We start from the raw sequence: 69,423 nt of genomic DNA on the forward strand, positions 1-69,423 counted from the left end.
CCCCTGCCGGTCTTACGCATGCGTGCCACTTTGAGTTCCGAAAGGAACGTTACATAGGCCAACGACGACAGATGCTCACAGTTCAGACAAGTCAGAAGGCATGGCATGTTCTTCAAGCGTGGCACTTGTGCGAGTGGCGACGCCCCCACCAAAAAGCTGAAGCAAACCCTAGCTAGCGGCGTCCTAGAAACTGCAGCGCGTCGCCGTTCGCCGATCCAACAGAACGTATGAGAAGAGACGCGAGACGAGACGAGCCTACAGCTGGATCGGGGGAGGACTTCATCATGGCGTGCTTAGCTGACAAAGAAGACGACAGGACGTACAGACACACACCAACATTCAGCTCAGATCGAAGACATGGACTGCCACTACGATCTCGTAGATATAGCGTAGCGAGGCCCTCTCTCGATGCCTCCTCCATCGCCGGCTTTCTTCGCTTTTCCGATCGGCGATTCGGCAGCCGGCCAGCGACAGCGTAGGAAAGCAGGCACTATGCCATGGAGATCACTGCCGGTCACCAGACCATGTGGCGGTGCCCAACTTCTCGCGACCGCAGAGACGGTATGGAACAGTAGTGGGGGCGGCTTGTGGCCGCTACCAGATCGATCGAGGAAGACAGGTCGAGGTTGCATTGGCTTGGTCGATGTGACGCCACTCTCGGTGAGCCGACGATGGATCATAGGATCGAAGTGGAGCACATAATGTGGTGTTGCAAGGCGACATCGATTCGGCGCCTTATCATGGAGGAAGGATAGCTAGTGCGGATGTGTAGGTGAGGCCTTTCTGCGCTTTCTCTAGATTTCTTTTCGATTCTTTTGATGAGTCAGATTTATCGTTGGACCAGCAGGCAACTGGATCTGCCGTCACCGCCGGATTCAAACGTAATGATTCTATAAAATAGAATTATAACTTCTGCAACATGGCGGGTAGACATTAGAAGACAACACTGAAGTAAACAACATCGAGACTGAAACTAGGCCATATTTGTTTCACCCCCAGATTATGTAATCCAACTTAAAATACGTATACTCAAACAAACAAAAAACTATTATATATAATTTAGTATAATGTCCATGCTTTTCCACCAAAGATTGAGAGGCTCTCAAAAACCACAAGCCAGCGGCCGCTAGACCAGTTGGTCTGGCGGTGGGCTAGGCACCCTGAGGATTTTCTAGAAATATGTGAGAGGGTCTCCTTCTTAGTGTAATATATCGTGGGGCGGCTCCTCCGCAGGTCTAGGTTTTTCTTTATTTCAAACAGAGAACACAAGCAATATAATAACTTCAGTCACCATCCTGTGTCCAATTGAAATCGTTTCGCAAAGTCAATCTCACCCGCTGCCACCCGCAACTACAAAACAAGTACCATGCATCTCAAAATTAGAGTTTTGAGCTTAAGGGCTTACTCCTTTTTAATCTAATGGGAAGCTCTCCTGTCGGATAGGTTCACAAAGATATTAGTGTTTTCAATTCTAATGTATGTGGACATAGAGTATATCTAAAATGTTCAAAATTCCTCCGCACAGGCACAAGGGTAGTTTTTTTTTTTTGACGGGTAGGCACTAGGGTAAATGTCACTAAACTTTGTATATCTCTTCTAGAAGAACCTTCTTACCTTCCGAGCCATGTACTCTACATGGACTCCGTCAAGGCCCAATAATGTATCGCATTACGCCAATTATCTCTAGTTTATATATATATATATATATATATATATATATATATATATATATATATATATATATATATATATATATATATATATATATATATATATATATATCATATAGGTCTTCATTCTAACATTCACCGCATGTTTTGCATTGGGCCCACTTATACACTACATAGATGCACTAACCAGCTCATGGAAAAGCCTAAGCTGATGAGAACAAGGTGGGTAATTGACGTATGTGCCTAGCATAGGGGTTCCCTAAGCCTCAAACATGGATAAATGAGCGTTTTCTTATTAAATTGCGCCAACTACGACTCAACTTAACATATCCGGTCTGATACCAAACTGAGCTACTCTTACTGCCTACACACCCAAAAAACTAAGATCAATACTCCTTTAAGGCTTTAACACCTAACCCTAGTACATGTCACACGAGAGAGAAAAATTATGCAATCAAAACCTTGTGTTTTGTAATGGTAATTTAGAATTAGGACATAATGATGGGCTTATTCAGTAATTTTGGCTCCATGTATATTTGTTTTCTCAGTATTGATCATATGCTCTTAACTAAGAGATGGGGATTTCCTTTAAGATATGAGAAGATCAATCTCAGCTGCGTGCCAGATAAACTTAGAATAATGTCCATGATGATAGATAGATAGTATAAATCACGTTTTGATCCAAGTTAAAATTTCAATGTTCTCTTCTAGTGAGAAAGGAAAATGGTTCAAATAGTGAGATGTTCTTGACTTATCATGCCGGTTTAGGAGATATATATTTCTGCTTTCAGTTGACCCTAGATGTTGGCACTGTGTCATGGCGAATTCCAGGTTAATTGTGCTTTGTTGTCAAGATGCAGAGTCTGTTGAACCGCAGAGGTAAAAAAAAAAGTGTAAAACTGTAAACACTGGAATTCCTGTCCATCTTAGTCAGTATTGGACAGGCCATGCGTCATCCTAATTGGAGGCAGGATGAAAGGATTGATGGACCAAGAGGGGGTGAATTGGGCTTTTTTTCAATTTCTAAAAATACAATAAAACAACTTTAACCTATGCAATGCTAGTAAGGCACCAATTCACCAATCGGATAACTAAGCTACCTACACAAGCTATGAGAGATATAACGAGAAGTAAAGCCTAGCAAGGTAGAGCTAAGTTATGATCTCTAAGTCAAGCACATGAATAAATTGCATGAAAGAAAATGCTTGAATAAAGAGAGTGGACAAGAGATGACCGGATTTTTTCCCGTGGTATCGATGTGTTGGCACACACCCCTAATCCACGTTGTGACACTCACAAAGAGTTTTGTCACCTCCCAAGTCACCGAGACGAGGGCGCTCACTAAGAGTCTCCGTTCACCATCCTGGCGTGGTGGAGATCAAGCCACGTACAATCTTCTTCTCCGGGCTCCCACAATCCTTGGCAAGCTCCGCGAGAAACACCTCAATCACCAAGATCGCCTAGGTGATGCCAATCACCAAGAGTAACAAGCTAGGGCCTTCACTTGAGCAAGAACCGATCACCAAGAACGGATGCACACAAGCTTCTCTCTACTCAAGTCCTTAGTCTTGCTTCTTGATTGATTGAATGAACAAATATGTGAATGATGAAGCTCAAGGTGGCTCTTGACTATAGTATGAGTGTTTGGATGTTGCCTGGTGTCAAGAGTAGGCAAAATGAGCCATTGGAGGGGTATATATAGGCAGCTCACACGAATAGAGCCGTTGGAGAAAAGCTGCCAGAAAACTGTGTAGCGCCGGTTAATCCGACGATCCTCCAATAGCCAGCGTCGGTTTAACCGATGAATGTAAACTGCCCCTTCTGAAAACTAGCCGTTACAACTTGAGCAGATTAACCGACGTATCATCGGTTTAACCGGTGAGTGTAGTTGTCCACTGATCAACTGAAAAACCAAGTCTCTGGACAACTGCACCGACGTTAACTCAAAACCAGCGTCGGTTTAACCGGTGAGTACAACTTCAGTAATCCCTGGAAAAACCATCTCACTGGCCAATTGCACCGACGTCCCAATTCAAACAGCATCGGTTTAACCGGTGTATAGAACCTTGAAACACCCTGGAAAAACCAACTCTGGACTAATGCACCGACGTTAAATTCAAACTTGTCGGTTTAACCGGTGTAATGACTTGTCCAGACTCTGCTGACTTCGTTTAACCGATGTATAGAAAAATGAAAGCGTCGGTTAAACCGGTGTATAGACTTTTTCTTGATTTTGCCTTTTCTGATTTGAGTCTTGAATGAAATCCAAATATTCTTGAGATATAAGTTGAAAACCACTTATTTGAACTTCTGGAAACCTGAGTGACCATAGTGTGCATCCATTTTTGATTGACCATGTCCATGCTCAAGTTACTTGGCCTTAACCCCTCTTAATAGTGCGATCACTACAAAACTATAAAACCTATACTAACCTAAGTGTCCTTCTCAACCTTACGACACTTAGGACTAGAAAGATCCTTAGTCTTGACATATTATTGAGTTGAATACCGAGATCGCCTTTTTGAATAATGAAATTGAGGGGCCTCTTTTGACATATGACCAAATGAGCGATAATGATCTATTAAGCTGCACAAACTCATTAGTCACAATAATGGTTGTCATTAATCACCGAAACATACCTTGAGGGCCTAGATGCTTACAATCTCCCCCTTTTTGGTGATTGATGACAACACAAACATAAATAACGAGAGAGCGAGAAAGATAAAGCAGAAAAAACACAAGCAAACTCGAAAAAGGACCAAAGAGCTCAACGGCTCAAACGAAATCCATAGATATGTCTCAAACCACATCAAACTCAAGCGTCAAATGTACATATCCATAAACTAACACCAAATGAGATATAAAAACATCAAGGTCCTAATAACTACGAGCTCTCTCTAACTCTACCCTCCCCCTGACTCCAACTCCCCCTGACTCTCTCCCCCTTTGGCTTCAAAGCACCAAAAAGGCGAGCTACTGATCCGGCTGTCGCGGCACGGCGAGGAAGCGGTCCGGGTCATTGTCATCGTCGTCGTCGGACGGTGTACCCTCGGTGACAGACGGGAGCTGCTGGTCAGAACTGCCTGCTAGATCTGAACTGACTGGGGGTGTAGCTGTCGTCGAGCCTCTCGTGCTGGCACTGCCTGGAAGAGGGTCCGTAGAAGTGGTAACCGGCTCAGCAGAAGATGTGTCAATATATGAAGTAGTAAGAGCTGACGCTGCCGGCTGTGTCGACTGCTGAAGTAGAGAACCCTCTCCTCCTCCCCTGAAGGTAGTGTCTGTGGTGCGACGGGGAGGGCGACTGACTGGACTGCTGAAGGAGACTCCTGGAAGAGTGAAGTCGCTGGCAGTGGTGAGAAGAGTGGACGACCGGCGGACCCAAGTAGTGCGGACATCGAGAACGTGGTCTCCGGTGTCGCTGAGGTAGCTGGAGCTGCAGTAGGAGCTGGAGCTGGTGTGACTGCAAGCTGAGGTGCTCCAACGCCCTGAAGGCCTGGCTGTCCTGGCTGCTGCGGGACTAGTCCGGTGTGAGTGTATAGCTGAGTAATCATCCCGAACATCGTCATCATCCCCTGCTGCATCTGCTAGAACTGAGCGTCTGTCCTCTGTGATACTCGATCAATAAGGCCGACAAACCGCTCCTCCGCTGCAGCATGCTCTCTGGCGGCCTCCCTCTGTATCGCTGCAAGCTAAGCCTCATGGGCTCTCCTGGCCTCCTCCTGTGCTATCCGGTCCTCTCGCTGCTGAGTAACAAGCTGCTGAAGTAGAGAGGTGAGCTCGGACGGTTGAGTCACCTGAGACTCTGTAACTGTAGCTGCTGCCGGTGACTCTGGGGCTGGCTCTCTGGACCCCCTGCCTCATGGTCGTGACTAGCTGGGGCTGCTGCAGGGAAGTACTCGACGTCCTCGGAGGAGTCTGACTCAAGCTCAGACCAGTGTATCTCATCATCTCCTCCGGGAAGCTGGGCCTCGGCAGCTAGCAGTGCCTCATCCTCCTGTGCCACTCGGGCCTATGCCTTAGGCGACAACTGTGCCATGGCAGCTCTCTCTGCCTGTATGCCTCTCCTCCGGTCCTGGGGAGTTGTCGGACGGTAAACTGGGAACCGGGGGGCCTCATCGTGACGGTAAGGAGCGCTGATGGGTGACTCTGCTAGCACAATCATAGAACATATATAGATGATCCAGTGCGCATAGGGAAAGTGTCGCACCACACCCATCCCGTCTGTGATCACATCCTCTATCTCAGCCAGAATAAAGTCAACTATGTCAAACGGCTCGTGAGTGAGGATGTGTAGAAGCAGGAGCTGTTGCAGACCTGTAAACCCCTCTGGGTAGCCACTCCTCGGCAGCAAAGTCCTCCGGAGTGCCATGTGTACTGCGTATGCCTCTGGGGTCAGCAGGCTGGGAACTCTGGCGTACGAAGCTGGAAACGGCTGGCGGAAGCACTGGGAGATCTCCTCGTGAGAAGGTGCAATCCCGCCAATCATTGCTCTGCGCAGAGGATCTGCATCTCCGTATACCATCTCGTGCAGGGAGACGTCAACCAAGTCAACTCCAAGTATCCCTGCAATCGTCGCCCTCGACAGACCAAAGACCTGGCCTCCAAAAACAAAGTGTACGGCTCTACGCTCGGGAGCAATCCAGGCAGTGGCATAGAAAACTCTGACCCAGTCCTCGATATATCTGTTCTGCTCTATCTGGAGTAACCTGGGCAGGCCCCTGAAGTGAGCGAAGTGCTCTCTGACGTCTGCTCCCCCTGCGCCTGTCCTCAGTGACACCCAGTCAAGCACTCTGTGCGGGAAGATCCTGTGGCCCTGCCTCTGGTAGGTCTCGTAGAAACTGGCCTGAAGAAGCGTCCAAAACCTACGGTCGACCCTGCTGTCACGGGTCACGGGAAACCAGTCCTCCTCCTGAACACTCCACCTGAGCCTCTTGAGCTTCGCCGCATTGGCCTTGGTCAAGTTCTGGAGCAGCACACCTGGCTCCAGACGCACAACAGTGTCCATACGGAACACTACGCGCTCGGCCTCTAGGGCCTCGGCTCTACGAGCTGCTGCTGCTGCTGCTGCTGCGGACCTGCGAGGCTCCTGTGGCTGGTGACCTCCTCGCGTCCTCGGTCCAGTGCGACCCTCGGTCGCTGGTGAAGACTCTGCTGCTGGGGACGTCTGCCGAGTGCGGCCAGACCGTCGTAGAGTCGGTGACTCGTGTGTGCTCTGCCCCTGAGACTGCTCAGACTGCTCTGCCTCTGAATCTGAATCTGCAGCTGTATCTGAGTGATCTGACTCTGCTACTGCCTCAGTCGTAGCTCTGGTGGCCCTGGCACCTCTGACTCGACCCATACCTCGGCCTCTGCCCCTGCCCCTGGCTGGCGGATCCCTGATTGCGAACGGGCGAGCACGGCCTGACGCCTGCTCCTCGGCGGCCTTGGCCACCATCTCGGCCCTCTCGGCCTCTCTCTCTGCGCGAGTCCGCTTGCGGACGGGCTTCTCGACCACGACTTCCTTTCCCTTCCTCTTCTCGCGACCCATCTCGAATAGGCAAAAGATCGAGCACCTAGTGTGCGAGGCGTGAGTGTGTACTGCGACTGTGGAGTGTGGCGTGGAGACGCGGCTGCGGCGTGTGGCGTGGAGGCGCGGCTTTGTGGGCGGCGTTGGTGTACGGGTGGCGCAGGCGCGTGCGCAGGCGGTGCAGGAGGGTGCGCAGGCGGCGCTGCGGTGGGTGCACGGCGGCGGCGGCTCGGGCTGGCGGCATGCAGGCGAGCGGCGGCGTGAGTGTGGGCGAGTGGAGGCGCGGCGGCGAGATTGAGCGGCGGCACGGGATTAGGAGTTAGGGTGCGGCGGCGGCTCGAGACGGGTGAAGACGGGCGAAACAGAGAAGGAAGAGAGGCGGCGGCACGAGCAAGACACATATATGACAAGTGGGCCCCGCCAATTTCCTTAACGCCGGTTAAACCGATGACTAGGTTTAGAACACCGGTCGATTGCATCGGTGCAGTTCACCCGGGACTCAGCACAAAATCCATCTGAACGCCGGTTGATCCGACGATATGACTTTTGTATACGCCGGTTGAACACTGATATCACCGGTTGATTTGCAGGTCTGATCTGTGTTGCGTTCACCGGTTGATCCGATGCTCCGAAATTTGTATACGCCGGTTGAACGCCTGGTTTGACTGAGCTGAGGCTGAAACTTAGTAACGTCGGTTAAACCGATGAGTTAAATCCTTTTAAGCGTCGGTTTAACCGGTGAACCCAAAAACCTTCACTCAGCTCACACTTCTATGCTAAGTCCAATAAACTTATAAAATTCAAATAAACTCAAGTTAATGGACTTGCATAGGCGACTTTACCCCTCAAAATAAATAGGATAGCACATTTGCTTAAATAATTTTCTTTTCAAACACAAGGAGAAGCCGCAAAGCGAGACAAAGCGCCAAATAAAATGTATGAGCCATGTCATAGGAATATTGAAGATAGAAAGCTTCAAACTCATCATGACATTGCTCACTAGGCAATAACGCACCTAACACTTTGCTCTTTTCACTTTTCATGAATTAAGATCTTGTATATGAAACAAGTCTCATTTTCATCAAGTGATCTCCTTTGTGACCCTTACGCATGCAATGATGGTGCAAGCTACAACCACATGCGAAAGAAGAATAAACATGAAGTGCACATCTATATGACAAGAAATGCATAACAAGAATTTAAAATTCTACTTGTCAAGTTTGAACCCACGGGAAGCTTCTTCATGATGAGCCTTTCTACAAGCATAGAGGAAAACAAGTGGACCACCACCTCTAGCTAAACCCTTGCTCATCACTATCTTACCATGGTTAGACAAGTGTCCTATATGTATGCATTCTTCTATATGACAAGGCAACTTACATGACGTTTGCCGCATCTAACACATTAAGCTCATTCCTTAGCCTTACAAAAGTACTCTCGTCTAAGGGTTTTGTGAATATATCCGCCAATTGCTCCTCGGATCTCACACCTTGAAGGGAAATGTCCCCCTTGGCTTCGTGATCACGCAAGAAGTGATGACGGATATCAATGTGCTTTGTGCGAGAGTGTTGAACCGGATTCTTGGCAATTTTTACGGCACTTTCATTGTCACAAAGGAGTGGGATCCTATCTAGTTTCACACCAAAGTCCAAAAGGGTTTGCTTCATATATAGAATTTGGGCACAACATGCACCGGCCGCTATATATTCCGCTTCCGCGGTGGACAAAGCCACGGAATTTTGCTTCTTACTCGACCAAGAAACTAGAGAACGCCCAAGCAAGTGGCAACCCCCGGAGGTACTCTTGCGATCCACACGGCTTCCGGCAAAATCCGAATCCGAGTATCCCAAGAGATCTAAGCTAGCGCCTTTGGGGTACCACAAGCCTATGCTAGGGGTGTGCTTGAGATACCGAAGGATCCTATTCACAGCTGAAAGGTGTGATTCCTTTGGGTTAGCTTCAAAGCGGTCACACAAGCACACACTAAGCATTATATCGGGCATAGATGCGGTAAGGTAAAGCAAAGACCCTATCATAGAACGATAGAGGGATTGATCAACCGATTTACCGTCCACATCCAAGTCGAGATGCCCATTGGTTGCCATGGGTGTCTTGATTGGCTTGCACTCATCCATCTTGAACTTCTTCAAGATATCTTTAGTATACTTTTCTTGATGGATGAATGCCCCTTCCTTCATTTGTTTGACTTGAAAACCAAGAAAGAAGGTCAATTCGCCAATCATGGACATCTCGAATTCCCTAAACATCATGGTAGCAAACTCATGGCTTAGTGAATCGTTAGTTGAGCCAAAGATAATATCGTCAACATAAATTTGACAAATGAAAAGATCCCCGTTGACGTCTTTTGTGAACAATGTGGTGTCCACCCTCCCGATCTTGAAGCCTTGCATGGTTAGGAAGTCACGAAGCCTCTCATACCAAGCCCTTGGAGCTTGTTTGAGCCCATAGAGTGCCTTGTGCAACCTATAAACATGGTTAGGATTCCTCGGATCTTCAAACCCGGGAGGTTGCTCAACATAAATAAGTTCGTTAATAACGTCATTTAAGAATGCACTTTTCACATCCATTTGATATAACTTAATGTTATGATGTGAAGAGTAAGCAAGAAGGATGCGGATAGCTTCAAGTCTTGCGACCGGAGCAAAAGTTTCACCAAAATCCAAACCTTCGACTTGAGAAAACACTTTTGCCACAAGTCTTGCTTTGTTGCGTATCACCACCCCATGTTCATCTTGTTTGTTCCGAAAGACCCACTTAGTGCCGATGATGTTCTTATCTTTTGGAGGAGCTTCGAGGACCCAAATTTCATTGCGGGTGAAGTTGTTTAATAATTCTTGCATGGCCATCACCCAATCCGAGTCCTCAAGCGCTTCCTCTATGCTAGTGGGTTCAATACAAGAAACAAATGAGTAATATTCGCAAAATGAAGCATGCTTAGAGCGAGTTCTTACTCCCTTGGAAGGACTACCAATGATTTGACCAATTGGATGATCCTTGGAGATCCGACCATGCTTCACTAGCGGTACTTGCGTGGATGCTTGTTGGGGTGGATCATGGGTGACTTGTGCTTATGGTGGAACATTTTGCTCTTTTTGTTTTTGGACTTGGGGTGTTGGAGTTGGCACATTTTCTTGAGGTTGTGGATCATCTTTTTTTTTATCTTCATCCACTTGGGGTGCCGTAGAGGTGCTTGGTGTAGATGAGGAAGGTCCCCCCCCCTTGATCATTGCCTTCATGCACCTCTTCCGGCTTGATATCCCCAATGGACATATTCTTCAAAGTTTCATCAATCTCGTCATCACCTACAATGTCATAGCCAACAACCTCCTCTTGGGAGCCATTAGATTCATCAAACTCCACATCACATATTTCTTCAACTAACCCGGAGGTTTGATTGAATACTCTATATGCTTTGGAGTTTGATGCATAACCAAGAAAGAATCATTCATCACATCTACTTTCAAACTTACCGAGCCTTTTCTTCTTATAGATGAAGCATTTGTAACCAAAGACTCGAAAGTAAGAGATGTTTGGCTTCTTCCCGGTGAGGAGTTCATATGGCGTCTTCTTGAGGAGTCGGTGGAGATACACCCGGTTGGACGCATGGCACGCCGTGTTGATTGCTTCCGCCCAAAATTTCTCGGACGTGCCATAGTCATCCAACATTGCTCATGCTAGAGTGATCAATATCTTATTCTTTCTCTCCACCACTCCATTTTGTTGAGGCGTGTAGGTGGCGGAGAACTCATGCTTGACACCCTCTTCATCGCACCATTCTTCAATTCTCATATTCCTAAACTCGGTGCCGTTGTCACTCCGGATCTTCACAATTGGGGAGTTGTACTCCCTTTGAACTCTTCTTGCAAATGTCTTGAAGAGTTCCGGAGTTTCACCCTTATCGCCTAGAAATATAACCCAAGTGTAACGTGAAAAATCATCAACAATTACTAGTCAATAGAGGTTACCACCAATGCTCTTGTATGTAGTTGGACCAAAGAGATCCATGTGAAGTAGCTCGAGCGGCTTGGAGGTAGACAACATCGTCTTGATGGGATGATGTGTTGCAACTTGCTTTCCGGCTTGACATGCACTACATAGCTTGTTCTTGTCAAAGGTGACATCCTTCAAGCCGGTGATCATCCCTCTCTTGTGAGCTTTCTTGAGGTTGCTCATGCCGATATGAGCAATTCTTCTATGCCAAAGCCACCCAAGAGAAGACTTGGTGAAGAGGCATGTCATGGTGGTTGTTTGCTTTGAAGAGAAATCCACCAAGTAAATGTTGCCATGCCTAAACCCCGTGAATATCAATGACTTGTCTTTTTCATGAGTTACTACAACACTATTTTTTTCAAAGGCACACGTTAGTCCAAGATCACACAATTGAGCAATAGAAATGAGATTAAAACTAAGTGCTTCTACAAACAAGACATTAGAAATAGATAAATCTTTAGAAATTGCTATTCTACCCAAACCTAAAACTTTTCCCCTTGAATTATCACCATAGGTGACATGTTCATGATCTCCGGGGTCTTCAAGAGTGGTGAACATGCTATCATTGCTGGTCATGTGTTGAGAGCAACCGCTATCAAGTACCCAATGTTTTCCACCGGCTTTGTAGTTCACCTTAGAGTTACCTTTGGCCATGAGGCACATTGGAGGTGGAGGTAGTGATGGTTCTTCATTTGTGAGGGTGATGGTGACGATATCTTCTTCCTCATCGCTTGACTCTTCGCTTGATGAGATATCGGTCACCCATTCTTGTTTTTCTACCAAGAAACTTCTCTTGGTGTTGCCCTTTTTCTTTGGGAAGAGCTTGGTCTTCTTGTCATGGCTCTTTTTCTTCCCAAGTTTCTTGTTTTTGTTCTTCCTTTCTTCTTCATCATCATCGCTTATATCATGGCGATGCTTGCTCTTGTTATCTTTGTCTCTTTTGTCCGGCTTGGGGCAATTTTGACGGATGTGACCTTTTTCTTCACAATTGTAGCAAATTTTGTTCTTGACATCCATTGGCCGGAACATTTTTCTTTTAGAGTCAAAGTTAAAGCCCTTCTTATTGATCTTGTCATTAAAGCGTGTGAACTTTCTCATCATGAGAGCAAGTTCTCCATCATCTTCAACATCGGATGAGCTTTCATGATGATCATCTTCTTCATCGCTTGAGCTTAATTCTTGCTTGATCATCTTGAGCTTGCGGGATTTGTTTGCCTTGGTCTTTAGAGCAATTGATTTGCTTGAAGTTGGCTCTTCGGACATACCAAGGATACCCATTTCATGAGCGCGAATTTCGCCCACAAGTTCTCCCACTTCCATTGTGTCAAGATTCTCCTTTTGAAACATAGCATTGATGATGTTGTACTTGGGCTTCGGGAGGAGCATGAGAATCTTGCGATTGATGGAGCCACTGTCAATTTTGGATATTTCAAGTGCATTAATGTCCTTGACAATGACATTCAAGCGAGAATACATATCATTACAATTTTCATGAGCTAGCATTTTAAAGGAATCATAATTAGCTCTAAACAAGTGATATTTTTGCTCACGAACTTTAGCAGAGCCTTCATGAATTTCAATGAGCTCCTTCCAAATATCATTTGCTAAGTCCATGCCATTAACTCTAGCAAAGACTTCCTCACTAATGGCTTCAAAAATTGCATTTCTAGCCTTGGCATTCCATTTTAATTGTTCCGAGGTGGGAGTTCCGGTGAACCCAGTCTTTGTTGCCAACCACACTTCGGGGGCAATCGCATCAAGGTATGCGGCCATGTGAACTTTCCAGTAAGCAAAGTTTTTGCCCTCGAAGTGATGAGGCGAACCACCCATCTTGGTCATAGCTCTAGGTGGTGAAGCCTAATGATCCAAATGAGCAACGAGGCTCTGATACCAATTGAAAGGATCGATGGACCAAAAGAGGGGGTGAATTGGGCCTTTTTTCAATTTCTAAAAACACAATAAAGCAACCTTAACCTATGCAATGCTAGTAAGGCACCAATTCACCAACCGGATAACTAAGCTACCTACACAAGCTATGAGAGATATAACGAGAAGTAAAGCCTAGTAAGGTAGAGCTAAGTTATGATCTCTAAGTCAAGCACATTAATAAATTGCATGAAATAAAATGCTTGAATAAAGAGAGTGGACAAGAGACGACCAGATTTTTTCCCGTGGTATCGATGTGTTGGCACACACCCCTAATCCACGCTGTGACACTCACAAAGAGTTTTGTCACCTCCCAAGTCACCGAGACGAGGGCGCTCACTAAGAGTCTCCGTTCACCATCCCGGCGTGGTGGAGATCAAGCCACGTACAATCTTCTTCTACGGGCTCCCACAATCCTTGGCAAGCTCCGCGAGAAACTCCTCGATCACCAAGATCGCCTAGGTGATGCCAATCACCAAGAGTAACAAGCTAGGGCCTTCACTTGACCAAGAACGGATGCACACAAGCTTCTCTCTACTCAAGTCCTTAGTCTTGCTTCTTGATTGATTGAATGAACAAATATGTGAATGATGAAGCTCAAGGTGGCTCTTGACTATAGTGTGAGTGTTTGGATGTTGCCTGGTGTCAAGAGTAGGCAAAATGACCCATTGGAGGGGTATATATAGGCAGCTCACACGAATAGAGCCGTTGGAGAAAAGCTGAAAGAAAACTGCGTAGCGCCGGTTAATCCGACGATCCTCCAATAGCCAGCGTCGGTTTAACCGATGAATGTAAACTGCCCGTTCTGAAAACTAGCCGTTACAACTTGGGCAGATTAACCGACGTATCATCGGTTTAACCGGTGAGTGTAGTTGTCCACTGATCAACTGAAAAACCAAGTCTCTGGACAACTGCACCGACGTTAACTCAAAACCATCGTCGGTTTAACCGGTGAGTACAACTTCAGTAATCCCAGGAAAAACCATCTCACTGGCCAATTGCACCGACGTCCCAATTCAAACAGCATCGGTTTAACCGGTGTATAGAACCTTGAAACACCCTGGAAAAACCAACTCTGGACTAATGCACCGACGTTAAATTCAAACTTGTCGGTTTAACCGGTGTAATGACTTGTCCAGACTCTGCTGACTTCGTTTAACCGACGTATAGAAAAATGAAAGCGTCGATTAAACTGGTGTATAGACTTTTTCTTGATTTTGCCTTTTCTGATTTGAGTCTTGAATGAAATCCAAATATTCTTGAGATATAAGTTGAAAACCACTTATTTGAACTTCTGGAAACCTGAGTGACCATAGTGTGCATCCATTTTTGATTGACCATGTCCATGCTCAAGTTACTTGGCCTTAACCCCTCTTAATAGTGCGATCACTACAAAACTATAAAACATATACTAACCTAAGTGTCCTTCTCAACCTTACGACACTTAGGACTAGAAAGATCCTTAGTCTTGACATATTATTGAGTTGAATACCGAGATCGCCTTTTTGAATAATGAAATTGAGGGGCCTCTTTTGACATATGACCAAATGAGCGATAATGATCTATTAAGCTGCACAAACTCATTAGTCACAATAATGGTTGTCATTAATCACCGAAACATACCTTGAGGGCCTAGATGCTTACACAAGATAAGTGATGAAAAATGGTTTTATTTAAAAACTCAAAACACATATCTTTTCTTTGATAAGCCCAGTTTTATCAAATTCATTTAAACCGTGATATTTTTTTTAGCAAAGCATACCTGTATTGAAGTTAAGGAAGTACAAATACGCGTACAGGAACAGGTACACCGTACAAGGATACGAAGTAAAGCAGTACCACCCAAAATACCCAAAGGGCCATAAGAAAACAAGAAATTGCAACCAGGTCCCTGGACCCTAAGGAGACCGAAACCGCCAGAAATCCCCACCACCGGGGACCGCCGCCGCCGGCCGCCGCCACCCACCTGCAGATCCGGGGGAGCCCCATCGCGCAGACGCTTTGAGAGGAGCCGCAGAAAACACTCGTCGCCACCGACGAGATGGAGCCACCGCTGGTCATCCTTCGGCCGGGGCCACGCCCCAAACACCCCCGGTCTTGGATCGAGATTCGCCGCTGACGACAAGCTCCACCGCAGGGAAGCCGAACTCGATCCACCCACCTGTCATCCACAACACCCGAAGCTGTAACCGCACCTTGGCAGACGAAGACCGGCGGCCCCGTCGTCCCTCCGAGGCGACGAAGCACCACCGACAGACTCCTGTACAAGGGCATCCCACGCGACGCCCCTCCTCCATGGCCTCGCCGCCGGCGCCGGAGCGAAACGCCGACAAGATGGGGAAGAGTCCAGGAGGACTTATTCCGACGCGACGTCGCCGCCGCCGTCTCGGCGCCGTCGCCTGGAAACCCAAACCTAGACAACCTAGGACTAAACCTACGACCTAGACCACCAGCCGGCAAGGGCCAGGCGGTCTCCGCCACCTCGCGACGGCCCTCAAGCCATCGGAGGCGGAGGAGACCGCCGGCACCACCGGCGGGGACGGGCGCCTCCTTTTCCGCCTCTCTCAACAGTAGCGACGAGAGGGTTCGGGAGAGGACTATGGGATAGACTGGACAGTGGACAGCTGGTAAACCGTGATATTTTTAAGTATTAGTACAACACGTTGATTTAAGCCCCCTAGTGGATCAAAATTTCAAGATGTCAATTTGAATTTCAACATACTTGCCTCCATATTTAGATTAAAAATCGACTTTTCACCATGGGCAGGCGATGTGGATGGCAAGGACCCTTGTCTACATTAACGACAACAATCTTCATCTTGGTCTCTTGGACGGTAGGATATGGGTTGTGATCAGGAATTCATCTTCATCTCCTACTGAACAAATTAAGGTCGGGTGGAATATGCTAGAGTGCTTGATGCAGTTGGGTTGATAAAATCGTTGTGATAGCCTCTGCTTTGTAAAGGAGACAGTTTTAGCCTCTGTTTTCGTTGAATCTGTTGGTAAGCTCAATTGTTTGGCTACGCAACCTCAGCATCTCTGATAATCAACCTCATCAACACGAATTGCTATTTGCCTTTTCACTAATTATCCTCTTAGCATACAATTCGACATGAAGAAAACCACTGGCAAAAGACAGCCAAGGCATTTCAGGAGAATATTAACTGAAATCACTTTTGCAACTATTTATCGAGCCAACAAGCAGAAGTGGGAGCTCCTGAATTGTATCTCGCTACGTTGAATGGCACATACTTCGTCAACAAGGATTAAACTGAAACGGATCCACGAGTTGACAATTCAAAACTTCAATACATGTTGCAAAACTTGCTCAGTGTAAGATGAAAACAGTCTAGAACTGCTACATCTGGATACACCAGCCAATATACTTGAAATTACAGCCTCCTTCCCCTTCTGCCACCCTTTCTGCGTGTGCTGTCAGTTGGGACAGGGGTGACATCCTCTGAAGAAACAAAGAATTTGTAAGGTAATATTACTAGCAAACATGGCAAATTTTGAATTGTCCCATACCTTTCCAAAGGACAAAAGTATGCATTTACATTCTAATTACATATGAATAAATGCAGGGGATGTATTCAATGGTAATCACACTTAGTTATGCTGCAAATTTAACTGGGAACATAATGCGCCATGTATGCAACTTGCATTAAGAGTTGCATATCTTCCTGGTTGTCTCAATGATGCCAACAGCCAGTTCAGCAGACTACAGAATACTAAATAGATAATGTATTTATTCATTGTCAAAGCTTATGTTTTGCCACTGCCAAGCAAGATATGTAATGTTGCAAGTAGTCCCAAACTATCACAGGCTCAATGAGTATATATAGCAGAAGACTTGTGGGACCTTTTCAAATCTACCCCAGATGAATGGAAGATGCAATAAACGGGGTACAAAATAGGCCTGTCTGCTTACCAATACGACCAATCTTCATGCCAGATCGAGCAAGAGCTCTAAGGGCAGACTGAGCACCAGGACCTGGAGTTTTGGTCTTGTTTCCACCAGTAGCACGGAGCTTAATGTGCAGAGCAGTAATCCCAAGCTCCTGCAAAAGGGAAATAAGAAACTGTGCACCAGCAGACAAACAGAAGAGGTTTTGCCACAGTAGAAAAATACCTTGCATCTTTGAGCAACATCCTGTGAGGCAAGCATAGCAGCATAAGGTGATGACTCATCACGATCAGCTTTAACCTTCATGCCACCTAGACAATGCAACATTTGACAAGTTACTGTAAATAGAACACATGCAACCAAATGTATATTTCTTGAGTACCTAGAAAAAAAGAAACCACTACAGGTAATTATGATCGTTAAATAAGACCAGACTTTTTATCCAACTCAAAAAAGTTATTACTTAACTAATGGGTAATGGCTATTCAAAAGCTCATAACACAACAGGCTACAAACCAAATTGGAGCCAATAGGTCATGGGGCCACTACATGGTCAAAAGCTACTCTTGAACTCTGTAACCCCGATACTTCAACATGACCCCGTATCACGTATACGATACGTATCCGCGTATCCGTATCCGATACTCCGATACACCTTTGTGCCTTTAAGTTTTGCAGAAATTTGACATATCCACGTATCCGTATCGGGCCGATACTGATACGCCTATCCGTATCGGTGCTACATAGCTCTTGAACATGCATAAATTCTAAAAATTGAGATGAATAGCTTGAATGCCGGAAGGGCCAGCTCAATATAAGCACAACAGACATTTTTTTTACTCGAAGCACAACAGACATAGGTAAGCTGTCAAAACAAATATTCTACACTCAATACTGATAGCTTATGTTTCCAGCAAGTACTTGATGTTTGGCTCTGCACACCATGTTATAAGAGCCTAAAATAGCTAAGAAAAAGTGAAACTGAACTACAACAATAGAAAAGAAGATAAATGATCAAGATCAGCTTCAAGTTCTGTTCATGTTTACTTCCATAATATAGGAGCCTCCATTCAATTTAGCAAATGGACCCAGCAGGAATGGCTCAGCACAATCAGTGCACGAAAGCAACTGACCGACACCATATACACCACAGGGTACACAATAGCAAGATGAAGACACCTAAAACCAAAACAGGAAGAAAGAGGGTTCAAAGAAAAACTCTCTGATCCCTTATTATCAATATCGCACAGCTATGACTCAAAACGCTCCCACATGAATGAAAGGGAGGCGATCTTAAGGGCCGTGCTTGACAAATACAAAACTAGTTCTTTGAGCTAAACACAGAGCATAACCATCTAACATTTCTTCTATCTAATATTAATAAAACCTGATGGGATGCGGTACAATTGAAGCAACCAAATCAAGTGGATTGCCAAGCTCGACTAGCCAAACTACATTCAGAAACTACATCAACATCTAGCATAGGATTAGTTAACAGCACAACAGACATGCAAAACTACCAATGTCACTGCAATCAAACATTAATCCCAATACAGTAAGACTTGCGATAGAAACATGAGAAGGCTATATACCAGTGATGCGGACGAGCGTTTCCCTCCCAGACAGATCCGTCACATGCTGCGACAACACATACAAGTACAAATGTAAGCTTCCACTTTTCACCCATTTCTCTAGATCCTTCGCTCAAACAAACGAATCGGATGGAAATGGATTTGGGGGGATTGCTACGTCTTACGATGAAGGTGTCGTTGAAGGAGGCGAAGATGTGGGCAACGCCGAAGACATACTCCCCCTCGCGGACGGCGGGGCCGAGCGTCACGTTCTCCTCCTTGGGCTCCCGCGTCTTCCTCCTCCCGGACTGCACAGCACCGGCGACAACAATAAACACACCACCGATCTCAAAGAGGACAGAGAGGGAGAGATGGCACAGATACACACCATGACCGCGGCGGCGGTGGCGGGCGAGGAGAACGATTAGGGTTCGCTGGGGAGGCGGCGGCGAGGAGGCGGCGGCAAACCCTAGCTCTCAAGCGGCTGCGGCGAGGTTTCTGGGTGCCCTTATAAATTTATAATAAGTAGCGTTCGGCCATGCGTGGTTGTGGGCCTTGCTTGGGCAAGCCGTGCTCGTTTCGCCGGGCTTCCACTCTCGTGAAGCAGCCCGATAGCCCAATAGGTCCCAATGCTTATTCATTTTTTTTCTTTTTGCTGTTGGAGAGCAACTGCAGATTTTGTACATGCAGCTATCGAAAAATTTGGCAGCCAAACAGTCTAGTAAAGCAAGATTGTTTGGAGACAACGGGAAACCTTCGCAACTCGGAAGTTATATCTACCAAGGAAATTCGTGACGGAGTGACAAAAATAAAATGAAGAGGATATATCTATCTGAAAAATATGAACTAGTCTCATATAGTCATATGCAGGTATTGAAAATTTTGATGCACTAGCCTGATTGTTAGGAGACAACGCGAATTGTAGAAGGTGCAGCAAATTTGGAAGAAAACAATAAAAATAATTGACAGCTGTGGGATTTGAACCCACGCCCTTTCGGACCAGAGCCTAAATCTGGCGCCTTAGACCACTCGGCCAAACTGTCATTTGTTGATTATTTCCGGAGAAAAACATGATAAACTAACAAAGGCTTCACAGCAAATACATCATTTATTAAAATATATATGCCCTATATTGATTGGTCAAGTAACACAATTACGAGTGTCCGGTGATGTATTATTCAAATATATATGATCTGGTAACATGAAGTTTTTTGCACAACCAGAGTACCAAACACAAAGGAAAACTGGTGTACTCGCCATTTGCTCAACACTAATCAAAGGGATCTATCCGTGGATCATGCTCGCTTGCCATCGCCATTCCTGTGCACAAGCATGTCGGGCACATCACCTGGAAAACAAAAACCAAGACAGTTTATACTTTATGGAGGCAATCATGTTATTTCTGGAAGATGATATGAAGTGCCCTATCGGTTCTCTTCTGTAACCAGGAACATTTTCGTGCAAAACTGAATCTAAGCACTAAGTATCTGTCTAATCTGCACCATAACCTTGCAATTTAACCTAAAGAAAATACATCAAGAATAATAGCTGTTCCATTGCTCCCAATTCAATCTTCTACACAGCATCAACATGATTACATGACTATAGTGAGGAATAATGGTGATAGACGGCATACCTTTCCAGCCCCTGAACAATTTTGACACCTTCCATTCATTGACCACATATTATTTCCTGTTACTGAAAAGGGCTTTGTGCTCACTAACATCCCGCTAGCAGAACAGCGAGCACATGGCAAGTATCCTACATTGCAGAAGCAAGATCAGACAAGCGAACACAGAGCAGAGAAACATCATTTCAATCTTTCATATATCTTTAAGTTTGCACACTCAAAGAAAAAAGTTTGCATTTGGACGCTGAATCATGTGTTAGGAGTGGCTGAGGCTATTCATGGGTCAGATTGTTCAAAGGAAATTGTTTGTACCAGTCCCATGGCAATATGTGCATCTTTTCTTTTCTTGTTGCCTGACGTTTCTCACTTCAACCAACATTAAAGCTGAGATAACACCCACCGCACCACCTGAAAAGGATGCCACTATGGGGTCTACCTGACTGAACAGAAGCCAACAAAAATGTATCAAATCACTTTACTAAACACTGCTACACTGCTACAGAATTCACTATCGAGATATAGGTTCTTCAAAGCACCTCAATTGAAGAGGCAAGTGCAAGGTCCGTATAAAATCTTCATAAGATGTACCACCAAGCCCTAATTTCAGTTCAAGCTGCATCCAAAGAAAGATCGATAACCTTCTTTATCACTGCTCATAGTGAGAGGTTCTTGTAAAAAGAGAGAAAAAAACAGGGAGAACAAACATAAACAAAGCTGGTACTTACTACTGGGGCTATCAAGCCTCCAAAAATTATTATCCCAGATATGACAAAGAATGATGTCATATAGAGTTGCTTCATTGTCTTTGCTGACTGTTTTGGGCAAACAAAAGAAAAAATATGCCAGAACTTAGAACAATTTCAGATGCCAATGTGATCATTTTTCAGAAGTTTGTTTTGAGCCATTGGTCACCGCATGAGGCATAAATGGAATAGTTGATGGAATCTCAGGCATCTCATTTTCTTCACTGCTGTCACCCTTGCTTTCAGCAGTTCGGATTCGCTGCTGCACTCGCAATCGTCTAACCTGATAACATTTTCCACAAATAAAGTAATGTGGTGAGCTTCACCGTACGGACCACCAAAAACTTGGCCAACTGATACACATAATGCACAAAACAGAAACCTCTTCCATTAGAAGGAAAATTTTGTTGCGGCGGCTCTTGATGTTGTCTTGAATTTCTTGGGATTGCATCTTAACAAAGTCCTCGATTGTTTCAGGACCTTCAATTATGCAAAAGCTGTAGAGAAGAAGCATGATTAGCACACTTATTGTTGGACTAAATTTCCAAAGAAAGATATCGACGCTGATTACTCTACGGCTCTACTTACAGTTCATAACTTTTGCTTACTTTACTTCAGACCTACCGATATGATCTGGCATATAAACATCTTTCTTTTATGGCATATCTGGGTGAATCTTTGATGTGATTTCCACTCTAAGGCAGTGTCACAATTTAACATTAAAACACTATAATAGGCATTTCTTGGAACAGACCTTGTCGATAGCTAACTGTACTATACATATTTCCAAGCAGCTTCTGCAGAAACCTCGAATTTCACGAGCGACTGCTACCACCAACGATCAAGGAATCATCGTTCGTACCCGACTACCCGTAGCTCAAAACAACCCCATCCAGCCATCCTGGGACAGTTTCCCAACCCAACAAATGAAAAACGGGAAATTGCAAGGATGAGATAAAGTTAAGTAAGCAAAGCAACCTGGAGGGGGCGCCGTCCCCGGCCACCGTGGACTCGCCGGCTGGGGAGCACCGCCGCAGCACCAGCTGCCGCCGGCCGCACCAGGCTCCTCCCCCTGCCGCCCCCCGCGCCGCGCAATGCATCCCCCGACCCCGAGGAGGAGCGCGCGAGGGTACGAGCAGGAGCACCCTCTCCGCCGGCGGGGCCGCCGGCGGGGCCGCCGGCGGCGCGGCGAGGCAGGACATGGCCGGCCAACCTCCGGGAGCTCCAAAGCCAGCCAGCCAGCCAGCCAAGCCAACCGCGCGGCGTGGCCGTTGGCGGACTTACAGAAGCGGCTGGTGACGGATTCGGATAGGGGCGACGGCCGGGTCCGGGTTCACGGGCCGTTACCGCATTACCGCGGTAGAGGACAAGGGCGGGGAGCCGCAGCATCTCGCGACAGCGGCATCGGGATTTCCTTCGTCCTCGTGCCCGTGACGACCGTGAAAAGTCGCAGCGGACACGGCCGCCCGAGATTCCTAACAATAAGAATCAAGCCTCGCATAAATGAAATGTGCTTCAAAACTGGTACATGAACAGTGCCTCGGGACGTATGGAACCGGTGAGATAAAGTCAGTCTCAGTACACAGCTTTATGACACATAGGTAACTATATTAGATAGATTTTATGGTGATGAAATTCTCCTCAAATTTCATGAAATTTCATCATTATGTGCAGCTCAAACTGCTAAAATGGGTTTTAGATGGTAGATTGGGAATGGAAAGTTAGTTAAATTCTGGGAGGACAATTGGCTGGGTAATTCCAGTTTGGCTATCCAATATTGGAAGCTCTACCAGATTGTTAATGAAAAAAGCTGGTACAGTTTTTGATCTCTGGGATAGAGAGAACTTAAAATGTACCTTCAGAAGGACTGTAAGCAAAAAAAATTGATGAATGATTGGCTGGAGGTTAAGCAACTGGCCTCTGCCATCAATTTCACTTCTGAGGAAGACTCTCTGATCTGGATATTCTCATCCAAGGGAGTCTACTCCTCACAAACTCTTTACAAGATCATTAACTTCAGGGGTGTCACGCAGATTCATGTGTTCGCTGTCTGGAAGCTTGTAATTCCACCTAGGGTGCAATATTTCTTATGGCTACTTTCAAAGAATAGGAATCTGACTAGAGATGTGCTGGAAAGTAGGGGCAAACTTCTAGAGGATAATACTTGTCTTTTTTGCACTGAGAGAGAAATATCTCACCACTTGTTCTTTGATTGCGTAGTTGCAAGACATATGTGGTGCGTGATTTCTGAGCTCCTAAACTTAGATATAGGATCTGACTTTGAATCAATAGGTGGCAAGTGGCTTAGCAATAAACGCTTCCTAATTCTTAACATGTGTACCTCTGCTTCTTTATGGTGTCTTTGGAAACTAAGAAATGATATGCATTTTCAGAATACAAGGTGGAGAAGTATGGAAGTGCTTCTTCTGAAAATTGCTGGGACACTTCAGAATTGGATAATTCTGTGTCCTGCAAATCTGAAAGACAGTCTCTCTTCATTGGTAGAAGAACTAAGGAAGACTGCATCAAGACCTGGGAGGATTACTGGCTGAAGCGAGGTTTGTCTTTGGCGTCCCTATCCCTCTGGAAGCTTTCTGACTACAGCTGGGAACCGAAGCACATGCCAGAGGAGTTGAAAGAACTCTGTGAAGGCGAACTACTGGTGGCCGGTGCAGATGAAGCTTGATCTGCCCATCCAAGGCCAGAGGACTTGAAGAAATTTATGCGGGTGTTTTTTTGTTGGTGGCTGAGGCAGAGGATCGTGTCCTGTCCGTCCTTCTGTCGTGTTTGTTTCTTTTTTTACCGCTTGGAGCTGCTATTGCTTTTACAGTTTGTTGGGTTGCAAACTGCTTGCTGGCTGCATTGGTGGGTGCTTGAACTTGTGATGTAAACGGTTTATCGTCTCTTCAATGATTAAGACGGGGAGCTTGGCTCCTAAAGCTCTAAAAAAAATTCCATCATTCTCTCTTCTCGCCATATCAGCAAAATTTATGATATTTAATATTGTGAAATTCTTCATGAAACCCCATAAAATTGGCTTAAGGAATATGCTTCAAAGCTGGTATATGAACCATGAATGAACCAGTGTTTTTTTTTGTGTGTGTCCTCCCACGTGCCAACCCATTGGCCCCCGATGTGGTACTCAAACCATCTCCCATGTCCTGCAGCCCGCACCGTGCTGGGTGCAAATTTGTCCATGGGCCCGTTACTTCAATGAACTTTGCGGGCCTGCTTTGGGGATACCGGCCTTCCGGCGGCGGTTTATTACATTGGGCCTGAATCTCGGCTGCGTTTTTTTTAAAAAAATATAAAATTGCTGCCGTTTTGGGAGTACGCATGGTCCCTTAAAAGAAAAGAACTGCTGCTCGTAAAAAAGAGAGAAAGGGTAGGAACTGCAGAAGCATGCAACAGACTGGCAGCATGAGCTAGTACAAATCTATTCATGACGTCACGACTTGATGAGCTAGCCAGCTGGGGCACAGGCGCCCGTGGAGATGGAGGCTGACAAGTTCATTGGTTAGTGCCTGGCGGTACCAAAACCTGAGAAACGCCATACTCGTGGATGAGATGAGCAATGGAGGTTGGTTGGTGATCGTCTGATCGAGCGAAAATGCAAAGTTTCTTCATGTCTTGTTTAGATCCTAAAACACAAAATGCAAAATTTTTGTAAATCGTTTGCATAGTGTACTAAATGTAGTCATAAAATAAATTGCATTACACAAATGGACTGTAAATCGCGAGACGAATCTAATGAGCCTAACTATGACGTGATTAGACACTAAATTGCTACATTAATGCTATAGTAAACATACTCTACTGATGGATTAATTAGACTCATTAGATTCGTCTCGTAGTTTACAGACGAGATTTGTAATTAGTTTTGTGATTAGTCTACATTTAATACTTCAAATATTGAAGATTACTTTCCAAAAACGCAAAAATACAAAATGCAAAGTGATCTAAACGCAAAAATACAAAATGCAAAATGATCTAAACACACTCTCAAGCTCAAAACAAACGGGCAAACATTTGGAACTTGGAAGGTCGTCGTAGAACATCTGAGTTGCGAACCAATGCTCGTTTTTTTTTTTTTGCAGAAGCATCCCCCATGTAACCTCCTCGTACTACAAATACACCCGAGCGGCGCGCACCCGCGATAAATGAACAGAGCGCGCAGCTGACTGAGGAGCGCGCGCGCCCACACACACCCACAGGTGACTCGACGCGCCAGCGCCTTCCTCCAATCCTGCCCGAAGGCCCAAGCATCCGTCCACCAGGGGCGGCAGCGCATGGCTCCTCGCCGCGTCCTCCCCCTCGTCGGGGCGCTCCTCCTCGTTCTCGCCGCGCGGGGCGAGGCCGACGCGCCCCGCCTCCGCGGCTCCGTCGCCTGTCTCGACTGCGCCGCGGGGCACGACCTCTCAGGTACGTTACGCTACGCTACGTACGTACGCACACGCACACGCACACGCACGCACCGCTGGAGGAGGCAGACTGTGTGTGACATGCTTTTGCGTGCATTCCGTCCGTGCTCCGCACGTGTCGTGCCAGGTGTGGTGGTCGCGGTGAGATGCGGCGCCGGCGCCGGCGCGGGCATCCTCCGCGCGGCGCAGACGGACGCCCGCGGCGCGTTCGACGTGGCCATGCCTGCATGCCAGCGGCAGCGGCGCCGACGTCGTCATCCTCGGCCACGCCGTGCGCGGCGAGGATCCTCGGCGCCACGGAGCAGCTCTGCGCGCCGCGGGGGCTCGCGGTGGCGCGCGTCGTCCCGGCCCGGGCGGCTAGCCCGGCCTCCTCCTACGCGCTGGCCTCCCCCATCGCCTTCTTCGCGGCGAGGTGCCGCCCAGGTCCAGCTAGTGGTAGCAGCGGCTCTGCTGTTGCGACGACCACGAACGACGCCCCTGACCAGCAGCGGCAGCGGGATGCCCCGCGGGTGCCGCCGCCGGCACGGCCCGCGCCCCCGGAGATGCAGGCCCCGGGGGGCGCTCCCCCGCGCGCCGGAGGCAACACCAGCCCGCCGCCGTTCGGCGTGGGAGGAGGGCTGCCTCTCATCTTCTTCTTCCCGTTCATCCCCATCATCGGCATCCCCTGAATGAGTGAAGCACTACTATACCAAGATCGTATGTTACTTTACGCGCGCGTGTAGCAGCATCAAATAATGCGAACTTGCGAAGCGACCATCTGCTCCAGAATTAACGGTGCAGGAGCCCTTTCCAGTACAAATTTACTACTACGCTACCGTGCCGTTGTATCCTCATTCAGAAAATTCGTTACACGTTACCGTGGTAGACTGCACTGAGCTCCGTCACACAGATGCACGACTTAAAGAGGTGACAGAGTACAATAATCTTACGGAAGCAACAGAGATGGCATCGAAAGAAACTTCCGGTGGAGGGGAAGTGAATTTTTTTACACGGCAAATAAAGGCAAACTGGCACACACAAAATTCTATCTTCCAAATATAGATAGTCAACAACCTCCCGCTCGTGGTCCAGGTTCTGCCTGCTCAAACCACCGCACGAGTAGAGCTTCACCAACAACCAGGGTAACGGAACGAACACAACACAAAAGATGCACTGAACACTGGTCCACAACAAGCGCCACATGTCTTGCTTTTTAAACAGTTAAATAAGACCCGTCAGCTTCGAACTGATACAGTTTCAATTCAAATCAAGTAGCGAAGAAATATGGTTTCAAGTTCAGGTCCAGAGTACAAGCTCATGTAAAATTTCGGGACAATCACTATGAGCAATCTAATATGCAGCCCGTCCTCAGAGTTTTTGTCACACTTCCAAGTAAAACTCTGAAGCAAGACTGCCTCTTACATGCTGACCCGATAGCAGCCATAGGCATGGTGTGAATTCACACAGCATCAGCGTTATGCCAGCCCTTGGTGCATGGAGGTATCTCCACAAACTCATCAAACTCCTTGACATGAATATTGCAACATTTCCACTGCAATAAAAGATACACAATTTAAGGATGGCGGAAGTTGAGAAATTTACTTAGCACAAATCAACATAAAAACAGATACTTACCCCTCTCATCCTGTCATGGAAAACTGCAGGACCTGGATGGTAGTCGCACGCAGAATCATGGTTATCCTTCTCCTTGTAGGATTTACCGCATCCTTTATTTCTACATGTTCTCGGTTCATTTATATCGACCTTTTTCTTGGGAGGAGGAACCGAGGATTTTTCAACAGGTTCCTTGTTTGTATCATTGGTAGCAGCTGGTTTTTGTACCTTTGGCTGTGATCCTGGAAAGGTACAGATTGCAGACTCCATTCAGTGGGCATTTTCAATTTTGCAGTCTATGGTCACCATGATTCACCTAGTGTTAAAAGATGTTTTTTTTACTGAAGATATGCGTAGGATGGTAACTGTTAACATCCATAAATAGGAAAGTACTAAGCTAAATCTAAACAATGTTACGTAAACACAAACTCACCATGGTCAGAGCAAAAGAAACCCTGACGACACCTTGCGCAAGCATCGGCTCCTACAGTCTGCTGAGAAGACTGGACTGGTGTTGCCTTTGGACGGTTTGCAGAAACAGCTTTTGTGACTGGTTTTTCAGTCGTGTGCTTCCCTGTTGTGCATCTGCACCACGATAGCGCATATGTTCAGTTGCTTTTGGTTCTACCAAAATATATCAGGTGACTGAAGATTATATATTGTTTAGAATGAGAAAAGGCCATGATTAAAACCAGAATGAACAGCTTAAAAATACAATGTCCTTGTGGATAGCGAAAGAAAGATATCAGATCAGGCTCATTCACCAGTAAACTGGAGCCTGCCCATATTTATGGATTTACATGAGAGTAGAATAACTTTATTGAGATAACTAGACCTAGTTTGTTGTCTGCCCTATTTCTATTATGGTATTCTGCAGCTTAACCATCTTAAGTATTTTTGGTTAACTGTTGGTAACTTAAGTCACTTTAACATAACCAGCTGAAGTCAAACACTTTTTATCAATCAGCACCCACAAGTAACCTACATATCAGCTACTACCATTTAACCATCTTTAACATTAATTGTCAAATGTAGCCTAACTCTTACTTCTGTTGTTCTAACTCAACTCACAGAGCCAATGGTGATAGATAACCATTAACTCGTACTTATACTCGACAATTGACAACACCCCTTGCTGTTATGTTAGTTCTGTATTAGGTAAATGCAGCCAACTGCAGTTTCCATGTTTAAGTCAGACACCACAAATTAGATCTGAGTAGATAATCTTGATTCCAAAGCCTGACTGTATATTTACTAATATTATGGCTAATTCACAAATGCCAAACTATTAGATATGTTTTAGTGCATGTAGTGATCTTACCATATTTTTATGTTGGGTTGGTCAAGTAGCCAAAGCACTAACAAAGAGAGTTTGTGTAAACTTAGCAAATTTGTCCTGTTAATGCTAAATTATATTCAGAAGCATGACTTCATTTCTCGAGTAGCAGAATGATAATGCATTGACCAAAACAGGCATCAAAAAGCAACAATGGTCTCCATTTAACATGAAATCCACCAACACAGACTTCTTGTGAACCCAAACAACTGCAATTCTGCAAATAGGTTTTACGCTTTTTAGGCAGTACATCATGTACTTATAACTTCATAAATTATCCCCTATTTTGCTATCGCGTAAGAATTCCTTAAATTCCAAGACTACAAAAGAAAATGAGTAAAACCTGTAGGAACAGTTGCTGCTCATTGATCAAGCTATGTTTGAATACTATGTTCGCATACCATATAGCAAAAATAGCATGCAAATATAACTTGTGATGCATCAGGATGTTTAAGTAATACAGAGACAATAACATTTGCTGACATAACCATATTTTTCTCACTTGTTTGGTTTAAGACCCCGCCGATCGTCAAAGCAAATTTACGGGCGAGACTTAATACGGTAAACATAGCATCATTTAGACTATGGCCAACTTGCAGGCACACCTAATTTGGTTGAGTGGATCAGTGAACAAGCGATCTGATTTCCCAAGGATTGACCAAAAACAATGTCAGATATTTGTTGGAGTTATCAAATTAGTGTTAACAAATTATGGATTCAGACCAAAACCGCAAGCAAGTCTTCTTTGGCATTACTGTTAGCCCAAATGAAAATCGATTTCTCTCAACCAGTTGGCCCAAGGGGCACTAGGTTACATATATAGGGGCGGGAGACTTAGCCAAGTCACCTCTTTAACCCAGTCCTATCTAGGCGGCCACAGGAGGCCAGAAAATCCTACGTGTGATCCCATCGACGGTCGAGATCACCCCGTGGGGGCTATACCTAGCCATATCTAGTAATATAGATAGATACATAGATGCACATATGTGAGACTCATCTAACAATTACCAGCTCTCTGGTTTACATTGTCTGTCAACCAGAAAATGTTACTAACCATTGCCATTATACATCATACACACTATAGAATGAAGTGGCAATATTTCCAGTGCATGCCAGGAGAGAAAGAAAGGGATCCTTACCCTGGTATTGCCAAAAATAAGCTAAAATCATGGCTTCGTTGCTTGCAGCAGCTCCACTCTTTCATGCCATCGTGAAATAAAGGCTGAAATAATATATCTTAAGAAAATGGATGATGATTTATTAAACAGCAATAGCTCTCAAGCAAGGGTGAAACTTACTGCCTGCAAGAAAACAAAAGGATGGAGGAAGCTGTCAGACCACCAGTATTGAAAAAAAAAAGAAAATAAATGTTTCAACTGCCAGTGAAAGTGGAAGGAACTATTGAGCTAGTAACTATACTCTCAAATGCGCTTCATCAAAACCTAATAGCAGGGTTCAAGTTCGTCAGGTCTGAAAAGCAGGATGCATGTATAACAGTACAAGTTCCCAAATATATGATTAGCTATTTGCACGAGTTTTTACTGTGCCAAAAACCTTATTGCCACTAATACTCCATAGGCACTTTCAATTGCAGCAGCAAGCAGTGTGACGAATGTGTCAACATCACACAAATACTGTGGCTGTGGTTGTCTGGTTGAGCATTTTAATCTGAATAAAGCAATAAGAGGCAGTTCCTACAGGAACAGGTAGCTATTCTTTTCCCAATCTTTCAGTCTTTTTTATTTACTTCTAACAAAGTAGAACTATGTACAATAAACATTACAGATTTACAGCAGCTGTAAGAAAGGTGCTGCGACTATGTTTATTCCACTTGAACATTTTACACAACTGTTGTGCAGCATTGCAATTAATATAAACCACAAGAAGGAAAAACAAGGCGCCTGGTCAGCAGAAAAACTTAAAAGTATATTTCTATCATATCATGGATTATCTCTTTCTACCATTTGCTAGTGAAGAAACTCCCCTACCCCTTTTACTCAATAATCAACATTGGCCCGTCTCCCATAGAACAAAAAATCATCCCCACCCATGGTCACACACAATGCTAAGGCTCTCATCAACAGACAACAACATGTAACTTCCTAAGTACCACACCTCAATCGTGAATACAGTATTTCCCAGTATCGTGCTTCCAACTAGCAAAACTCTTGTTGAATCACATCGATGAACCATTATTCATTGGAAGCTTCCCAGTTCCGCAAATAGCTGCCGAACTCTTATCCTAATTCGCCCCGCCACAACCTAAACCTTAGCACACGAATCCCCTGCTCCCTGAGGCAAGACTGAAGAACCTAGCCTAGGGGACGGAACTGCAGGGCCGGCCGCACGAGGTCGGGAAGGTGCCTACCTCCATCGATTTGAGGTTCGAAACAGTGGAAATTTTTTACGAGCTTACGGGGGTTTGGGGGCGAAGGGGAGAGAACAGATGGGGCAGGGCTTACGGAGGGGTGGTACTGGCAGGAGCCCTCAGGGTTGTTGTCGTCGGTGAACATGGCGTCGCAGCCGATCCGCTGGCACCGCACCGGCGTGGCGGCGGCGCTCTTCGCCGCCTCGGTCGTCGTCGACATCGCCGGTGCCCCCTCCGCCGCCTCCCTCTGTGCTCGCTCTGGAAAAGTCGAAAGATCTCCGCTCGCTCTAGACCCTGCCGCACCGCCCGGCCCACGGAAGGAATAAAACGAGGGGCAGCCAGGCAAGGTCGTCGGCCCGCAAACGGATCTGAATACGAATTCAACGCTATACGATTGTACGACTCGAATCTGAACTCATTTTGGCTGAAGGAGGTGGTGTTTCCATGGATACACCAGTGATCCATAAAATTATAGACATCCATGCCGACAAATTATTGTTGATATTTAAAATAGCTGAAGGTCCGCTAAACAAAACTTTTTCTTTATGTGTCCACCTTCAACTTGAGAGCATGTTTGTGTGCTAAAATTCCATCATAAAATTAGTGAGCAACTCCTTAATGTAATTCATGTGGCGAGGTCAATGTTACACCATTCATCATCTTTGGTGCTAACTAGCGAGTCACTTTTGCACATTACGTCATGTAACTTAAAAAGTTCTTTTTTACTCGTTTAAACATTTATGATGTGTACTCATTCATCATTCATGGCGTTATTGATCTTGTAATTTTTGTACATCTTGGTCGCAAAATTTAGGAACTGATCATTTTACTCATCATGGACACATTTATGTTGCATGCACCATCGAAATTTGGCATTTGGTATTGGGAAGAAAATGTGACATTTGGTAACCATTTGTGGTAATAAATACGCCATGCTATACATTATTGATGAAGAATAGAGAATGATCAAGCCTCAGTACATTCATTCATGCTCATCGGATATATACAGCCAGGAATCCTAACTGACAGGCGCGAATAGCGCGTCGTGCGCGCGATGACCGCGTCCAGAGCGAACGGTGACCACGTCCAGAGCTGGACCGTGATGTGCGCAGCCTGAAGACTAGGAGAGACAGTTACAACAGCACACAACAGCACAATCGTCACAAACACCCCCCCTCAGTCTTGGCGTTCGGCGTGCCAACGCAGAGACTGCTCCCGAAGTCGTTGAACATTGACGAGCTGAGTCCCTTGGTGAAGATATCCGCGAACTGATGTGTTGTGGGCACATGAAGAACATGCAGTTCGCCAATGGCTACCTTCTCACGAACAAAGTGGATGTCGAGTTCGATGTGTTTTGTGCGTCGATGATGTACTGGATTCCTGGACATGTACACCGAGGAGACGTTGTCGCAGTAGGCCACTGTTGCCTGAGAGATACCGCAGTGGAGCTCGTCAAGAAGATACCGCAACCAGGAGCACTCGGCCACGACGTTGGCGTCGCCCCTTACTCGGCCTCCGCGCTCGACCGGGAAATGGTGTTCTGGCGTTTGGAGGACCACGAGACAAGAGTGTCGCCAAGGTAGATGCAGAAGCCTGATGTAGAGCGCCTCGTGTCGGGGCATCCTGCCCAGTCGGCATCTGAGTACACCGTGAGCGACGTCGGCTTGGTGGCGTGCAGATGAAGACCGAAGTGCAGTGTGCCCTTGACGTAGCGCAGTATGCGTTTAAGCATGGAGGGATGAGTGTCGCGTGGCGCGTGCATGTGTAAGCACACCTGCTGGACGACGTAGGCGAGATCAGGCCGTGAGAGCGTCAGGTACTGCAGCGCTCCGGCCATGCTGCGGTACCAGGACGGGTCGGCGATCAGGGAGACATCGGACGACGACGCCTTCGGGTTGGTGTCGGATGGCGTCGCAACCGGCTTGCAGGAGGTCATCCCGGCACGCTGAAGGAGTTCGTCGGCATACTTTGCTTGGATGAGGAAGAAGCCAGTGGCAGACCGCTGAACCTCAAGGCCGAGGAAGTAGCGAACAGACCCCATGTCCTTGATGGCGAATGTTGTACGCAGCTGGGCGACAACATGTTGTAGTAGGGACGTTGATGATGCAGAGAGGATCATGTCATCGACGTAGAGAAGGAGATACGCCATGTCCGTGCCCTGTCGAAAGACAAACAATGAGGAGTCAGAGCGGGATTGCACGAAGCCGATCGAAGTGACGTAGGCGACGAAGCGGTTGAACCAGGCGCGCGGTGCTTGACAGAGGCCATACAACGAGTGTGAGAGGAGGCAGACGTCACTGGGACGATCTGGGAGCGGATGTTCACCGTCTGGATGACGGCGGCCGATGCTGGCTGGGGAGGCGCGGCGTCGGAGAACTCATCAGAGGAAGCAGAAGAGGCGGAGGAGAGAGCAGGCGAATGGGCCATGGCAGCAGAGGTGGTGGCGAACGGATTAGACAGGGTGGATCCGTCGGTCACTGATACCATGAAGAGTAGAGAATGATCAAGCCTCAGTACATTCATTCATGCTCATCGGATATGTACAGCCGGGAATCCTAACTGACAGGTGCGAGTAGCGCGTCGTGCGTGTGGTGACCGCGTCTAGAGCGGACGGTGACCACGTCTAGAGCTGGATCGTGATGTGCGCAGCCTGAAGACTAGGAGTGACAGTTACAACAGCACACAACAGCACAATCGTCACAAACAATTGATTTTTTTCACAAGTTTTTAAAATAACATCTTCTCTTTATTTTCTCAATTCCAACAATCATTTCTTCTTTATTCTCTGCTCAGTTACCTCATTACCATTTGTCTAGTTTGTTCTTCTAACCGATTTACCACACACTATATGGTCAAACCACTAGTGCCATTAGTCAACATTCAAGGATCGACATGACCATACCCACTAAGGCCAGTCTCAGTGCAAGTTTCATTGCATAGTTTCCAAAAACAGAGAACTAGGTAATCATACCATGTGGGTTCCTCTCATCCCATGAAACTCCCTCTCCTCTCTTCTCATAATGATCATACTAAGTCATAAAAAATGTTGATGTTGCATATAAAATTTAATGCATGAAACTCTCTATGAAACTCCCACTAGACTGAACTAATGATGGTGCCAACTACCAACGAACAATAGAGAGAAATAACACCATTTTTGCGAGAGCTGAAGAGCACAATCTAATGATAAGATGGTTGATGGTTTAAGCCATCTTCAATGGTAAATTTCATTTCACTATTTGAAATTGTGCCATATTATTTAGAGCATCATTATTTGATGAATGAGATAACACTCTAATGCAAGATTTCATTTTTATTATTTTTCATAGTATTTAATTCATGCATGCCATGAAATTTTTTAATTGGATGCGAGATTGAATGAAATTAAACTTTAGCTCTCAATGGACATGTGGAAGAGTTCAAATTGTTGTAAACTGTGTGAAACGGGCTTCATACTTCAATCTAGATGAACCTCATATCCTCTCTCTCTCTCAAGCTCTTTGTCATGTCATCGATTTTGCTAATATGTCACCTCATTTAAAGAAAATGAAATCCCACAGAGAAGAGCTACTTGATGATAGCATATTTGGACCTGGAATAAAAACACAGGAAAGAGGAAAACACAAAGAAATAGAATGCAGCAAAAAGCGAGAAAAACTACATGATTTATTAAAAACATAAGAATGAAAGAAGTGCATTGTTTGGATCAATGGGAGATTAGTATACTAGGATTTGTTCATTGCAGCAATCATTAGTTACTAAAAAATATGTTTCGCAAAAAAAAAGTTACTAAAAAATAGTACTTTATTACTCTGTCAGGACCAATAGGAGAGCAACAGTGAGAAACTGTGTTATTGATAGGAGCCACTGAGAAAAAATTCTTTCCTTTAGCTTTCACTTGATCAGTTTTCCCCTATGAAACATGAATGAGAGAAACTCTTTCCTTAGGAATGGAAATAACGATTCCTTTAATCCAAACAGCAACATTGCAAAACTTTCTATAGGAATCGAAAACTGTATTTTCCCCCTTTGGTTTTCCATCAATCAACAGGAAACCTTGAATGGTTTTAGTGTCACAAGAAGTTCAAAAGACGAGGAAAGAACACTAATTGAAAGAAGAGTTAAGAAGCATCAGTAAATTTTCCTCCTCTTCTAAAAATAAAACTTTTTTTGGACGGATCAAATAAACTCAACTTGATGGCAGTTTGGAATTTCCATCTCTTACATCTTGTAGTGCAAGAAAGAAAGGGAGCGGGGAGCCACACTGCCTGGAACACGAGAGAGCCACACACGCTGTAGGTTGAAAACGGACGGAAATATTCCTGTTCTGACCCATTTCGTTTTCTATTTTTGTCCGCCCGTTTTCGTAATTGTGGGATTCTGTTTCCGTATTTACGGAAGTAGAAATAAAGTTTCCTTGTCCGTTTCCGAGGAATCCCGTTTTTACATGAAATTGACCCGCATTTATTCCGTTTTTCATCCCGTTTTTAATCTACATAAGATATGTCTAAAAATTAATATGTACAAAAACATACCAATCACTAAGTATGCATGTTAACATGTTAACACATGAATATTGGACTAATAACTTCGTATGTGTATATTATTTTGTGACTTTGTTAATGTATACTCGAGAATATTTGATCGCGTTATTCTTTCTGGCTCAACGTCCGTATTGGCTCGTTTCCGTACTTCCGCGTAATCCAATCTCATTTCTATACCCGTATTTTCCGAATTCGATTCTGTTTCCGTCAAAAAATATAGAAATAGAAGTAGAAATGAGATTTTTCCGTGGTTTCCGTCCATTTTCATCCCTGCACAGGCACGCCGCCTTCTGGAGACCGGTTGGAGTTCAGAGCTTCCAGACACAGAAACCTCCAACTCGAACCCCCCTCCATCGCATCCAACCCTCCGGCCTCCCCGCGAATTCTTCCCTCCCCTTTCGCCGCGAATCCAACCGCCCCGCAAAACCCTAGGCCGATGCGGCCGATCCGGCTGCCCGAGCCACCGGGCGTCGACGGCATGGAGACGCCCGAGATCTTCTCCGGCGGCGGCGCCGCCGCCACCGTCGTCCGCCGCGCCGTCCTCATCGGCAACGGCTCCCCCGGCGCCGAGAACCAGTGCCTCGGCCTCGCCCGCGCCCTCGGCCTCGCCGACAACCTCACCCTCTACGTCAGTTCCCCTTCCGTGCCCTCTCGTTTACTCCTCCCAGACTCCCAGCACCCACCATTTCTGTTCTGCGCATTTTCCTGTTCTGCTGTCGAGACGTGCTGGCAGGAGTGGCTGCTCTATTCCGATTGCTCGTGTAGCCGCGTTGGGCCGTTGCAAAATCTAGTACTTTTTTTGTGTTAATTTTGCTCTTGGGGCTTGCTTGGCTTGCAGCGTGTCACGAGGCCGAGGGGAGGGATCAACGAGTGGCTGCACTTTGTCCCCATTTCCCTGCACAAGTTTATAGACCAAGTGCTCAGGCAGTTCTTCCGCAACACGAGGTTCGCAATAGTGGTTCAGGGGAGGAAGCCCTATCGTGTTCCGAATGCCGGTTCTGTCGGGTTGTCCACTGTTCTGGAAGCTGACGTCAAGAAGATTGTGACTCTGGCTCGTGATACATATGAGAAGTAAGTCCCAATTGCTGTTGTATCTTTGATCCATTGCTTCCTTCTATGAACTTGTACTGCAGGCAGTCTTTCTTCTTTAAACAGTTGCTCATGTTAAGGCTCACCGAAATAATTGACCAATTCATGAGTTTTTGCCCCATTGGAATTAGTATGATTGCCAATTAGAAGCTACCCCAACTCGCTTGGGACAAAAGGTCTTGTGCCTGAACTGTGACCTTTTGTGTCTTTTGGGTTTCATCTCTAGCCTACCCCAACTCGCTTGGGACAAAAGGCTATGTTGTTGTTGCTGTTGCTGCTGCCAATTAGAAGCTACAACAAACTGGAATCCCAGAAATTACCTTATTTATTGCATCACAATGTCCTTTTTGGCATATCGACTTATTTGTTGTCTTTGGATCTGCTGATGTATTGTGATCTTTGGTACCTTGACATATATGTAATGCACACACGTTTTGTCCATAAATAAGTATGCGCATTTTGCTTCAAGTAAAGGACATGTTGTATGAGGAAATCTTGTTTATGATCATTTGAATGACATTCATTTGGTTCATCAATTTTTTTGTCACAAACAACTTAATTGTATAACTCAATGTTCATTTTCTCCATGGCTGTAACGCATATCCCTGGCAGTGTGAGCCCCATAGAAAATTTAAGTTCTTGCTTGAACATGTTCCTTGCTTGTTGGTCGGTTTGTCAAGTTTTGTAATGTTCTCAGATTAGGCAGTCCTACTAGCTTCCAAACATTATGATAAGACGTGGACATGACATCATGACAATTAATTCTTATTCCAGGGAAGGTCCAACATTAGTTGTTGCGTGTGGCTGGGACACCATATCATATTCAAGCTTGATAAAGGAAGTAGCTTCAGATAATGTGTTTGTCATTCAGGTAGTATTCGAATCTAATAATCTGACTTTCACTGTTATCTGTTAATACAGTAGATCACAAAATAAATCTACTCTGTCTTGAAATTTTTTATCTAATTCTTGTATTGTGCTGCTTCGATATCAGATCCAGCACCCCAGGTCTCGCCTTGATAGGTTTGATTTGGTGGTGACTCCTCGCCATGATTACTATGTTTTAACTGCTAGTGGACAACAAGAAGTTCCACGCCTATTCCGGAGATGGATTACTCCGCAGGAACCACCTGGGAGCAATGTGGTATGCTGTTTTCTCATTACTTGCATGGTTAAAATAGCTTGCACATTGGTGGCGTGCTAATTCTGAACTTTGAATGTTCAGGTGCTTACTGTTGGTGCACTACACCAAGCTGATTCTGCTGCGCTACGGCTTGCTGCTATAGCCTGGCATGATGAGCTTGCCCCTTTGCCTAAGCCTTTGCTTGTTGTCAACATCGGTGGACCCACAAGTAACACTCTGGCTCCTGCAACTGTTTTACATATATTAGTCCTGTTTTGACTTAGATGCAGAGTAAATCTAGAAGTGATGCCAGTTGTTGTACTCAAATAGGGATACCGTTGGTTGTGGCCTGACTAATGCATATTTGCATTTAATGAGTGACTTTGTTATTTCTTTTACTGGTCAGAGGCCTTTTTCTTCATTTTGGGATCACCTATGATACGCTTGTTCTGTAATCTGATGATCCTAACAAAGATTTGATCTCTTGACTCCTAGTGTATTACTATGCTAAATTATTATTAGACCGGCAACAAATAAGGGTGCAAATATGGAAGATGATCCTTTTGGGTTGCAACATTAATGTGATGTTTAGTTTAGTTCAGTGATTCAAATATTCCATACATTCATGCTACTGGACTTCATTTCACAAAAACTTGCAAAATTAATGTGACGAAGTTCATTGATTCAGAAATTCCATACATTTATGATACTGGAAAAACAATTTGAGGTCCCACATGTTTGTTCTATATCCAATTCACTCAATAAACCCATTGCCCATCCATCCAAATAGTTATTTTCCAGTGATAAGAGGGCTTAACAAGTTGCTCCAATTTGAGGCAAGGTCAGTCTATTCACCACATCCGATGGAATTAATAGCAGAAACAAGAATAGGGCTTTCACTAGCTGGAAGAAAATTTCTCTTAATATTGTTGTTTCATTGATTACATAAACCACGGTTCAGGGTCTTCGCACACTACTTTTCCTTCCAGATTCCATAGCAAAGCCATAGGCCATATCCAAGTCAACTCAGGCCAATAAATCCAGGGCATAGTTTCCGCTGTAGTGAATCTGGTAGCTAGAATAGAAAATAATGCATTGCCATTTTCTGCACGTGTCTATGTTGGAGGAGTTCAATGTCAACTATCTTGGAGGAGTTTTCCCTTTTCTGACTTGCATACCTATTGGCCTTCAAGCATTTCTCTTTTTTTTCTTCTCATCTAATTCTTTGGATTTCGTTTCAAAATGATATGCTGATTGCTTTTTCATACTCAGATGCATGATAATCTTTTTAATGTGTTCCGTCTTTCAATGTTCAGGGAATTGCAAATATGGTGTAGACCTTGCCAAACAGCTCATAAGTTCTCTGTATAATGTGCTAGATAGCTGTGGGAGTGTCAGAATATCATTCTCTCGGAGAACACCGTGGAAGGTAGGATATTTGCCAGTTTTTCTTGATATCTGGCAGTTTTATTATAGTATAAGTGGGTAAGCTTGACACTTTAATTGTCTCCCGGCAGGTCACTGATATTGTATTTAAAGAATTTGCTGGACATCCAAAGGTCTATATTTGGGATGGTGAAGGTAGACCAGAATACTAGCACTATCCTGTTCAGTGTTTATACTTTTTGCTCAAATTGTTAAACTTGTGACTCTCACTCTCTTTGTGCAGAACCTAACCCTCACATGGGACATCTTGCATGGGCTGATGCTTTTGTTATAACAGCAGACTCGATAAGTATGTTAAGTGAGGCATGCAGCACAGGGTAAGCTGTCTATTTATTTGAACAACTTGCAAGTTGTAACACTTTTGTCAAGTTTCATGAGTGTGACAAGCTTCAAATCATAATTACTACAGGAAACCTGTTTATGTTATTGGGGCCGAGCATTGTAAATGGAAGTTTTCAGCATTTCACAAGACTCTGAGGGAGCGAGGGGTTGTCCGTCCATTCACTGGATTGGAAGATGTAAGTTTGTTAATATTGTTACAAATGAAAAATGATAATCTGTCTTGTGTGCCCACTCGATAATGTAAGCATATTCTGTTTGATTATTATCAATTTTGATATCAACTACAAAATGCTGAACATTGTTTTGCACTCAATATACATACTTAATTGCATCTCAGCTCAAAGAGTTTATCTGCACAACTATGGCAGGGCGAATGGTGTATATTTACACTCACCACCAGTTATAGGTCCTGTTATGATTTCATCAAAATACATCAGAACTGTCTAGAGCTCTCTAGTCAGTGCATAAATTGTGCTGGATGGGAATTACGAATTCTACAGCACATTAGTTCCTGTTGTTTTGCATCATGTAGCTTGCACCACCATATAAAAGATCTTAGTAGATATACCTATGCTGGTAGAAAGATCAAAATCAACAGAAGCTAATCTGTTTTATTGAAGTGCCAACCTGACTACCTATGACAGCTAGGAGTTCATTTATTTTATTTAGTCTCGAAGCTTAAATGGTTGTACTTTCTCAGCTATATCACTGCTCTTTTTTCCTTGTAGATTTCAAATAGCTGGAGCTACGCCCCCCTAAATGACGCCATTGAAGTAGCTACTCGTGTGCGTGAAGTGATTGCAGAACGAGGGTGGACAGTGCGATGATAGTGATCACAAGTAGCACTGTATTATTCTGTCAACTTCTCTTCAGCCTCTGGATATAGGGATCCTGGATATATATATATGGTAAATTATACAGTTTGGTTAACATCACATGGATTCGCTTTATGTCGTGGAGGAAGAATAATATAGCCAGGGAATGGCCTGTACAAAAGCTGACCTCTTTTTGGTGGTATACCCCAATTTTTGGATGAGTGCACAGCTTCCGGGAGATGTTTTTGGTTTGGCAACTGGCAATGCGTTGCCTCATGTAAATTTGACGCTGCTGGAAAGAATTGGAGTAGGTAGAGTTGGGAATATGTGAAAACTTGAACTTGCCACAGCGTGTTTGATTCTTTTGACTTTGCCCTGTTTGGTTGATTTTTTGTATCATGAAACATGTATCAGCTTTTGTTATGAAACTGATGCTATCGTTGACTTTTTTTTTAAAAAAACTAATGACTGGGTTTCACTGTTGCCTATATTCATGGTGGTTGGGACTTGAATGTATTGGGCTTCAATTGCATTCTGGAAACGCTCCACGCCCATCATCAGGCTGCTTGTCTGCGCAATAATAATCTGGAGATGCACAGTCTGAGCTCGTAACTTCTCGCTAATAACACCAGTGCACATATGACCTCCGTGAGGTGTACCTCCAATCCTTTTTAATTTAAATCACCAATTTGCACTTCTATGATCCGCTTGCTCTTCACTGATGAAACTAACGTTCATGCGAGGCCGAGGCCGAAGCTGAGGGAGACTCTGTGATGATCAGATTGAGAGTTTCTGCACCGGTCAGGAGCGAGGACCTAGGGGGTTGTCTTCGCAATGCTTTGGATACACTGATCTGTGCACGTTTCCCTTCGAACGAGTATCCCACGGCGGAATATAGTACCTGCACGTCGACTGCATCAGGAGATCGAAACGGCACTTTGACAATGATGCTGAATTGACTGTGCGATCCCTTTCAGGCTTGCAAATTAAATTTGCAAAAATCAAACAAATAAGGTCAGTTCTTGCGGCTGACGCTCTTTGTTACAATATTGAGGTGCAAAAAGGATGCAGTCAGGTGAAACAATCTTCGCATTTTTGAACTAGTCTGTTCATCCAACACGACGTATATTACTTCGTTACCGACAATTTATGTTTGGTCCACGTTTTTTTTTGTACCATGGACTTGGTAGTGTATATGTTGCAAATAGTTTGATCTATTTTTTTGACGCCTCTTATCTGGGTACAGCTGTAGTATCTGTCCATACATGTACACGCACACTTCACTCGCACCACTATACACGTACAAACAGCTCTACAATTACACTCAGAATCGAAGACCGCTTCCTTCTTGAGATCACCGGATGACTGTAAACGACGAGTACGTCGTACTCCTTTTATGGCTCCACGCGTGAGAGGTTGCAGATTTAAAATGAAATACTGTTCTGGGGTGCGAATCTGCGCAGAGCCGCGCTCGAACGCGGGCGGCAGGCGCTCCATATGCGACGCGAAGTCTCCGATTTGAAATTACGACGGTGCTTCAACAGTGCCAGGACGACGCTCGACAGCTCGAATATATGGTTCCCTCCAAGTCACAGGTCGCACAGCACGGCAGGCTAGCTAGCGACAGACAAGCGAGAGCGCGATGGCGATTTGCGGAGCGACGACGTGGCCCTTCGCGAAGGCGACGACGTGGCAGCGTGACGGGGCGAAAGAGCAAGGCAAACGATCATGCCCGTGCTTGTGCTGCCCCAGAACCTTTTTAGTTGTATAGTTTTTATATGCATCTAAATTCTAAATATATATTATATCTAAGTGTATATTAAAATTTATGTATTTAAAAAAATTAAAACGATTAATAATTTGAATGGAGGGAGTAGTATAACAACGAGGATGTCGGCAATTAGTAGCTACTTAGAACAATTACACATACATTGAGGATGTAGCAGCGGGCTGGTTCCAATTTAATAAGTAGGAAAAAAGAGCTTAAAAGGACGCTAAAATATAGAAAGTTTACTTCAGAGATAGGTTAAAAGAACGGGTAGCAGTTGAAAAATAGCAATCATCAGCGTGCACACATCACGTTGAAAAAGTTGCAGCTTGACTTCAGAGTTGGTGCTTATGTGAGTGTCATCCGCTCGATGATTGGGCTACTGTCCCTGTCACTATGATGTGCGAAATGGTGAGAGAGCATGGAGGGCCGCTGCCGCCCAAGCTTATTTTCTGACATCAGTGAGATAGCCCTAATCTAACTAGCACCCTGCCGCCCCATCTCCTTTCTTATGTCATTCTTGTTCTTGCATGTCCCCTAAGGTTTGGCTTCAAGTGCTCTCGATCTGACTTTAGATTGACGGATATCACCGTATATGAGTTGGATACGGCACTACACTACTGATTATACGTACGTCACGGTTAGTATCGGTTACAAACATGCATGGAGGCGGACACGAAGGTCAAAGAAGGTCATCAGCTAACGAGCAAAAGCTTACAAACTCCATAGGCCACCCAGAAGCCCAGAATGGTAACTCCTTGATCATGACTAGCTACAAGCAGTGTACCTGTGAAGCACAGAGTAGGTGAGTTCGTGTGTATGTGGCCGATCACATTCAGCGACGCAATCTTCTCATTCGAACCTGAGATTTAATTTCACAATAATGCCAAGATTTCTGGATTTGCAATGTCCTTTTTGGCGGCATATTTGAAAAAGCGCGCAATTCGTCATCCTGATAAGGGTTGTCAATGGTCCATCACAAGTTGCACCAGAGATGAGGAAAAGAAATATATCAACGGAAGGGAACTTTTAGTGAATTTCTAAATTGGGATGAAGAGGAAAACATTATCATAAAGGGAGACAGAAAAATTATGGGACTGTTTCAATCGTTTGACCATAACTATTGCAGTACCTGATACAATAAATAAACTCCTTAAAAAATCCTTTGATTTCTGCTCTCGTTAAATTAATGTATCCTTTCGCCAATTAAAAACAAAATCACTACGTAGTTTGGTTGACTAGATTCATAATTTCAAACAGGTCAGTGTGCGTGTGAACGTAAAACGCCTCTCTGCATCTGGATAATGATTGACGCTTAGTAAAAAAAAACTGTGCAGGCTTCTGAACAATTTCATGTTCTCTTTTGAACAAGCCATCTCGAACGCCGGAGGATAACACTTACTCGTTGACTCATCAGGGCCGTCGAGCGTGTGATTCAGGATTAGGGGTGGTAATGGGCCATGGCCCTAATGGTCTCTTCACAGCCCAATAAAACCCTTAAAATTTTTAGTTCAAAAATACATATGTTTAGAGCCTGATCCTTTTAGGGCCCGATCCTTAAATTTTCTAGTTCAAAATGTTGGGCCCTTTACCACCCCTATTCAGGATTGACTGACCGATCTTCTTTACTAAATCTGTGAAATGTGCGTGTGGCTCCTAGAAGACTTTCAGGTTTCAAACTTTTTCAGATTTTGGAACATATATTGATCGAGATTTCATAGGAAGTTTACAGAAATCTCACAGGAATCAATTTATTAGTTCCCACGTGACTGAAGAAATATGTAAGGTTGGACCGTGAGAGTCATGTATCTTTCTCTCTCTCTCTTTTTCTTCACTTGAAAATTTCCCATACATGTATCATGTATGACTTAATGCCTACTTGTACTAAATTATAGCCAAATGGAAAAGAAAAGGAACTCTTGCACTATACTCTCCCAGATGTAGGCAGTATGTGCATTGCTAAGGACTCGTCGATGATGATTGATGAGATGGATCGCCCTCAACTGTGGCTCGCTCTACTACCGGAGCACGACGGCGGCGATGAAGCTGAGAACGGCGACGGCGCTGACGCCGGAGCAGCAGAGGTCGACGAGCACCTCCTTCCTGGCCTTGGACTCCTTCCTGCCCCTCTTGCTCCTCACGAACTCCTCGTACCTCCGCTTGGCCGCCTCCTCCTGCTCCTCCCCTCCCTTCCTGGGCCCCGCCATCGCCGCCGCGAGGAGCCGCAGGGTGCCCTCGCCGCTGACGGCCGCGCCGTCGGCGTCCTCGGCCGCCAGGCTGATCTCCCTGATGCTCCCCGCGTCCTCGGAGCAGGTGACGGTGGCCTCGAGCTTGCATCCGCCGAGCACCACCGCGTAGCGCACCAGCGCCTCGCCCGTGTACCAGTGCCGGTCGACGGCCACGGGCCGGCGGCTGGACACGTTGACCGCGCGGCCGGCGCGGGGGTCGACCACGACCCAGCTCAGCTCGAGCTCCGCGGGGGCGCGGCCGGGGCCGGGCGCGGGGCTCCCGCACTCGACGGCGTCGACGCGGAACGGCGAGGTGAGGAACCAGGACGACGACGCGTGGGTCTCCACGACGCGGGAGAGCAGCGGCGCGCCGCGGTGGTACACGTCCACGGCCGAGACGAGCTCGGCGGGGAGCTGGAGCGCAACAGGCGCCTCGTCGGCTTCCGCGAGGGGAGCAGCGGCGGCGGCGGCGGCGTTGTCCGCCGGCAGGCAGGGGAACGGGAAGGCGTCGGCGAAGAGGCGCTGTGGCGGGACGGCCGAGTCGAGGAGGAGGCCGGGGCGGGCTTGCAGCAGCGAGGGCCAGCGCGCGAGGCAGAGCGCGCGCCACGTCTCCGGGTCGGCGGCGAGCGCCCGGAGCCCCGCGGTGGCGCAGCTGGCGGCGGCCAGGGAGCGGCCGTCGAGGCGGCGCAGCGCGCAGGCCAGCACGTCGGCGGGGAGGTCCTCCAAGGTGGTGGTGGTGGTGGCGGCGGTCGTCATCGCCATTCCCGGCCCTGTGGTAGCTTCTATGGTGGACGCAAGCGCAAGCAGCAGGCTCGGCGACGGGGTCGAGTGCTCGAGTGGCTCCAAGGCACAGGTCAGGAGGCAACGCTCCAAGATGATGGCGATGTGGCAGCGGGGCGACAGCTTCCTTGTCCTTTTTATAGGCGGGCGTATGGCTATCGCTAGTCGCTACCGTGCGGCAGCGTCGCGCCGTGCCGTGCCGTTCCTATCGCGGGGCGTGCGAAGGCGACGACGTGACAGCCTGACGCGCCGGTTCCGCCCGGCCAGCGCCCAGGGGAGTCGGATAGGATAGAAAATTAGCAGCAGCAGCACAAGGCTCGCCAAATGGAGTTTGCCTCGCGTCCGGGCCGGACGGGGACGGGCAGCGAGCGGTGCTGGCCCTGGCCGTGCGTGCGGGGAACGCAGGGCGCATCACGCGCGTGGTCCTACTTCCTAGGCGCCGGGAGGGAGCGTACGGCTCGCGCGGCGGCGTCCGGAGTCCGCGCATGCCGCTCCCACGTTTTGTGCCTGAGCTCGCGCGCACTTGCGCCCCGGGACGAAACGACCAACGAGGTGCTAACAGCGAGCGCACTGTTTCGCGAGTGTGGCATGCATGCTCTTTCGTCAACTGCTTGATTAGAGCAATCGTCGCCATGTTCCAGCTGAACAAGGTTATATAATCTGCAATTACAAAGAGCTTGGATCCAAGTGCTAATACCCCAAAGTGCTAAAATTAAGAGCTAAGACTAAAAAAGTTTAGTAAAGATATAAGTGGTAAGTTTTAAAATTTAGCATAGCTCATCAAAACAGACCCTTAGTGTGTATATGTCTATCCTGCTGTCTCAGGGTGGTCATTCGGTTCTTCAGTTCGGTTCGGTTTTTCGATTTTTTAAGAAATTTGGTTTCTAAAAAATAGAAACTGTTAATTATGCTCACCCTGAATCCTATCCACTGCCCTGCGAAATACTCTGAGATCACGCCCTTTCCCCAGCTGTCAATAATCCAAAGAAAAATATCTATCCCCCGTCGTATAAAATTGCTTCTTTCATCGCAAAGATCATGCACCGCGGCTGTATTATTCTCATCAGTATTATTTTATATACGAAATACAGCTGCATTATTGGTCAGATTCATCCAGATATCCTATACATCCTATAGGAGTATAAAATAACAACTACAGCTCCTGCAAGCTAAGCCTCTGCAGGGCCGGCCATCCGGCCATGTCATGTCATCAGCTCCATCGATCGACAGCGCGATCTGTGTAAAATTTTCGAAAGACCATCTTTCTATATATGAAGTACTAAATATAGACTAATTATAAAATAAATTACAAAACTCGTATGTAAATCGCGAGATGAATCTAATGAGCCTAATCAATTTATCATTAGAGATTGTTACTGTAGCATCACTGTAGCAATTTAGCGTCTAATTATAGTCTAATTAGGTTCATTAGATTCGTCTTGCGATTTACAGGCAAACTGTGCAATGCGTTTTTTATTTCATCTAGATTTAAGTCTCCATGCAGGTGCCGATTTTTTTTTGGAATTTGAACTTTGCAACTAAACAAGGGGGCCTTGTTTAGTTGTCTCCGTAAAATTTTTGAAATAGAATTTTTTCACATTTGAAGTACTAAATATAGACTAATCACAAAATTAATTTCAGAATTCGTCTGTAAACTACGAGACGAATTTATTAAGACTAATTAATCTATCATTAGCATATGGTTACTGTAGCAACTACTGTCTAATCATAGTCTAATTAGGCTCATTAGATTCGTCTCGTAATTTACAAGCAAACTATGTAATTAATTTTTTATTTTGTTTAGATTTAATGCTCCATGCATGTAAGATTCTCATTCGATGTGATAGATTTGGAATTTTGTTTTTTGCAACTAAACAACAATCCATTAATCCAACTCAGGTCTCGCCCGAGTATGTAGTGGGGTTGGTTTTCGCTGACGCGCCGGGGGTGGCCGGGACAGCTGACGGCGACGTGCTGATGAGCTTTATCTCGTCGAGCTAACTCGGCCGCCGCTCACCTGAGGTGTATGATCCCTGAGGCCTTTGCTGGCAGCCTCCTGTGATCCTATCCGAGGCCTGAGGGGTAGTGGGCGCCGATCCCTTACGTGAGCGCATGTGGCCGGGGCATGCTAGTCCGCGCGCGCGCCCAGCAGCTTTCGTGGCGCTCGATCTCCGACAGGAGGTTTTTTTTCTTTTCAGGTAAATTTTTATTCCACCTAATTTTTTAATTTTGGAAATTTATAATTTGTAAATATAATTTTTAAGTATAACTTTTGCACATCTTCACTAAAGATAAATTTTCATCATAACTTTTACAATGCACATAACTTTTACACATAACTCTTTCTTAACAACTTGAAATAATAAACTTTTAGCATAACTTTTACGGTACATACAAAACTTAATCAAATAACTTATAGAGGATAATTTTTTAGCACAAATTGTATGACGATACTATGTGGAAGATTTCTCACACAACATCTTACGCACAAAGTGTATAGTACAACTTCTAAGCGCAAGTCTCGATATAACTTTTTATTATAATTTTTATATAAAAGTTGTCATTAAAACTTCAGACATAAAAAAAGTAAAAGGACAAAACTGGAAAGGACAGCCATATAACACTTAAAAAAAAGGAAAGGGGAAAAAAAGATGAAAAGAGAAAAAAAATATCTGGACGGTCACGTCACTCACTTGGGTGTGCGGCATCATAAAAGGAAGGAGAAGCCCCTGTTGGATCGATTGCTACGAACTCAATTAGCGCGCGATTGCGCAATTAGATTTTCGTACTAGTCTTCTGCATAGTCTGCGCAAGGGGCCCCGCTTGTGGGGCAGCTGATTAGAGCGCGCGTCAGGAGAGACTTCCAGCGCGGGATTTGAGACAGCATGTTTGTTTCCTTTTCTGCAAATATTTTATTTTTTTTGGAAAATTATAATTTCTAAATACAACTTTTACATAAAATTTTTTACACACATCTTCTGAAAGATAACTTTGCATCATAACTTTACGATACATACAACTTTTGCCTATAATTCTTTCTTAGCAACTCTTTGAAAAATAACTTTTTAGCATAACTTTTGTGATACATACAATTTTAATGCATACATTTTTCAGACAAATATGGAGGATAATTTTTTACCACAACTTGTATGATGTTATATTTATCAGAAAAAAATAGTACAAATTTTTTACGCACAAGTTCATCACACAACTTGGGAGTACAAATCGTCGGTATACTTTTTTGGTAGATTTTTATGAAAAAAATTGTCAAGAGAACTTCAACACATAATAGAACGTTAAAAAAATCTGAAAAGAAAAAATAATAGCACTTGCACCACGTAATGGGAAAAATAGAAATGAGAAAAAGAAAACAATGGAATACGTGGGTAGTCCATGTTGGTGACCGGAGACAGCTTCTTCATGGTCACGTCGCGCGCTGGGAGCCACCTAGCTTAACGGGCCGCACCAAGAGCAGCAAACTAGGCCGAAAAGAATAAAAAAACGAACCGGAAGGAAAGGGAAGGCGGAGGGCTCCCGCACCTGTCGGAACGATTGTTGGGCCAAGTAACGCGCGATGGCCAGAATGGATTCGCGTGCATGCATCCATCACCAAATTAACACCACTAAAAAAAATCGTAGGAGGTCCCGTTTTTTCTAAGGGCAATAATTAATTTTCAGGAGACTGTGATAGCGCCATCCGATCCGTTCTTAGAAATGGTTACCATTTTCAGAAGTGGATTATGCTCTAATCTACTACTCCAAATCAATTTTTAGAGATGGATCACACCGCCACCTGCCTTCAAAAATGCATATCTAGAGCGGTGATGGCAAATTGGCAATATCCGTCTAAATGAATCTAGGGCGGACATGTTACCCACTCGTACAGACAACTATTTGTAGATACGAAAAGCAGAAGCAGATACTGCACACCCACTCTTTCAAATGATATTTTTATCTATTAAAAAAACTATTTTTATAGTAGTGAGCAGTATCCGATCACTGATTGCATGCATGCACGCACGCATGCGGATGGAGCTGCGTCTTCTCTCCGACCCGAGCAATTATGTTGCTGTTTAATTTAGGACATCCACCACGGCACCACCACTACAACAGTATAAGTGTGCTGATGATCACGGTACGCGTACGCATACAGTACGTACTTAGCTTGTAAGAAGGCGCGGTACACGTACTAATGGAGACGTCGGCGGCCTCGTGGGTCGCGTGTTGTCCCGTCATCATACCAGGAGGGTTCCAAATTCCAGCAAGGAGAAGGATCGACAAAGCACCGTACCATTTCCCTGCCGACGCCGAGTTTTAAATAACCAAATAATGGGCGCAGTTTGAACAAGGTAGGCTACGAAACATATATAAGCAGTAGGACGGGCAAGCGAAGCATGTCGGCAATCGGCATGTAGCGCCTGCTGGACGGACGGACGAACACATGAGCGAGTGAGACGATGCATCGGTGCCGTCCCGAGAGGTGTCTATTTTACGGCCGCCCGCTCCAATCCATTCCTACGGTCGATTTCAGACAGAGGCTCCACCTTGGCCTCGTCTTTCTGTTTTTGGCAAAACGTGCAGGACCAACGTATTTTTACATGAAAATTTTTACACGAAAATTTTTAAACAAAAATTTTACATGAAAACTTTTACATGGAAAATTTTTATATGACAAAAAATATATACGAAAAATCATATTGAAAACTTGTAAAAAATATAATATTTTTAGGAACAAACTTTACCAGGTTGTGTAAGAGAACCTTATTGAAAAACTTTTACATTAAAAAATTTTTATATGAAAAATACACAAAATGTTTTACATGAAAAATTTTTATACAAAAAAATTGAGAAGCGAGCGGGAAGTGGGCCTAGGAGGCTCAGGGCACGGGGGAGTGGGCCTGGGAGACTCAGGGAGCGGGGGGACTTTTGACCAGGAAAAGGGAGACTTGGGGCCCGAAAATCAATAAAGGATAGATAATCCATGTGGGTACATAATGTAGGGCTGGAAACGAGCCGAGCCGAGCCGAGCTCGGCTCGGCTCGGTTCGGCTCGGCAAGGGAACGAGCCGAGCTCGGCTCGGCTCGCTATTTTTGCGAGCCAGAAAATCAGGCTCGGCTCGGCTCGGTGGAGGCTCGCGAGCCGGGCCGGCTCGCGAGCCACACTAAACAATGTGAACTAAACTCAAAATAAATTAATTTACTTTTTTTTGAATGATAACAATAATTATGTGTCATATATTTCTTATGTACATACAAATTGCTATGTTATGTGTATAAATATTAATTTATACCACTAATGATGAAGAATTAATTCATCAATCATCGTAAAATTATTCTTAAACTGTATTGGATCGAGCTCGCGAGCCGGCTCGCGAGCCTGAACGAGCCGGCTCGGCTCGGCTCGCTATTTTTGCGAGCCAAAAAATCTGGCTCGGCTCGGCTCGTTTGAGGCTCGCGAGCTGCTCCGAGCCGAGCCGAGCCGTTCCGAGCCCGAGCCGAGCTACGAGCCACGAGCTATTTTTCCAGCCCTACGGTACATACCACTAATGGGAAGGGGCATCCTATCTATATTCTGGAAGATGCATAGCTATCCATCGCACGGCCCACGTATGACCCATGTCTACAATGCGCCCGCAGCAAGCAGTGTCGGGTACCACGATTAGGGACACCCTAATCGGGGTACTAAGATCGCTTTAAAAACACAAACACTTGTTGAGGCAACTGGGCCCACAAAGGCCCACGGCCTGCTTCCCATTAGGAAGAAAGGAAAGGACTCAAAGAAGCCCAGCGTGCGGCCCATTCACTTTCCCCTCGAACCCGCGGAACGATCTCCGCCTCGCTCGAGGGTCCCTCTCGGGTCCGCTAGGCAATCCCCGCCTCGCTCAAGGGTAGCAGATCTACCCTCGAGCAGGTGGCTCATCTCTGCCTCGCTCGAGGCCACCCCCCGGCACAAGGGACAAACAACCCCGCCACCCAACCGCTCACCGTACGAAGGCATTAAAAGCCAGCCACTCCGCCACGGCTCAAAGGACGGGGCGGCGTCAGGCTGTCACTCCCACAGTAGATATGACCGGGGTCCCATCCGCTGACTCCGGTCACCATTCCGCCATCCCGGATGCTGTAGCAGCACCTTGGGACCTGCAACGCGGGACAAGACAGGCTCGACACTGCTCCCATTACTGCTCTGCCGACACCGACCATCCGGACTCGCCTCCCACTGGGGAAGGGGTCCGGCGACGTTACGTGTCCTTCCGGGAGGGGCGCACAGTACAAAATGGACAGGGTCCTGGACCTTCCCCTTTAGGGGTCCGGGACTTCCACGTGTCCCCCGGACCTTCTAGTGTGCACGCCCGCACTCCGACCAGGGGGTCCGGGGCCGTTGCGCGCTATTACTGCCGCTGGTGCATGCAGGACCCTAGTCCGCAGGGCCTACTGAACACCACCACGCCGTATATAGAAGACTATGCACCGGCGACGACCGCGCCGCCTGCAGGGACACTGCAGGACGACCGGCACGATCTTCGCAAGACCAAGGACAATATCCAGGACAACTGCGATGCTCGCCGCCTTCCCACAGTGTACTTCCTACAGTGTTCGACCACTGTACCCCCGCGATTCAGGGGAAAACGACGACTTCCACGCCCCCACTCATGTGTCCCGCCCCTCCTTGTAACTATAAAAGGAGGAGGCAGGCTTCCTTTAGACTCTCTCGTCTGAACTCTGGCTGGACCTTCTCTGGTTTCTCTTTTCCAAGAGGACATTCAGGGACTACCGAGCATTCATCTCAACCGACTCTACTCCTAGCAGAGACTTGGGAGCTTCCCTCCCTCTCTCGCCTTGCTTGTACCCCCTACTACAAGCACTCCGGGTGCAAGATAATACAGTGCCCTCGCACACCCCCTTTGCTGGACGTACGGCCCCGTGGTCGGAACCAGGATAAACCGTGCGTTACTGTGATTGCCTCTTGCATCATCATCTGGGACGAGGAAACACGCAACATTTACTAGTTGGGATCCATGCCCCCAGGTCGGGACACCGACAGTTGGCGCGCCAGGTAGGGGACGCTGCGTGACATTTTCCTCTCTCCTTCCCATTTGATCTCCAGGGATCGCAAGCAGATCCAACCCGCACTCTATGGGTGTTTCGGATCCGCTCCCAGCGGGACGCGTGATCTCGTTCGGGAGTCTCGAGTTCAGAGCAACCGGCAACGGTTACCTCATGCAGCTCCTCTCCCCCGGACGCGACCCCATCGCTTCTACTTCACCAGCCCGGCGCGACGGGCGCTCGGGTCAGCGTTCGCGACAAGCACGCGCGGAGCGGCGTCATGCGGCACGCCACAGCTCCCCCGCATGGGTCGAAGCTGACATGTCGCAACTCAGCATCGCGGCCAACGGGCCCACCGCTTCGTCGTCACGTGCCCCGGCGTCATCTGCGCCGACATCGTCTTCTGCGGCAGCACCAGTGCTCCCTAAGGGGGGTTCGACCTCGCCATCACCCTTCCCTTTCGGGATGCGCAATGCTGCCGCCCGCGCCTCGTCAACAAGCGCTAACTTCATCGAGCTTGAGGATCTGCCGGGTCATCACCTTCTGTCGATTCGCAGCCTCATCGCGTCGTCTCCTGACGAATCCTACCCCGAGACGGCGAGCTCGATCGCTGACGACATCGACTTCTTTATGAACAACTTCACGGCCGAGGAGGCCGAGGACTACTCCGGGGTTCGCGACCCCGACGCTCTTCGCTCGTTCCAGCTGGCGACGGCTTACTGCCTCACCTGCTCCGAAGACTCCAGCGAGGGGGATTTCGATCCTTCCCGGGAGTGCTTCATGGCGGACCTTGCGGACGAGCAGAACGACAACGCCCCAAGCAACGACGGGGACGGCGGGGCGGACGCGCGGGCAAAGCAACCGGTGGTCCCGCCTGCAGCCCCTTCCTCGTCGGGCTCGGCGGCGCGACAAGCTCAGTTGGCGCAGCTCAATGAGCTTCAAGCCAAGCTCGACGAGCAGCATCAACAAACCCAGGAGCTACGCACCGCACTCGAGCAGCAGCGTACCGCGCGTGGTGCACACGCCCAGGCGGCGGGACGTGTTGCCCGGGAGCGCATCCTGGCCGACGACAACGTTGACAAATCTCCAGAACTGCAAACGGCTGGCGAAAAACTCGTCGCTGCGGCCTATCTACTTCAAGCTATGCCCGAGCCATCGACGCCTTCAGGCCGCAACCTGCGCCGCGAGGCACAGGAGCTCATCGAGCAAGCTGCCGTGCAGCAGGCCGAGAGTTCTGCGTCTCGTATGCGCTCGAAGGCCCCGGAGCGGCGTGATGGGACTGCGCACCAGGACCGCGAGGTTTCTATGCACACACCCCCAGCAGGGAAGGGCAAGGCAGCCGTAGCGCCCGGCGCGAAGGCACCCTCGGTGCACGAGCGCATCGGGAGAGTTCCCGTAAGGGAGCGAATCTGCGACACTCGTGGGCACGCTGGCGACGGCGATGCCCGCAACGTCGTCGACGGCAGGAGGTACACCCCTCGACTGGGTGGACGCTTCGACCCCGAGCACGACAGGGGTGAGTCCCCGGAGCCTCCGGGCACCTGGGTATTCAGCCGGGAGATTCGAACTGTATCTTTTCCCCCGTGCTTTCGACAACCCAACACCCTTGTCAAGTACTCGGGCGAGACTGATCCTACAGTCTGGCTCAACGACTACCGCCTAGCGTGTTAGCTAGGCGGTGCGACAGAGGACGCGGTCATCATCCGCAACCTTCCTCTTCATCTTGCTGACGCCACACGAACGTGGCTCGAGCACCTGCCTGCGGATCAGATCCACAACTGGGCCGACTTGGTCCACATCTTCGTGGGCAATTTCCAAGGCATGTACGTGCGCCCTGGGAACTTCTGGGATCTCAAAGGGTGTCGCCAGAAGCCCCGCGAGTCCCTGCGCGACTAAGTGCGATGCTTCTCCAAGCAGTGCACCGAGCTCCCTAGCGTCACCCACGTCGAGGTCATCAACGCTTTCCTAGAGGGTACGACGTGCAGGAACCTAGTGCACGATCTTGCGAGAAGCCGACCCGTCAACACTAATGAGTTGTTCGACGCTGCCACCAACTACGCCGCCGGCGAGGAGGCTGTTGGTGCCATCTTCGACGACAAATCGAGCAAGCGCAAGGACGATGCGCCCGCGGAGGGCAGCAACGCCAAGCCCAACGCCCCCACCAAGAAACAGAAGTGGGGAAGGAAGGGAAAGAAGCCGGTCCCACCAGGCCAGCGCGGGTCGGGGCAGGCAGAAGACTCTGAGGAGGCCTTCGCTGCCACCCCAGACCGCAAAGGACCTCGAGGCCCCCCTCGAGGTGGTGGTGGCCAATTCGACGACATGCTCAAGAAGTCGTGCCCTTACCACAAGGGCCCGGTCAATCATACCCTCGAGCAGTGCGAAATGCTCAAGAAATACTACAACCGCGTCACGCATCGCGACGAAGACAAGAAGAAGGATGCTGGCGACAAAGGTGGAGATGACGAGTTCCCCCCAGTGGAGAACACCTTCTTCATCTTTGGAGGAGCAACAACGAACATGACTTCTCTGCAGCGCAAGCGCGAGCACCGGGAAGTTTTCTCCGTCACCAAGGCCACGCCATCCTACCTCGATTGGTCGAAGGATACTATTTCCTATGGCCGCAAGGACCACCCCGATTACGTCCCACATTCGGGACGCTACCCGATCGTTGTTGATCCCATTATCGGCAACACACGCTTCTCCAAGGTGCTCATGGACGGGGGCAGCAGCCTCAACATCTTGTACACCCACACCTTGGAGCTCATGGGGATCGGACTGGACAAGCTCCACCCCAGCAAGTCGCCATTCCATGGCGTTGTGCCGGGGAAGAGAGTCCAACCCCTCGGCCAGATCGATCTGCCTGTCTGCTTCGGCACGGCAACTAACTTCCGCAAGGAGGTACTCACTTTTGAGGTGGTGGGGTTTCGAGGATCCTATCATGCCATCCTTGGTCGTCCTTGCTATGCCAAGTTCATGGCCGTCCCCAACTACACCTACCTCAAGCTCAAAATGCCGGGTCCAAAGGGCGTCATCACCATCGGCACTTCGTTCGAGCACACCTACGAGTGCGACATTGAGTGCGTTGAGCGCGCGGAAGCTCAAGCGGAGGACGAGGCCCTCGCAGCCACCCTCGACAAAATGGCAAGCGAGGCCTTGGACTCCACGCACCGACACGCCGGGAGCTTCGAACCCGCCGAGGGTATCAAGAAGGTGCCCCTCGATCCGAGCCACTCCGACGACAAGGCGTTGCAGATCAGCGCCACCCTCGACGACAAATAGGAAGTGGTGCTCGTTGATTTCCTCCGCGCCAACGCAGACATCTTTGCGTGGAGCCCCTCGGACATGCCTGGCATACCGAGGGAGGTCGCCGAGCACTCCCTTGATGTCCGACCCAACTCCAAGCCGGTGAAGCAGCGCCTGCGATGCTTCGACGAGCTCAAGCGCTGGGCGATCGGCGAGGAGTTGCAGAAACTTCTGGCGGCCGGATTCATCAAAGAGGTATTCCATCCCGAGTGGCTAGCTAATCCGGTATTAGTGAAGAAAAAGAGTGGAAACTGGAGGATGTGTGTAGATTACACTAGTTTAAATAAGATATGTCCGAAGGTTCCCTTTCCTTTGCCACGAATTGATCAGATTGTAGATACTACTGCGGGATGTGAACTCCTATCCTTTCTTGATGCTTATTCCGGTTACCACCAAATCAAGATGAAAGAGTCTGACCAGCTCGCAACTTCTTTTATCACACCCTTCGGCATGTACTGCTACATGACGATGCCCTTTGGCCTCAGAAACACCGGAGCCACATACCAGCGGTGTATGCTCCACGTTTTCGGGGACCATCTCGGGCGCAGCGTAGAGGCATATGTCGACGACATCGTTGTAAAATCCAGGAAGGCGGACGACCTAGTTGCCGATCTCAGGATCGCATTCGATTGTCTACGGGCCAAAGGGGTAAAACTTAACCCCGAGAAGTGCGTGTTCGAGGTGCCTCGAGGCATGCTCTTGGGCTTCATTGTCTCCCAGCGGGGCATCGAACCCAACCCTGACAAAGTCTCGGCCATCACTTGGATGGGACCGATCCGAGACCTAAAGGGGGTACAGAGGGTCATGGGATGCCTAGCGTCCCTTAGCCGGTTCATCTCGCGTCTCGGCGAGAAAGGCTTACCCCTGTATCGGCTTTTGAGGAAAACCGAGTACTTCACGTGGACCCCCAAAGCCCAAGAAGCCCTCGAAAGGCTGAAGGCGTCGCTCACTCATGCTCCCATTCTCACGCCACCCACGGATGGCGAGCCCCTCTATCTGTACATAGCTGCGATGACCCAAGTGGTTAGCGCAGTGATCGTGGTCGAAAGACAAGAGGAGGGCCATGCTCTGCCCGTCCAGCGGCCGGTGTACTACATCTGCGAGGTATTGTCTGAAACTAAGACACGCTATCCGCAGATTCAGAAGCTACTTTACGCAGTGGTTCTAGCTCGGCGCAAGCTGTGCCACTACTTCGAGGCCCACCCCGTCACCGTGATCTCGTCTTTCCCCTTGGGAGAGATAGCCCGCAACCGGGAAGCCGAGGGTAGAATTGCCAAATGGTCTGTGGAGCTGATGGGAGAGACACTCACCTACGCCCCTCGCAAAGCGATCAAGTCCCAAATCTTGGCCGACTTCGTGGCTGAATGGATGAACATTCAGCTACCCTCACCGCAAATCCAGGGCGAATGCTGGACTATGTACTTCGACGGGTCGGTGATGAAAACCGGTGCCGGCGCCGGCCTTCTCTTCATCTCACCCCTCGGGGAACACATGCGGTACGTAATACGTTTACATTTCCCTGCATCTAACAATATGGCGGAGTACGAGGCCCTCCTCAGTGGCCTCCGCATCGCCATCGAGCTCGGCGTCAAACGCCTCGACGTGCGCGGCAACTCTCAACTCGTCGTCGACCAAGTAATGAAGGAGTCTAGCTGTCACGACCCGAAGATGGAGGCATACTGTAGTGTAGTACGCCGCCTCAAAGACAAGTTCGATGGCCTAGAGCTCAATCATGTCCCACGCAAGTACAACGAGGACGCCGACGAATTAGCCAAGATCGCGTCGGGACGAACCACCATCCCCCCGAACATCTTTGCTCGCGACATCACCAAGCCCTCCGTCGAGTTCAAAGATCTGACGGAGCCAGGGCCCTCATCCGCTGGGCCCTCCAGCGGGAACTCCTCGGCGGACGAGGTCGAGCCCATGGACATTGGCTTCGGGACCACCTATGCAGACGAGGCCGAAGCAATGGAAGTCGACGAGGCCCCCACCTCGCGAGATTGGCGTGTCCAGTACCTCGACTGGATGATTCGAGGGGCCCTACCCTTGAACTGTGCTCAGGCGCGGCGCCTCGCCAGGCGGGCCAAGTCCATCGTCCTAATCGACAACGAGCTACACAAACGCAGTCCCTCGGGTGTCCTGCAACGATGCATCCCCATCCCCGAGGGCAAGGTGCTGATCCGCGACATCCATGCCGGCATCTGCGGCCATCACGCCGCGCCGCGTACCCTCGTGGGTAACGTGTTTCGGCAAGGCTTTTACTGACCCACCGCGGTCGCCGACGCCACCGACGTTGTGCGGACCTGTGAGGGTTGCCAGTTTTATGCGCGAAAAACACATCTCCCGGCCCACGCTCTGCAGACCATCCCCATCACGTGGCCGTTCGCCGTGTGGGGACTAGATCTCGTCGGTCCGCTGAAGAAGGCGCCCGGGGGCTTCACCCACTTGCTGGTGGCGGTCGACAAGTTTTCCAAGTGGATCGAGGCTCGACCCATTGACAAGATCAAATCCGAGCAAGCAGTTCTGTTCTTCACCGACATCGTCTTCAGGTTCCGGGTCCCAAACTCGATCATCACCGACAACGGCACCCTGTTCACAGGCAAGAAGTTCTTGGCGTTCTGCGACAGCTTCCACATACGTGTGGACTGGTCGGCTGTGGCACACCCACAGACGAACGGGCAAGTGGAGCATGCCAATGGCATGATCCTCCAAGGACTAAAGCCGAGAATCTTCAACAAGATGAACAAGTTTGGCCGGAGATGGCTCACGGAGCTACCCTCGGTCATTTGGAGCCTGACGACGACCCCAAGCAGAGCCATGGGCTTTTCCCCGTTCTTCCTTGTCTATGGCGCCGAGGCCATTCTCCCGACTGACTTGGAGTATGGGTCGCCAAGGCTCAAGGCATACAAACAGCAACAAAACCAGCGAGCTCGCGAAGACTCGCTGGATCAAGTGGAAGAGGCTCGAGACGTGGCACTGCTACACTCTGCGCGCTACCAGCAATCCTTGCGAAGGTATCAGGCGCAGAGGGTCCGGCGCCGAGACCTCAACGAAGGGGACTTGGTGCTGAGGCTTCGATAGGACAACAGGGGCCGCCACAAGCTCTCACCACCATGGGAAGGACCATACATAATTGCCAAGGTGCTCAAACCCGGCACGTACAAGCTGGCAAACGAAAAAGGCGAAGTCCTCACCAACGCTTAGAATATACAATAGCTACGTCGCTTCTATCCCTAGCATTTCAAGCTATTTGTACATCGTTTGTACTCACATCTTCAATTTCCCGAAATAATAAAGTACGCTTTACTGGTTTATTTTTGGGAACCTTCCGGACCCTCAGGGGATCGGATGTGCACTAACACTGAGGTACGCTCGGCTTTACCCTCAGCAAAGCCGAGCCTCCCTCGGGGGCTACTACGGGGGGAACCCCCGAACGTCCCCAAAAAGTCGCCAATGTTTTTCGAAATATTTCCGTCTCGACCCTAAGCTTCTCGTATCCTTGGAAAAACGGACGCGAGGCGTAAGCAACTACGGTACGGGGCCGGCCGAGCCGTGGGGCCGCCTACGTCTCCAGGATACGGCACCCCCCTCACCACCCTACGCCTACGTTGCTTATGAACGCAAACTTCCTCGCAAATGTTTATCTAAGTCGCATACGAAGAACACGGAAATAAAGTAAAGAAACATAGGCTCGAACGCACAAGGCCTCGACGGGCCACACAGTCAATTCAACGAAATAAAATCTCTTATATTCATAGGATGCGATTACAAAGCGCGACTATGATATAAACACTAATCTATTTACATGGGTCTCGAGGCCTAGTTTTCCTACAGGCTACCATCCCCCCTTGCGGGCCCTCAGGGGCGTCGAATTCGGCGATGGGAGGGATGTCTGCTTCGAGCTTCTCGGCGAGGACGGTGGTGAACTCCTCCGCGGCTGCGTCGGCTTCATCCATGATGGCCGACGCGGCGTCCGCATCAGCATCATCGGGAACGACGTACCCCGACGACACCCTCTGGAGATCCATGAGGTAATGCGTCGAGGCCACGGCGAGAGAGCGCAGGACACCGAGACGGAAGGTGCTCTGGCGCGTTCGGCAATCCGGCCGCCTAGCGCACGCAGGCGGCTGATCACCGAACTGCCCGAGACGACACCCTCCCCCTCGAGCTCTTGACACACGCTCACGGCAGTCTGCTCCAGCTCAGCAAACTCCATCTGTGCCGCCATAAGCGTGGTGTGGACCACTTCCTTCGCCGCGGTCTCGTCCGCCACCTTCTGCCTCAGCTCTAAGCAAAGGAAATCAACGTCAGCTACGAAGAGAAACAAATCAACAAAAAACTCGAAGGTACTCACCCGTGATGTTCCTCTGCACCTCCTCCCTCTGGGTCCGGGCGGCCTCTTCGAGCGAGGACAAGGAGGCTTCCTTCTCCCTAAGGGCGGCCCCCATGTTCTGGAGGGCCACCTCCTTCCCCTCGAGGGCCTCGCCCTTTTCCCGGAGGGTCCCGGTGAGCGCAACCACGGCCACCTCTTTGTGGAGGAGCTCGGCCTTCTACTGCTCGAGCGTTGTGCTGAGGCACTGCAGCTCAGCGCTCTGCACCTCAGCCTCGCGAGCCCTCTCCTCGAGCGCCGTCCGAAGGCGTTGCAGCTCGGCAGCTTGGGCCTTGGCGTCCCGGGTCTTCTCCTCCGCTGCCGCCTTCTGGGCGTCCCGCTCATCGGCAACCCGTGCCAATTCCTCTTCCAGCACCCGCTGACGCGCCCCCAGATCCGCTATTTTCGTATTGGCGTCAATGTTCTTGAGCACCAGCTCGGCGTTGTGCTGCCCGAGCTAGCTCATCTGGGAGTACAGGTGGGTCATCTCGACGCTCTTTTCGCGTGAGATTTCCCTCAGCTGCTGCAAAGGGGGAGCACATGGGTGAAGACGCACAAAAGTTAAGCCGAATCTGAGCAATTTTCGGGGGGAAGTGTTTACCTGGCTGACCTGGTAATCCGCATTCTGGTGAAGCGTAAAGGCGCGGTCGAGGGCTTGCAAGATCTCGCGACCCACGCCCATCTGCTTGTTCTAGGCTTCCTCCTCCTCTTGCTCCTTACGGAGGAACTCCGAGGGGACCCCGGACGGGACGATCACCCCGAGATGGCCCCCCTCGGACGTCCCAGCCTCTAGCATGCCCGCGCTGGCCGACGCGAACTCGGCGATGTGCGCGGCGGCGCTTGCCGCAGCAGCGGGGTCGAGGTCCATCGAGTCCCCGTACTCCTCGCTGCTGTCCGGCAGATCCACCACCGCCGTCGCGCCCCCATGCGCCGTTGGCAGGGGCACTACCGCGACGGTACCCTCGTCCCGGGCCTCGGTGGGCTCCGAGATGGGGGGCTCCTTCCACCCCTGGCGCCTCTGGCACCATCTCTTCCTCTGCGACGCCCTCGCCCTTGGCCTTCAGGGGCTCGAGGATGAGGGTGTCCCACTCTGCTTGGCCGGCAGGGCGCTCCTGCACGCCCCCGCCAGTTTCTCCCTCTGTATCCGGTCGGGCGGTGTTTGCCGCGTCACCCCGACTGGCCTCGACTTCAGTGATTACCAGGGTGGCGCTGTCCACGCCGCCCTGGCCGGCCTCCTCGGCATCGGCAGCCTGAGCAGCCGCTTCGGCACCGCTCTGGCCGGCGTCACTCTGGACGGCGTCGCCCTCCTCCTGTGCCTGAGCTTGCTGCACCGCCTGGGCCCCTTGAGCCATGGCCTCACATAGCCTCGCGGTCGCCGCCTCGAGATCCACAGCAGGCTGGGGCTGTGGCGCCGTGTGCGGCGTGCAGCGCGCCCCGGTCTTGAGAGCCTTGGCCGGGGCAAGCTGCACCGCATCTTTGGGAACGGCCCCGGGGCTGAAAATTAAGAGACGCGAGTTGAGGACAACAGGATCGAGAAATCCACCAAGCACGCAACAAAAACGAAAGCGAGGTTTGCTTACCTGGATCGAGCACTTATGCTCCGCTTCCTCGTGGCGCTTCTTCGGGCCCGAGTCACCGTGCCGCCCCTCGAAGACTGCCCCGAGGGCTCCCCCCTCGTGTCGGCCTGGAGACTCGAGGCTGCCAGCACGGACGACTCCTCGCCCACCGCAGCCTTGTCGCCACGGACCAGCACCTGGGGCGCAAGCGTCTCCTCACCGGCCGCCAGAGGCGACGACCCCCGCTCAGCCCCCTCGAGGGATGGGTGCGCCGAGGACTCTGCCACGGCCCTCGTCACTTCCGGCGCCGCCGGTTCCCCCTCGTCCTCATCCCACAGGTAGAACAGTGGGGGGCTCGTGCCCGCACCTTCCTCGTCGCCCCTCAGCGCGTGGTCCTCGGCATCCGAGGCCTCCTCCTCCTCCGAGGACTCGGGCGTGGCGGGCCGTGTTTTCCCCTCCGCGCGAGCAAGCTTGCACTCCTTGTTGTGCTTCGCCTTTATCTTCCTCTTCCTCTCGGCATTTGCCTCCGTCGCGTCCTTCCGCCTTTTCATCTTCTCCGCGTGGAGACGATTGATAAGGCGCTGTTCCGGGACCGGGGGCTTCGAGGTGCCGCACCTCAACCCCTGCAAAGCACGCCCGAGATAGGGTCAGGAAAAGGGGACCACACAACACACAGCGGATTCGAAATCAAAACTTACCAGAGAAATGTACCCCGGCTCGGGGCGCATCTTGATCCTCCAGAGGTCCTCGGGATTTTGAGGGAACTCCGCCACCGCGTACTTCGCCCTCCGGGCGGCGGTGTTGTGGGAAAGTAGCTTTTTCGACGTCCTCGAGCCCTCCACCTGGCTCCCGGGGGTGAGCTCGAAAATCGGCAGGGCCCTTTCCACGAGAGGGATAACCCTCTGCCGGTGGAAGTTCGCGATGATGGCCGCTGTCGTCAGCCCCTTCTTCGCCAGACGCACCAGCGCGTCGGTGAGGCCCTCGAGCCTGGCTTGCTGCGATGGGGGCGACACCCCCCAGTCCCACTTCGGCGGTCTCTCCCGAAGAACTCTGTTAGTGAACGCTGGGAGCGCGCCCTTGTAGTTCCGAAGGTAGAACCACCCTCGACTCCACCCAGCGTTGTTCGTCGTCATCTTGCTCGAGATGTAAAAATTCCTCCGGGTGGGGCGGACGTGGAGCGTCAGGCCACCGGCGCACGCGAACCGCCTCGGTTGGCCCCGCGCATTCTCGACGAAGAGCTCACCGCGGAACAGATGGATCCAGAGGTCCCAGTGGGCTTCGATGCTGAGGTACCCCTCGCAGACATCAATGAAGACCGCCGCCTGCGAGATGGAGTTGGGGCTGAAGTTGTGCAGCTCCACTCCGTAGTACTCGCACAAAGCCCTCATGAACTTGCTGACGGGGACGCCGAAGCCTCGCTCGTGAAGGCGCACGAAGCTCACAACGTAGCCTTGCGGGGGCTTCGGCTCGGTCTCGTCCGGATGTGGGGAAATCCATGCCGGCGCCCCCGAGTCGGTGATCCGCGGCAGCAGCCGGTCGGCACCAGCTGCTCCAGGACCACCACGGTGGCGGAAGACTTCCCCCACGGCAAGGGCTCCTGGATGTCCGACATATCTTCGATTCGAGGGGGAATGTGGGAGCGACGGCTCTGGGATGGCTAAGATGCCCCTTCTCCCTTTTTTCTTTCTCTCTCTCTCCTTCCTCTTCCTCCTTCTGCTCTTGGCTGCGGGCTCAGGGTGCAGGGGAGGCGGAGAAGGCGAAGCAGAATGAAGGCAAATGGCTAGGTGAGCCCAAACACCCCCTTTCTCTTCATTTTTATCCACCATGACGGGCGCAGCCGCAACCACGGCCCAAATCTACCGCATTTAATGTGGTAGATTTCGCTATCGCTGATGGCTGGGCCCCACGAGCGCGGAGTCCCCCACGCGCGCACGCAGCAATAACTGCGGCACATTAACCGGCGGGCGCGGCGCGACTGTCGCGCTATCCCATCCGTCAGCCGCCGCCCACGCCGCTTCGTGTGCCCGAGGCTGTCGCCTGAAAAGGTGCGCCCGCACCGCACCGCACAAATCGGGCCACGTCGCCCACAACCGGTGGAAGACCCGCGCGCGCGTGACTCGCGACTCTGTGTCATTTTCAAATCAAGACGGAATATTCCTTCAGGGGTCCCTTTACCCTTGAAGGAATAGCATTCCGAGGCCTTACTGATCAGGGGTTCGAAGCCTGGCCCTTCAGAGGGTTCGACAGGCGCCCCAGATCGCCAGAGTGAGGAACTGCAGGGATGTGCCGTACAAGCTACCCTCGAACGCGAAGTTCGAGACATCCTACGCAGTGTTCAAGGCCGGTCGAGGGTGCCTAGAAGGGGGATCCCATCGAGGGAGAGCATCGAGCCCTCGAACCCTACCGAATGGGTTCGAGCCCGGCCTAGCGAACCCTCGCGAGCGCTTTACGAGACGTGTCTATGGACCACGAGCCGACCCCTATCGAACGGGGCACGGACGTCCGCTTGAACAACCCGCTAACAGCTCACTGAAGCAGCCATAGCTCGCGGCCCGGGCATGGGTAGCATGGTGCACTTCACCCCTCTTCCCTGCGGAAGGGCGACGAGGGTCATAATCAAAGACGAGGGTTCCCTTGAATGCCTTCACACGGGCCTGGGCTCGGGGACTCCTCGCACACCACGGTTCGAACCGCACCCTCGAATAAGTCAACGACCTTCAATCGTGAAGCTCCACGTGTCTAAACAAACCCTCCGCTATTGACGTGCACTCTCCTGATGGTTATGCTGAACGCCGGGCCACTGTACCAGCACTGAGAGTGCCGAGGCCGTCTGAAAAAGTGCCGATGCCGGCTGAAAAAGATGCTAGGCTGCCGCCCCATTAAAGCTACCCAGTGGGACAACGTTTATAGCCCTTGGACGAGCACAAACTCTCCTCCAAGGCCTCGGGGGCTACACCCGCGGGTGCGCTGACGCGCCCCCACGAAGGTGACTTCACACATATTCGAGGGTCGTAACTCTATGTACGCCCCTATACCCTCGGTAATCCTCCCCGTAGAGGAGAAAGGGGACTTTATTGCTCAAATGCAAATAAAGATTACAAACGGTTAGCGGCGCGAAGCCATCGAAAGATACAAACACGTTGCCACCTATGTGGAAATTTTCCCTATCTTGGGGAGGAGCGAGCGATGAAGAAAGGCACCGAGTCCCTAGCTGACGCAACAGCGAGGCTGCTAGGGATGCGAGGAGCAGCCCCCAGACCACACGAGTCCAGCAGGATGCTTTCCTCGCAAGCCTTCTTCTAGCGTCTCCTCCACCGAAGACCATGCGGGGGGCCGAGCTGGCGGATAGCGCCCTCCGCACCGTCTCCCCGAGGGCAACCTCGTCGCCTGGGGGGATGATGCAAAGAACAGCCACCCAACCTGGCACTAACGCCATGGTCAGGCATCTCCACCCCCCTTCAGGCTAGGGGACATCGCAGAAGCAGGACCCCCCGGGCCCAATGCTCTTCTGCTGATCCCACTGAACCTGAGGGATGGAGCGCACGCCCACTCCGGTCTTCCCCTACCGCTCGCAAGCATTCTTCTAGCGCCAAAAGCCTAAAAAAGCCAGGCCACCCCATCTGGGGGCCGGTCACAAAAAGGCAAAGGAAACATTACAAGATTTAGGCAATGCTGGAAGAAAGAGTTGGGAGGTTGGAGAGGAAAGGGAACCCCACGACCCCTATTTATAGCTGCGCCGGGCACAAAGCTTCAAGCTTGGCGAAGAGCGGAGGCTTGTGTCACCCGTGATGACGTGGCACTCCACGAGCAAAGGAGGTCCTCGGTCACCGCACCGAGACACGACCGAACGAAATAAAGCGGAGCTAAGCCCCTGGACGCTAAGCGGTGCAGCGTCGGCTCTGGCCGGCAGCCCTCGAACGGCGCGCCGCAAAGCAACCAGGAACGCCGGGGCCAAGGCCCTGCGTGCGGAACAGTGCGATGAAAGCACCAGCTGCCAAGCAGCGGGCGCCACCGTCGCCCTGGCCCCCCTCAGCGCGTGTACACGTCTTGTCCTTCAAATAAACAAACAAAGAGGCGCGCGCCTCGAAGTACTCCTCCCACGGGCGTACTACCCTGATCGGTGAGTTGTCACATCCGCCGGGCTGGCGCTCAGGCGCGTCTGGCGGGTGCGCGGCATTGACCGATCACGTCAAAAGGGGAAATCGCCGAATCACCCTTTGGCCGAATACATTGACTCGGCCAAAGTCTCGAGGGCTACTGTCGGGTACCACGATTAGGGACACCTTAATCGGGGTACTAAGATCGCTTTAAAAACACAAACACCTGTTGAGGCAACTGGGCCCACAAAGGCCCACGGCCTGCTTCCCATTCGGAAGAAAGGAAAGGACTTAAAGAAGCCCAGCGTGCGGCCCATTCACTTTCCCCTCGAACCCACGGAACGATCTCCGCCTCGCTCGATGGTCCCTCTCGGGTCTGCTGGGCAATCCCCGCCTCGCTCAAGGGTAGCAGATCTACCCTCGAGCAGGTGGCTAATCCCCGCCTCGCTCAAGGGTAGCAGATCTACCCTCGAGCAGGTGGCTCATCTCCGCCTCGCTCGAGGGTAGTGGATCTACCCACGGGCAGGTGGCTCATGTCCGCCTCGCTCGAGGCCACCCCCCGGCACAAGGGACAAACAACCCCGCCACCCAACCGCTCGCCGTACGAAGGCATTAAAAGCCAGCCACTCCGCCACAGCTCAAAGGACGGGCGGCGTCAGGCTGTCACTCCCACAGTAGATATGACTGGGGTCCCATCCGCTGACTCCGGTCACCATTCCGCCATCCCGGATGCTGTAGCTGCACCTTGGGACCTACAACGCGGGACAAGACAGGCTCGGCACTGCTCCTATTACTGTTCTACCGACACCGACCATCCGGATTCGCCTCCCACTGGGGAAGGGGTCCGGCGACGTCACGTGTCCTTCCGGGAGGGGCTCCCAGTACAAAATGGACAGGGTCCTGGACCTTCCCCTTTAAGGGTCCGGGACTTCCACGTGTCCCCCGGACCTTCTAGTGTGCGCGCCCGCACTCCGACCAGGCGGTCCGGGGCCGTCGCGCGCTATTACTGCCACTGGTGCATGCAGGACCCTAGTCCGCAGGGCCCACTGAACACCACCGCGCCGTATATAGAAGACTATGCACCGGCGACGACCACGCCGCCTGCAGGGACACTGCAGGACGACCGGCGCGATCTTCGCAAGACCAAGGACAATATCCAGGATGACTGCGATGATGGCCGCCTTCCCACAGTGTACTTCCTACAGTGTTCGACCACTGTACCCCCGCGATTCAGGGGAAAACGACGACTTCCACACCCCCACTCATGTGTCCCGCCCCTCCTTGTAACTATAAAAGGAGGAGGCGGGCTTCCTTTAGACTCTCTCGTCTGAACTCTGGCTGGACCTTCTCTGGTTTCTCTTTTCCAAGAGGACATTCAGGGACTACCGAGCATTCATCTCAACCGACTCTACTCCTAGCAGAGACTTGGGAGCTTCCCTCCCTCTCTCGCCTTGCTTGTACCCCCTACTACAAGCACTCCTGGTGCAAGATAATACAGTGCCCTCGCACACCCCCTTTGCTGGACGTACGGCCCCGCGGCCGGAACCAGGATAAACCGTGCGTTACTGTGATTGCCTCTTGCATCATCATCTGGGACGAGGAAAAACGCAGCATTTACTAGTTGGGATCCAAGCCCCCAGGTCGGGACACCGACAAGCAGCATGCAGCATTTAACCGCCGTCCAAAAAATAAAAGCAGCTTGCAACCACCACGAACTGCACGTGGACACACACAACACAGGTCATAGGTGCGCTTTCTTTTTTCTTTTAATCTGACATACTAAATTGTTTCCTCTGCTAAAGAATATACTTCAAGATGATACATCTAAAAGTGCCAAACTAGTCAACATTTTAAACTACTTCAATCAACATTTTAAAAACTCAATACAACAATTCTAATAAACTGATTCAACATTTATGAGGACATCAGCACATATAAATTATTGAACATATATATTCAAATTGTTGAAACGATACATTAGGAATGTTGATTTTTTAAAACAATAAAAATATATTCATATTGTATCTTATTTTGTTGCATAAATTGTAAGTAACACCATGGTCCAAACAAAATCATGAAAACATTTATGGTTCAAAAGAAAATTGAAAGCAAAGTGTACGATCCAAAAGAAATCTATGGAACTTCTCTTTCCACCTTAGCCAGCTGTGCTTGGACAGCTGTCCAGCTCCCCCACAGCAAGTTGTGCGTGTGCATACAATTCCTCCCACCAGGTTTCATCGTGTCCATTTATTTTAGTCCGCACGAATCTCAAACAGTGGAAGATATCTAACAAAATTTCTTCCATAGGTTTTTCGCTAATGGAAACGCAGCACGTGGGTCGGTCGACCGGGAGAAATATTCTGTGCGGGCAACCATAGAAACAACATTGGGCCGTCCCGTCCCCATTAGGAGGTGCGGCATGGAGCCATGGGGCCCACCGCGACCGGGCCCGCGAGGCTACGCAAGAGGAGTCCTATGAATTGTAGTATTGGTGGTGCTTGTCCATTATTTTTAAAGCATCTCTAACATATTACTCATCCCTCTCTCCAATACTAAAAAATTAGTGTTCTGGTGATGGAGGTGCTCCAACAGATTACCAATCCGATCCCCATTACCTATAAATTTTTGGTAATCACCAAAACATATCTCTTTTGGGGATTTCCCCTCTACCCTATTATTGGTGATTGAATTTTGATAATCTACTGAAACAACCATTACCTAAAAAACAAAAATAGCTATTGGTAATGGAGAGAGAGAATGTTTAAGGTATGAGGTATGAGTAATCTGTTGGAGATGCTCTTATAACCTTACATACTCTTTAGTTCCGGTTGTAGCAATTGAAAGAATCCTGGACTAAAAATACAATCCCTTCCTAAACAGGGTTAAATGTGCTTTTTGTAGTACTAGGGTTGGGGTTTTGTATAATCTTAAAAAATAATTCTACTGCTGAACCATCCTCTCTCTCATATATGTACTAGTCTCCGGCAGGGGAACGTGAGGTAGGGGGCTGAAGCCCTCCGGTCCATGCATCCCATGGAGCCTCTCCAAGCTCTCCCAATATTTTTCAGCTCCAAGGCCTTGTTTAGATGCGAAAGTTTTGAGTGTAAAATAATGTAACACTTTTGTTTATATTTGGTAATTATTATCTCGCCATGAGTTAACTAGGCTCAAAAAATTCGTCTCGCAAATTATAGTCAAACTGTATAATTAGTTATTTCGTTTAGTTACATTTAATACTTCATACATGCGTTCGATGTGATGGGAATCTTGTAAAATTTTGGAATTTTGAGTGTATCTAAACAAGGCCTAAATTAAGAAGCGGAAAAGAAAATAAGGAGGCAGAAGAAGAAACAAGAGAGGAGAAAAAAAAAGAAATAAACCCCCTAGCTTGAAGTCTTGGATTCGCCACTGGTCCCTGGCTGGCTGACCTCGACACCATTCGATGCTGCACTGCAGTATTACCCTAGCGATTGATTTGATCGGCATTGTCAGGCAGCAGCCGTAGCCACGATCCATTTCGTGTGGCACCGTACGTCTCTCAGGAGTGGGAACGAAACTTGCTCCGGTTCCTCCTCATCTCCTTCCTCTTCGTCCTCCATCGCACGCTCGCACAACTGTTGCCTGTGGCAGGCCACCCTCCTTGTCCTCCATCGCACGCTCGCACAACCGTTGCTTGTGGGTGCAATGGACATGTCGGACTACCGTGCCGGCTTGCATGGCATGGATCTCAATGGGACTCTTGCTTCGGTCGGCTGCGGCTTGCTTCTTTCCTTTGTGTGTCCCCATCCGTATCCCCGCACACGTGAAGGCCAACCATTCGCTCCCCTCCACAAGCTGGGCCATTGAATTTCTCCGTCTCCATCCGCATGTTATGGAGGCAGCTGGAGTTCATTCTTATTGGGGGGATTTCAAGTTTGGCAGCATGGAGTTTGATTTATGGTTTCTTGGGTTCGAGTTGTGATGGAGAGCTTCTTCACGGTTGCTGCCGCGAGCACGAAGTCGATGATTTAGCCTTCACGAACTTCGGAGCAAAGGGTAGAAATTTGGCTGAGAAGCCATTGTATTGTAATTGGTGCTGATTTGGGATCCCCCCCCCCCTCCATTAGTTCTGTTAGCTGGTGTAATTGTAATTAGCACGAAAAAAAATGTGTGACGGACATGTTCAGGATGACCAACCAACAGCTCCGTTTTCTCGTGTGGGGTTGTGGACCGAGAGCGAATGGTCGGCCTCCATGTGT

General features: G+C 48.8%; 7 protein-coding genes, 1 non-coding gene and 1 pseudogene across 10 annotated transcripts; 3 read left to right on the forward strand and 6 right to left on the reverse strand.

Annotated features, from left to right (window-relative positions):
• Positions 1–16,168: 16,168 nt before the first annotated feature.
• LOC120655952 (40S ribosomal protein S14) lies at positions 16,169–19,104 on the reverse strand. Of its 2 annotated transcripts, XR_005667773.1 has the most exons (7): positions 18,980–19,104; positions 18,777–18,899; positions 18,613–18,658; positions 17,246–17,331; positions 17,045–17,174; positions 16,411–16,573; positions 16,227–16,365 (listed from the first exon to the last, which is right to left on the reverse strand). XR_005667773.1 is itself a non-coding variant. In XM_039933940.1 (6 exons), exons 1-6 carry the CDS (start codon positions 18,980–18,982, stop codon positions 16,506–16,508), a joined length of 456 nt encoding a protein of 151 aa, XP_039789874.1. In that variant the 5' UTR covers positions 18,983–19,104; the 3' UTR covers positions 16,169–16,505. The 2 variants fall into 2 exon arrangements, 1 of the variants encoding a protein (XP_039789874.1); XM_039933940.1 differs by having other exon boundaries at positions 16,169–16,573.
• A 450-nt stretch (positions 19,105–19,554) lies between these two features.
• Positions 19,555–19,634, reverse strand: TRNAL-UAG. The gene has a single exon. It is a non-coding gene; the product is annotated as a tRNA-Leu (tRNA).
• Positions 19,635–19,680: 46 nt separating this feature from the next.
• Positions 19,681–22,270, reverse strand: LOC120655953 (protein ORANGE-LIKE, chloroplastic-like). Its single transcript, XM_039933941.1, has 8 exons — positions 21,943–22,270; positions 21,347–21,461; positions 21,134–21,247; positions 20,947–21,033; positions 20,758–20,834; positions 20,534–20,661; positions 20,228–20,352; positions 19,681–19,939 (listed from the first exon to the last, which is right to left on the reverse strand). Exons 1-8 carry the CDS (start codon positions 22,164–22,166, stop codon positions 19,862–19,864), a joined length of 948 nt encoding a protein of 315 aa, XP_039789875.1. The 5' UTR covers positions 22,167–22,270; the 3' UTR covers positions 19,681–19,861.
• Positions 22,271–25,071: 2,801 nt separating this feature from the next.
• LOC120655956 lies at positions 25,072–26,194 on the forward strand (annotated as a pseudogene).
• A 351-nt stretch (positions 26,195–26,545) lies between these two features.
• Positions 26,546–31,095, reverse strand: LOC120655955 (cysteine and histidine-rich domain-containing protein RAR1-like). 2 transcript variants are annotated; one of them, XM_039933942.1, is made up of 6 exons: positions 30,777–31,095; positions 29,613–29,615; positions 29,454–29,536; positions 27,412–27,563; positions 27,000–27,220; positions 26,546–26,916 (listed from the first exon to the last, which is right to left on the reverse strand). In XM_039933942.1, exons 1-6 carry the CDS (start codon positions 30,900–30,902, stop codon positions 26,824–26,826), a joined length of 678 nt encoding a protein of 225 aa, XP_039789876.1. In that variant the 5' UTR covers positions 30,903–31,095; the 3' UTR covers positions 26,546–26,823. The 2 variants fall into 2 exon arrangements, with proteins under 2 accessions (XP_039789876.1, XP_039789877.1); XM_039933943.1 differs by lacking the exon at positions 29,613–29,615 and having other exon boundaries at positions 30,777–31,051.
• Positions 31,096–32,186: 1,091 nt separating this feature from the next.
• On the reverse strand, positions 32,187–33,205 carry LOC120653545 (uncharacterized mitochondrial protein AtMg00810-like). The gene is made up of 2 exons (XM_039931266.1): positions 32,981–33,205; positions 32,187–32,840 (listed from the first exon to the last, which is right to left on the reverse strand). Exons 1-2 carry the CDS (start codon positions 33,203–33,205, stop codon positions 32,187–32,189), a joined length of 879 nt encoding a protein of 292 aa, XP_039787200.1.
• Positions 33,206–35,483: 2,278 nt separating this feature from the next.
• Positions 35,484–40,506, forward strand: LOC120655957 (mitochondrial fission protein ELM1-like). The gene is made up of 10 exons (XM_039933944.1): positions 35,484–35,854; positions 36,065–36,297; positions 37,090–37,186; positions 37,310–37,459; positions 37,541–37,667; positions 38,755–38,867; positions 38,956–39,019; positions 39,108–39,201; positions 39,294–39,402; positions 39,955–40,506. The coding sequence occupies exons 1-10, from the start codon at positions 35,663–35,665 to the stop codon at positions 40,051–40,053; spliced, it is 1,278 nt and encodes a 425-aa protein (XP_039789878.1). The 5' UTR covers positions 35,484–35,662; the 3' UTR covers positions 40,054–40,506.
• A 3,028-nt stretch (positions 40,507–43,534) lies between these two features.
• On the reverse strand, positions 43,535–44,914 carry LOC120655958 (probable F-box protein At2g36090). Its single transcript, XM_039933946.1, has one exon. The coding sequence runs from the start codon at positions 44,797–44,799 to the stop codon at positions 43,828–43,830; it is 972 nt and encodes a 323-aa protein (XP_039789880.1). The 5' UTR covers positions 44,800–44,914; the 3' UTR covers positions 43,535–43,827.
• Positions 44,915–54,572: 9,658 nt separating this feature from the next.
• LOC120653800 lies at positions 54,573–55,139 on the forward strand. The gene has a single exon (XM_039931469.1). The coding sequence runs from the start codon at positions 54,573–54,575 to the stop codon at positions 55,137–55,139; it is 567 nt and encodes a 188-aa protein (XP_039787403.1).
• Positions 55,140–69,423: the final 14,284 nt, after the last annotated feature.

Source organism: Panicum virgatum, chromosome 1N, assembly GCF_016808335.1.
Source record: "Panicum virgatum strain AP13 chromosome 1N, P.virgatum_v5, whole genome shotgun sequence".
NCBI lineage: Eukaryota > Viridiplantae > Streptophyta > Magnoliopsida > Poales > Poaceae > Panicum > Panicum virgatum.

Bases quoted from the DNA above. Each gene is read 5' to 3' on its own strand.
- LOC120655953 (XM_039933941.1), bottom strand. From the start codon at position 22,166: ATGTCCTGCCTCGCCGCGCCGCCGGCGGCCCCGCCGGCGGCCCCGCCG. The intron at 21,034-21,133 runs GTGACCAATGGC...TGCCCAAAACAG, and splicing joins TTCCATTTATGCCTCATGCG to TCAGCAAAGACAATGAAGCA. The intron at 20,662-20,757 runs GTGCTTTGAAGA...GCTTCTGTTCAG, and splicing joins CACTTGCCTCTTCAATTGAG to TCAGGTAGACCCCATAGTGG.
- LOC120655952 (XM_039933940.1), bottom strand. The intron at 18,659-18,776 runs GTAAGACGTAGC...GTGTTGTCGCAG, and splicing joins CCTTCAACGACACCTTCATC to CATGTGACGGATCTGTCTGG. The intron at 17,332-18,612 runs GTATATAGCCTT...TGCATTGTCTAG, and splicing joins AACGCTCGTCCGCATCACTG to GTGGCATGAAGGTTAAAGCT.
- LOC120653545 (XM_039931266.1), bottom strand. From the start codon at position 33,205: ATGAATGTACTGAGGCTTGATCATTCTCTACTCTTCATGGTATCAGTG. The intron at 32,841-32,980 runs GTGACGTCTGCC...GTCTTTCGACAG, and splicing joins TCCGCTCCCAGATCGTCCCA to GGCACGGACATGGCGTATCT.
- LOC120655955 (XM_039933942.1), bottom strand. From the start codon at position 30,902: ATGTCGACGACGACCGAGGCGGCGAAGAGCGCCGCCGCCACGCCGGTG. The intron at 27,564-29,453 runs GTAAGGATCCCT...ATCGTGGTGCAG, and splicing joins TTATTTTTGGCAATACCAGG to ATGCACAACAGGGAAGCACA. The intron at 27,221-27,411 runs GTGAGTTTGTGT...GTACCTTTCCAG, and splicing joins TTTCTTTTGCTCTGACCATG to GATCACAGCCAAAGGTACAA.
- LOC120655957 (XM_039933944.1), top strand. From the start codon at position 35,663: ATGCGGCCGATCCGGCTGCCCGAGCCACCGGGCGTCGACGGCATGGAG. The intron at 35,855-36,064 runs GTCAGTTCCCCT...CTTGGCTTGCAG, and splicing joins CCGACAACCTCACCCTCTAC to CGTGTCACGAGGCCGAGGGG. The intron at 38,868-38,955 runs GTAGGATATTTG...GTCTCCCGGCAG, and splicing joins CTCGGAGAACACCGTGGAAG to GTCACTGATATTGTATTTAA.
- LOC120653800 (XM_039931469.1), top strand. From the start codon at position 54,573: ATGGACGGGGGCAGCAGCCTCAACATCTTGTACACCCACACCTTGGAG.
- LOC120655958 (XM_039933946.1), bottom strand. From the start codon at position 44,799: ATGGCGATGACGACCGCCGCCACCACCACCACCACCTTGGAGGACCTC.